This window comes from Rattus norvegicus, chromosome 19, assembly GCF_036323735.1.
Source record: "Rattus norvegicus strain BN/NHsdMcwi chromosome 19, GRCr8, whole genome shotgun sequence".
NCBI classification, from domain to species: domain Eukaryota; kingdom Metazoa; phylum Chordata; class Mammalia; order Rodentia; family Muridae; genus Rattus; species Rattus norvegicus.
In genome coordinates, this window is record NC_086037.1 from 64,960,424 (window position 1) to 65,031,502 (window position 71,079).

The window sequence follows — 71,079 nt, forward strand, 5'->3', positions numbered from 1 at the left end:
ACAGAGGGGAGGGAAAAAGGAAACTGAGGAAGAGCAGGAGAGAGAGAGCTGGTGGTTCTGGAGCTGGGGAGAGACTTGGCATGGCGATATGACCTGACTATGACAGGCATGTAGAATGTTTTGGTTGGGGAAGGGTGTCTAAGAGCCACACCATGCCAGCAAAGAGCTTTGCAAGGTGAAAAGCCATCAGTAGGGCAATGTGGTGGGGCCACCCAGAGCCTGGGACTTATTACCGTCAAGCCACTCCTGCTCAAATGTTGGGTCCCAGAAGAACCCTGTTCCTCATCCATTCCCGTTCCTGGGTGGATATGGAACTAAGACCCAGTTTATCCTGTTCTGCATTCAAGACTTAAATGTTCCCGGGCATTGGCAGCAGAGTGGGCACATGCACTTTGGAGACCTGTGACTCAGAGATGCGTGCAGGAATCCCTGTTGGTCAGTCCCTTCGCTGATGGGGATGTTGGCAGGAGAAGCAGCGTTAGAAGGTGGTCAGGCCAGATTGTCAGCACCGGAGAACAGCATATGGAGTCCAGAGCCGCCCTCACTGGCCTTGTCCTGGGTCACACGAGGGCTGCTCTGAGCCCTGTTTTTCACCACTGACTCCTCTGGTACTTGGAAGACAGCTCAGCATGTAGCAGCCGGTGCTTGTTGAGTATTAGACGAGTGAGTGCAAGTCCGTTGATGATGCTTCCAAAACTGAGAGCAGAATGGGAGTTAAAACTGAAGACATTTACATATATTTAAATCTTTAAGATGGGTGGTCTCCTCCAGCCCTGCTTTATGTGACTGAGTGTTCTGGGGGTGTCTCTTCTGGCCCATTCCCTCACCCACCTTTCAGTGTTTGGGCGTCAACCTTACCTAAAGTAATTTCCTGGATTCTAACCTCCGGATATTTGCTCCAGGTAGGCACCAAATGCCCTGGGGCATATGGTACTAAGCTTACTGGAACCTCGCCCTGGGGTTCTTGAGGAGGCGGGATAACCTCTCCACAGAAGTGGGACATTGCCTCCTCCCTGGATTGCTGGGAACCCCCAGATCCTCCTAGTCTGGGAACCGGTCATGGTGGAGAAATACGCACACCCGGGATCAGCACGCGCTGCCCGGTGGTCTGTTGTCCCGTCCTTCACTTGAGTAGTAGAACCGGGTGGGGTCTGCGTGCCACGGCCTGTCCGAGAGTGCCCAGATCGTTGCGCGCAGAAAGCACTCAATGAAAACTACTTTTATGGTCACGGCTAGGGGCCGCGCGCTCCTTGCGCATCGTGGTCCTCAGAGCCTCCTCCCGCCCGAAAACAGCAGGGCGGGGAGGGGCGGTGCCGGCGCCTCGCAGCCCAATCAGCGCTGACTGTGGACTTGGGGGCGTGGCTCAGGATGCTCCAAGAGGCTACTAGGGGCCGCGCGCAAGTCCGGGACCCACTCGCAGCGGCCAGCATCCGCAGGGTCCCAGAGCCGAAGTTTGCTTGCCCAGCGCTGCCCAGGTTGAGGCCAGAGTTCCGCGCAGGTGAGAGGGACTTGGTCCCGCTGCTCTTTTGTCTGTAGGAGAACAGGCCTCATCGCGTAGCCTCGGTTGTTCTCGAACTCTTAGCCACTCCACTGCTTCAGCAGCGCTGTCTCCTCTTTCTGTCCTTTTTCGACGCTCTTGCCCCGAGTAAGGCAGACGCGGTGCTTCAGGGCTATGTGCCGCCGTTCTGCCTAGCCCCTACTTGCAAAGTTCTTTTCAGATGAAGAAACTGAGGTTCAGCTACGAACGAAGCCTTTTGTCCCGGACGGACTCACAGTTAGGAAGCCGAGTCTGAGGTGGGATCCCCAGCCTGGCTGCACGCAGTGAAGCGCGCTTCACCGAGTCGCGCGCGCTTTTGCCCACCCAGTGCAATTTGCCACCATTTGGGGCGGTAGTGTGTTGTTAGTGGGCGTGGATAACTGGCTTGCTGATGGCATGGTTGCGTTAGAGGGGTGTTTCACCCCATGCGGGTAGGGTCTAGGCGATCACAGTGGGTAGGTAGGTGCCTTTGGTCCCAAATGACAGAGCCACGCCCCTTTTAAGTTTTGTAGGCAACAGGCTTCTGGTGAGGAGGTCTCCTTCCGGTTTTTCAGAGAGGAGTGCATAGGGTCAGAGAGGTAAAGTGAGCTGTAGCAGCAGAGACAGGTCTGGAGCTCACCTCTGCCTCACACGGAGGTGCCCAGATATAGCACAGTCTAACCTCTAACTCCCAGGAATCCTTCTGTCTCAATTTCCCGAGGGTCAGGATTACAGGCAACTATCTAGAGACTGGTTTAGGGAACATATTACGGGTCCTTCGCTAGAGTGGGCATCTTGAATAAGTCCTCCTGTCGGGAGTATTGGCCCCAGACAAGGAAAACCAAGGCCAGTTCCTTTGGGATACAGACTCAGCGCCAGATGCCTGTTGGTGCAGTGCAATTTGAACTGGCCATCTTTCCAGGGAAAGGTGAGTTGCTAGGGTGACTAAGCCTGTGTGAGAGGCTGTCTGGATGCCTGGCTCTCCTGGAGCCAAGTGAGGGTTGGAAATGTCCACTCTTAGCCCTGGGCTCCTTGCCCTGGTGAAGTAGGGTAGGCCTGCCTTCTCCAGATGATCCCACACGCCACACATCAGGTCTGGAGTCAGACAGCCCTGCAAACAAGGCTGGACCAGGCCGCCTGCCCCAAACTGACGGAGGGATGTATAATGTGCATCGGGCATCCTGCATCTGCCACAGTCCCCAGGAGGAATAGCATGTGTGGGCTATATTGCCTGCCCTAGGAGCTGTGCCTGAGGACCTGGGTCAGTACTAGCTCAGAGCCCTGAATCTGGGCTGGAAGTGGAGAATGGCTTGTGATGTTACCAGGTGGGCCTGGTTCTGGACTCTCACTCCCACAACCTGTAGGTCCTGCCTTTTTAAAGATAGCTATCTGTCCACTGCTGCCTCTGCCTTCAACCTGACCTTCACAGGAAGGGTTTTATCTAAGGGGTCCAGGTCAAATATCTGGCCAAGGCTCCCAGAGAGGAGGAATGAGGAGGGAGGCATTGATTCACACAGAACGGCAGTGACAGTGACAGTAAGGTTGGTACCTGACACTTCTCTGGAACATCTTATAGCCAGCTCTGTCCAGGGCTGCCCCTAGCAATCTCTCGACTGCCCTGTGAGCCAGCATGCTCCACGCACTGATGCTCAAAGTGCACATATGTGCAGGACACGAAACAGCTGGGCCCCTGGCTGGGCCCCACTGTAGGTTCAGAGGAAGGTGCCGCACCAGATGACCAATGTGACCGTCACAGCAGAGTGTGTCACAAGGCTTGTCGTGACGTAAGGATGCTCTTAGCACCTCCAGGTGCCTGGCTCTGGGTGGGGTGGGGGTGGGGGTGGTGTAGGGCAAGAAGGGGCTGTACTGACAGGGTTCTTCACCAGGACTCGGTTCATTGGTATACTGAAAGCCTTTGCCAGGTGACCTGGGTCAGCGAGGCTACCAGAGCCTGGCAGCTGTGTGTGCCGCAGAGGGGCGGGGTTGATCTGCAGAGGGAGGACCCGGGATGGAGGAAGAGGATCATGAGGCCCCTTCCAAACCCCCACATGGCATCCTTCTTGCATGAACTACACTGGAGTGTCTGCAGGCAGGACCCTGGTGCTGACCTTGGCCTTGAGGGAGCTGGCTTGAGGCTCTTCTCCGTCACCAGTATAATTTGTGAGTAGGGGAGGTGCCTCTGTGTCTGCTACTCTGGGAGCTAGAATCTTTAAAAAAAATTTTTTTTTCTTAACTCACTGCCTTTGATGAGTTCCAGATGTGCAGAGCCAACGTCAGTCAAAGGGGGTTGATAGTTTGATGGCTCTTCAGGATGGGAGCAGACGCTGTCATTTCATTTCATAGAGATGTCCTTCTAGCTAGGGGACAAGGGGCACCTCATGGTATCCCCAACAGAATACCCTACAAGTAACAGAACAGACAAGGGCAGCCACTTGAGGGGGGTCCTAAGTCCAGGGCATTTAGTCATATTGTTCTGTTTTGTCTTTCCTTGAAAAAGTAGAAAACACAGTACACATAAAATGTATTTTTAAATTTAAAAGTCACTATTTATCGAGTGCGTGCATGAGTGCATGCGTGCGCAGGCATGAATGCACGCGTTTATGTGTGTGGGTATTCGAGTGCACGTGTGTGGGCATGCACATGTCAGGGTGTGTGTGTAGAAGTCAGAGGACACCTCACGGAGTCTGTCTTTCCTTCTACCGTTGTGGCTCTAAGGAAGTGACTGGATTCAGGTTCTCAGGTTTGGCGGCAAGCGCCTCTACCCACGGAGTCATCCCACTGCCCCAAAATGTACTACTTTAAAAAAATATTTAGTTAGTTATTTTATGGGTCTGTGTTCGTCTGTCTGTGGGTCTGTACATGGAATTCTGCTGCCCAAGGAGGAAGGACAGGTGTCAGATCCTGCCTGGGAACTGGAGTTACAGGTGGTTGTGAATCACTCCATGGAGGCCCTGGGAACCGAACTTAGGTCCTCTGCAAGAACAGCAAATGCTCTTCCATAACTGCTTGCCGAGACATCTCCTCAACCCTCCTAACATCAGCACTGTAAAGTGCGCCGTTGAGGGCCATTGCGTCTATCGGCAGTGTTGTATGGCCAACGCAACCATCTAGTTCCAGAACGCTCGAGGTCATCCTGTGTGAGCAGCTATGACCCTTCGAGCCCAGCACTTGCCGCTGCTCCCCTCAGATCTCAGGTGACTCTGAACATTTCTCACAGATGGAGTCCTGCAGCATGGGGTCTTTGTACCTGGGCTTTCGCAAGGTCCATGCATTTGGTATCCCATATCGGAATATTTTTACTGTTTTTTTTTTTTGTTTGTTTGCTTTTTGTTTTGAGACAAGGTCTCCCTGTGTAGCCTTGGCTGGCCTGGAACTTGCTCTGTAGACTAGCCTGGTCTCGAACTCAGATCGCCTGCCTCTGCTTCCCAGAGTTCTGAGATTAAAGCCATGCACCAACACACATGCTTTTAGTGTTTGTTTGTTTGCGTATGCAAAGGGGCGGGTTTTTTTCTTTTTTCTTTTTTTCAGAGCTGGGGACCAAACCCAGGGCCTTGTGCTTGCTAGGCAAGCGCTCTACCACTGAGCTAAATCCCCAGCCCCTGCAAAGGGGTAGTTTTATTATGGGCTTTTCTTTCTTGTCTTGAGACAGGGTCTCACTGTGTTGCCCTGGCTGGCCTGGAACTCACGCTGTAGCCCACGCTGGCCTCCGCGTCTTATAATTTCTTGGATTATAGTTGTACTACCACCACCATGTCTGCCTCATTTTTTGTGCTGGGGATGAAACAAGGCATTGTGTGTGCAAGGCCAGTGCACTGCCACTACCGAGCCACGCCCCAGCTCGTCACTGGGGGTTCTAGGCAGGCGCTGTACCTCTGAGGTGCGTACCCCCACTCTCTGTAGAACACATTTTTCCTTTGCATACTCCTACAGACATCTTGCCCTACATCCCGCCAACCCCAACCTGGGACCGGGCACCTGGAGATGCTAAGAGCACCCTTACGTCATGAGACAAGCCTTGTGACACACTCTGCTGTGACAGTCACATTTGCCATTTGGGACAATGAACCAGCCAGGGATTAATTGTACTACCCAGTGCGTTACAGTACGGAACACCCCCCAACCCCCAATCCTAGTGCTAAAGACGGAGGCAGGAGGATCAGGAATTCAAGGTCATCCTTAACTGTGAGATGAGGTCCAGGCTTGGGCTATGTGAGATCCTGCCCCAATTGTGTGTGTGTGTGGCTCTGTACGTTTGAGTACAGGGGGGATAGCAGGTCACACAGTCATTGGATGTAGAACGGCAAGGAGGCTGTGAGGTCGAATCAGCCAGGCTGCTCTTACCCAGCTGGCAGGGAGCTCTTTCGTGGTGGGGACAGACAGACACTATTGCCTGGAGTTTTGTGGCACGGCTGACGTCTTGTCCTGAGTCAGAGAAACCCACTGAGAATCATGTCTGAGACATTGCCTTGGGGGAGCCCTGCTCTGTCTCCGACCCCCAGCTTGCATATGTGGTACTTTCGGGCAGCCCTCCCCCACTTTTGCCAGGCCATGAGGACATGATGATCCAGCCAGAAGGAGGTTTGCCTGGCCTCCAGTGCTGTGTCAGCTTAGGAAAAAGCCACAAAATCGGGGTGTGTGGGGGGAGGGGTTGACTAATGAGTGATTTTGCAACTTTTGGCCCGTCATGAAAAAAAAATTCTCACAAACTATGAAAGCCCACATTTTCAATCCAGGTTCTGGAACATGTCATGTTTGAGGCTGCATGACAACATCCCAGAACAAAAGGCAACCGTGCCTCCATTTTGTTTGTAGATCAGAGATCCCAGAGCTAGCCCCGTCCCCAGATCCTTTCGGCAGAAAGGATCTCACTTGCTCTCAAGGACTGGGAGCTAGCACCAAGTTGGTGACTTCTGACCCTTCATGGACTGGGCCCAGGACACCAGACCAAAGAGACCGTGTTTCAGCTTAAAAAAGAAAAAAGAAGGAAAAGTGACTGAGGGAGCTGAGGACTGCACCAGGCAGAGCTCCACATGGCTCCACAGGCCTGGAGTGGGAATGGCCAGGGTGAAGGGTCAGCCCAGGGTGGCGAGGTCTATCTCGCTGTCATGGTTTGCACCACTAAGCAACTGCTATCCAGGAGCAGGCCCTGAAGGAGATGGAGGCGTTTGCTTCTTGTGTTGTCAGAGTGAGGGGACCCTGGGGGACCCTGGGGATCTGAATACTACTTATGGGGTTTTCTAGAGCCTTGCACTTTCAGGGTAGTAAACCCTGTTTAGTCACTGGAGCCTCACACCAGGCAGGTCCTGACTTCCTTTGCCAACACAGAGCAAGCCCTCTGTGACTGACCTCTGACCTCTGACCACTTACGTTTGCTCTGATTTTACTTCCAATGGCTCTTCATAGCACGCTATCAGAGTCTTCATGAGGGGCAGGAATAAAATGACTTGAAAATATAAATGTCTTGAAATAGTCAAAGCAATCCCTTCTGTATGAAATATGACGTCCGTGCTGGTAGAGGCAGGAGGTAAGGACTAAGCTCTGGATGTGTTGAGGTCTGGGAGAAACTGAGTTAAAGCAGGGGAAGGTGGCTCAGCTGAAAGGGCATTTGTCTCCTGTGCATGGGGCCCTGGGTTCCATTCCCAGCTCCTCATAAACAGGGCATGGTGGCACACGCTCCTAATCCCAGTGCTAGAGACCGAGGCAGGAGCATTGGGAATTCAAGGCCATCTTCAATCACACGATGAGGTCAAGGCTCACTTGGGCTAAGCGAGATCCTGCCCCAAGCAAATAAAAACTACAACCAAACCTAAGGTGTGGAGTGAGGAGATGGCAGGCAGGCCCTTTAGAGCAGGGATACTCTAGGTGTGGTCCCCAGACTAGCAGCAACCCCTGTGGCTTCAACAGAAACACAAGTGACCAGGCGCCATCTGAACCAGGAAGTGCAGCTGCCAACCTGTTCTCCTCTTCTAAATAGGTATTGCTCTGTAGCCAAGGCTGGCCTCGAATCCGTCAATCCTCCTGCCTCTGGAGGAGCTTGGTGGCTGAACTATCCCTGTAACCCGGAGCCAAGGAGCAGGGTGTTTGGGGCCAGGGTTCCCCTTAGCTGTACGACATGTGGGAGCACTGGTGTAGGAGCAACCCATAAGCCAAAACCAAAACCTTTCTTAGGAGGCACGCTGCACCTGGTGGCACTCTGCACAGGGCTGGTTCCAGATACTCTGGGACCCTGGTGAGTGTCACAAAGATCTAGGGATCCTTCTGGAGCACGTGTAGTGCCTCTGAGTACCAGGGACCTTACTGGTGCATCTACTCACCTGCTCTGAAGCCAGCCCTGCACCAACCATGAGCCGCTCCAGTTGTAGGGCTGTGGAGACAGCTCAGGTGACAGAGTGCTTGTTGTACAAGCCCAGTGAGCCAAGACCAATCCCTAGAGCCCACGTCAAGATGCTGGGTGTGGTGGCATGCGTCTGTGGTTCCAGCACTGTGGCTTGTTGTCCTGCAAGCCTAGCTGAATCTGCAAGTCTCAGGCCAGTGAGAAACCATTTTAAAAATGTAAATAAATAAATAAACTATATGACTCCGGAAGAGCATGGACAGAGAGAGGGAGAGAGACAGAGAGAGAGAGACAGACAGACAGACATAGATACACACACAGAGACAGATACACACAGACACAGACAGAAACACACACACACACACACACACACACACACATACCCAAAGAGACTCAGGCACACACAGAGAATCACACACACACAGAGATACAGACACACATACACAGAGACACACACAAAGACACAAAGAGAATCAGGCACACACAGAGACTTATACAAACATACACACACAAACAGACACACACACACACAAACAGACACACAAAGAGACTCAGGGATACACAGAGACACACAGAGACACGGACACATAGATACACACATAGACACACGGACACACACAGACTCAGGCACACAGAGAGACTCACACACACAAACAGAGATATACACACTGACACACACAGAGACACACAGAGGCACACACACAGAGACACACAAAGAGACCCAGGGACACACAGAGACTCATGTACGCATACACAGACACACAGACATACACACACCACATACACACTACACACATACACACACATACATATCATATATCACACACACATAGACACACATACATACACACACCACATGTACACTGACATACAATCACACACACAGACACACATACATATCATACATCACACACACACATATATACACACATCACATACACACTGATACACAGACACACACAGACACACATATATATCATACATCACACACACAGACACACACATATATGCACACTATATACTGATACATAGACACACACACATCCTACATCTCTCTCCACCTCTCTCTCACACACACACACACACACACGCACACACACACACAGCTCCCCCCAAATACTCTCTCTCTCTCTCTCTCTCATACACACACACACACATACACATACACATGCACGCACACACACACACACAAACACACATACACATGCACGCACACACACACACAAACACAAACACACACAGCTCCCCCCTACTTTCTCTCTCTCATACACACATAGCTCCCTACCGCCCCCCTCTCTCTCACACACACACAGCTACACACACACACCCTAGCTGTCCTCCTCCATGGCTGAACACACTATTTATTTCCAGGACCTTGGCAGCCTGGCTAGCACCAAGAGATATTTTCATCAGGGCCTTGGCAGTGTGGGACAAAGTGCCCTGCCAGCTTGGGGATGAACCCGGCCCTGTCTGGGTTCCACGCTCCCCGGCTGGCCCTTATCTGGATTCTTTCCTTTTTGTCGACTTTGCAGGGCTGTTGGAGCCAGTCTAAGCTTAGAGACTCTCTAGAGGCTAACCTTGAATGGGTGTGATTCCTGGGTGCTGTGAGGTTCCGGAGCAGTCATTCATGCCTCTTGTAATTCATCTTTCAAACAGTCTGAGACATTTCCAACTTAAAATAAACCTAGTTTTCACTGAAGCTCAACGTCTAAGAGAGGAGAGAGCATCACTCACCCGCTGTCAGGTAAATCTCCTCCCAGCTGAGGCTACCGAGCCCAGACAGCCTACAGAGAGGTCCCTCAGGCCCTCCTGACGCCCCACCCTCAGGGTAACCGTTTCCAGACCTCTAAAGGTGCAGGCCAGGTTTAAACCTCTCATGAAGGAACTGTGTGTGTTTAATCCTCGGAGTCTGGCTGGCTTTGGGCCACACGCAAAGGTGAGATTCTGCCGGCCTGCTGCCCATGGGCAGACTTTAAAAGTTAAACCAGACCTCGCCCAGCACTTACTTCCTGCAGAAGATCCACTCTGCGCTGGACGGAAAGCAGGGCTCCTTATAGTTGCCTTCAAACCCCCTGGCTACCTGGCCCTGGCTGCCTATAACTTGACTTCACGCAGATGGGATCCCCTCCACACTCTCGTCCTTCATCCTTCCCGACCACAGGGGTCATGGCTCTGCTTGTACAGGAGCCTTTTCGAGCCTAGCTCCCAGCACCAGTGTTGACTCCCTTCATGGGTAGGATCTCAGGACTTTCTTCTCTGTGGAGCCCTACAGAGGAGACTCCACATCCAGTTCCCAGCCCTGGCATACTGAGCCTTCCTATGGGCAGTGTACTGGGGCTGTGCAGCTAGTTCCGGTTGCCCCCGTTTCTCAGAGCGAAGGTCAACTGGGATTCCAAATTCATTCAGAAGGAAGAGGGAACGAGGTACTGGCCAGATAGGCAACGAACCCGGTGGTCCTTACACCTGTTCTGGCCCCACCCTGTCATGTCCCTGAAGGAGTTGTGGAGACGTACGTAATGACCCTGTGGGTAGCCTGTACCTTTCCTTAGAGGATGGGATTTGAACCCAGGCCTGACTCTGACATGTTCCTACACTGCTTATGACGGCAATACCAGTCACTTCCTTATCCAGAGTTTGATGTGAATTGTTGCCATGGAAACCTCCCCAAATCAGCAGAACAAAGTCAGGCCTAGGAGTTGCGCATGGGTTATTTCTAAGAAAACATTAATTTCTTATCCAGGCACTTCATTTGGCCTCTTTTTTTTTTTTTTCCTTGACTTGCATGGAACATGTTTGGTTTTAGCACGAAGTGGTTTGAATGTTTGTTGACTGAGTATTATTTCTGCCCAGCTTAGTATTTTAGGCCTTTGATCCCCGTCTCCTGGAAAGACTGGAATGGGAAGATCCCAAGTTCAAGGACAGCCCAGGCATCTTAGTGAGACCCCGGTTCAAAATAAAAAGTGAAAAGAAGATATTACTTAATGGTAAAGCACCAGGCTAACACCAAAGAGTTCTTATATTTTGTTAAGCATCTGAAATTGTTCCATGAGGTTCTAAGGACCGTGTCTCTTGCTGGAGGCAGAGAGGACACATGATCCTGTAAGGCAGAGGGCACTGCTGGCCAGCACCTAGGTGTGGGGAGCTTAAGTGGTGGGGTGGCCAGCAGGGACAGAGCCAGCCTCTCACCTCCCTTGAGTCTGACCCTGCTCCTGTCAAAAAGCAGACAGGATCCAGCTAGGAGGGGAGACGCCACCGCCTGCTGTCTGCTGCTCACCCGGGTGTCTGTAACGGGACGTTCTCTGCCCAGCCTGGATCACTGAGATCTACTTGGGGGTGGGGTGGGGGATGTCCCTCCTCCCAGCCACACTTCATTCCCAGGATTTCTGGGTGGTTTGTGGGTATGACTCTGATCTGTCCTTGGCTTCTTACTCAGCTTACTTTAGCTCTCCCTTGTTAGATTTGAGGCGGAGAGAGCTGGGAAAGCCCTTGGCTGTGTGGGGGTCAGTGGTTGTCCAGTGAGCAGGCCTCTGAGCTGTGGCATCTCATTGATATGGGGCAGTGGAACAGAGTTGCTGCCTGGCTAAAGTGGACAGATGGGAGACTGGAGCGTAAGGAGTAAATTGTCCCTGCCCCTCAGGCCTTCTCTGTGACAGTGACCAGGCTGTTTACTCTCTTCGTTTATTGTCCTCTATTTCCTCATCTGTGAAATGGGTCTAATAACACGAGTGAACTCATCTATTGTGCAGCTGATGACACATGAGATTCCAGGAATGAAGGGACCAGGACACTGCTGGGCCATCCCCACTTCTCACACCTTGGCCAAGTCATCACTGGGGAAATGGACTCATTAGCTTTGGTATGCCAGGATGATAGCTCAATTTTCTAATAGGTCCCAAACCGGGAAGCAGAATCTCTGAGGAGGCTTAATCATGTAAACTTGAAGAAAGGAAGTCACGTTTTAACAAAAGGCAGCCGAGTCCTAAGGCTGTGTAAGTGCTTTCAAACTGCTTCTCACTCTGTCTGTGCCTTGAGGTGGCTGACGGCCAGGGGGCAATTGCAGTGGTTTTTCCTACAGACACTGTCTTTGGTGGCTTCACATGGGTTGGTGGCTTGGAATTGGCCACAGTGGGACGTGCATGCCAGGGGAAAGGGTGAGCAATAGAGAACGGGCTGTACGCTTGGGTGTCGATCGTCCAGGTTCCAACATATAAGGAAGCCCATTGTGAGCCGAGAGCAGGCGAGGAGCATAATGACCAGACCCAGTGCTGGGGGCAGCTCCCAGACAGACAGGTCTGTGACACAGAGGAAAGGGAGCCCCCAAGGAAGATGATCTTCATCTCCAGGCACAGTTGTCTGGGTGGTTCCCAGTCAGAGGGCTAGCATGGACCTTCCCGCCTGACATCTTAGGGTCCTCTTTCCCCAGAAAGCCAAGAGGCCCAGGCTAAAAGGCCACTGAGTCAAGTGTCCTGGGGCTCCTTTCACTCAAGTTCCAGATGCTTAACAGGCTTTGAACTAAGAGCTGCAGGAAGGACTGTCCTATCAGTTCCTTGCCCTTGGTCCCAGCTCCTATCTTTTGCTCGTTTGTTTGAGATTGGGTCTCAGGTAGCTCAGGCTAGCCTCAAGTTCACTATGTAGCTGAGGATAGCTCTGAACTTCTGATCCTCCTGCTTCCACCTCCCAAGTGCATCTCAAAGTGCTGGGCGTAGAAGGGAGGGCTTTGTGCATGCTAGACACTCCACCAACGAGCTGAGTCCCAAGCCCCAGTTCCAGTCTGTGAAATCCTGTTGAAGTGCGTTTTCCCTTGGGACCAACTTATTACCTCCCTCCCTCAAAACTGTGGGGCTTAGAGCACCCCCTGCCCCACATGCAGAGAGGCTGAATGCATTTGTCTGAGGCTACTCAGATGTCAAGGGGCAATGTCGAGGGGTCAGACCCAGGTTCCGTTTCCCTGGAAGCCTGGGATGCAGCCATCAGAGAGGCCCCCATGGACCACAGCCCTTATATGGCTCTGCCGATACAGAATGGAGGAGGCTTGCCCCTCCTCGCTCATTCCATAAATATTTATCGAACAGAGATGTGTCAGACGGACTCTGGGACTCAGGGGTGAGTGGGCTGACAGCTCTGCAGAGTGATTAATTCCCATAAGGCTTTCCAGGAAGGGGAGTCCATGGTGAGCAGAGGTTCACTGGCAGGTTTGGCAGCGGGCACTCTGGAGTCAGGGGCTGGGCCGCAGGAACAGCGTGTGCGGAGGCCGGGCCAGCAGCTGGTGTCTTAGCCCTGACATCTTTTTGGCAGGCTTCCCCCAACACAGAGCAGCTGGGCTACATGATGCAGCAGTCTTCTCTGTTGCGTCCTTATTTCTGGACCAGAAACTTTGCTAGCTTTTCAACAAGTCTGCTTCTAGACCTCTAAATGGCATCGAGTACCATCCGGCGCTGGGAGGGTCGCTGGAAGGCTAAAGTGATGGAAACTGTTGAGCCCTCTAGTCTTCAAAAAGCTCACCCTCCGACTGACTGCCCAGACCCCCAAGCCTGTTAACGTGTACAAGACTCAGTTTTGTGTGCTGTAAAATGGGGCTACAGACTCTTCTGTCCACAATCATGTCTCAGTGCATGCCACAGCCCTAGCAATGTAGGCAACTCCAGCAGAGTTGATTGCAAAATCTGAGTCTCACCATTGACCCTGGGATTCAAGAGCATTGTCCACGCTTCCTGTAGCCCCTCTTGGCTTGTCCTTGTGGGAACTGCATGCTTTAGCTGGCTGGCGTCTCCTGGGTGCTGGTGAGCCGGTGACCTTCCGGCATCTAGAGGGTTTCCAGGTCTGGGAGGCAGCAATGGTAATATTTACCTTTCTTAAAGTCTTTGTTATTCTAAGGCTAAATGCCTCTGGTTTCTGATAATTAACTCTTACTGTATAGCACTAGGGGATTAGGTAAAGGATTTAGATTTATTACCAGCTCTCCCTTCTCTGGCGAGCCAGGAGCCCCTCGGTGGCTAAGCTCATTAACTCTTTTTGAACCAGAGAGGAAAGAAAAGGGAAAAAATGAAACTCATTCACACAGGTACATACACACACACACACACACACACACACACACACACACACATGCACACACACACACACACACACACACACACACACTCAGACACGCATTTTGGCCAGCCTTCTCACCTACACATAGACAGACATTAGACATATACATTTGGTGAGTGGATGGATGGATGGATGGATGGATGGATGGATGGATGGATAGATGGGAAGAGTCCCCAAACTAACAACTTTCTTTTCCCTGGCCTTTTTATACCATTTTAGACAAAAGTTCTTTAGAAAATTACCTCATAGATAAAATGTTACAAACAGGGAGCTCCAGACAGATGTTGATAGTTAAGTTTGAAGCAGTGTTTCATTCTCTAAGCTTGTTAGGAGTTCAAAGCAACAGTGTCAGGTGGCCTTGCCCTACCATAGTTCACACCTATGGCTTTATCCTTAGACAAGAATGTTTTTTCTTGAACACAAATTTGTCCCAAGCCCATTTCTCTTTTTAGTGTGATTATGAAAGCTCATTGTATTTCTATTATGTAGACTTTACTTACTATTCTGAGGAGTGGGCACATTCTATTCTTGATTCTAACTTTATTACATCTTTCTAGCAAAGCAACTCAAACCATTTCTTAACTTTTTTTCTTCCTAAGATTATTTGAATCAAGTCAGGAATTCTATAAAATCATTAATTCATGAAACTTCATCTTCATGTTGATCTGCAGGGGTCTGCTCAACAGGGTGGGCTGAAGCTCAGGAATCTCGAGGCTACGTAATAGTGACAGGAAAGACATATCAGCACAAGAAGCAATCCTGGGGTGAACTCTTGGGCCTTGCCTCTCAGAACCCCCTCATCTTAGGCCATGCAAAAACCAAACTGAGCCACCTCCAGGAAGGCCATCTGCTAGCCTTAGCCCTTCCTAGGTGGCTCCTGACACTTGGATTCTGTTTTGTCACTCCAGCAAAAGAGAAGGAAACCTTTCAGAGCTCCTCTCGGCTGTGTGGCCCTGCAGCCCCCATGGGGATAGTCCAAGTTGGTTGAGTGATGGAGGGTCAGGAGGTTGGTAGGGGGAGGCTTCTCTAGAAAGCATGTTGAGGGTCAGAGGGATGACTCAGGGTGTAAACAGATTCCTGCACAAGTGTCAGAGCCAGGTTTCAGATCACTAGAACCTTTGTGAAACCCGAGTGCTTGTGGTGGCCGTCTGTAATTCAGGCACACAGGAGACAGAGCCAAGATCGCTGGGGTAAGCTGGCTACCTAGGCTAGATGAAATGGCGAGAAACTCTCCCTCAGTATATAAGGTGCAGAGTGATTGAGGAAGACATCTGGCTTCCACATGCATGCGCACCGTGGGGACATGCATATTTGCACATGCATACCATACACGGAAAAGAAAAAGGGTATAGAATTTGGCAAGGCCAAGCAGAATCAGGTGGAAGAGAAGAGCCCAGGAAGTGTGGACTTCATTCCAGAGATTGGGGAAGCGGGCACCCAGGCCCCTACTGTGAGCACAGGCTGTAGCTGGAGAGGGCAGCCCACACAAGAGTGTCAAGGACACAGCACAGGGAGAAACTGCGCATGCGTTTTCCGAAGAGGGGTGTGTCCTGGTTAAGTATCCATTTGTCTTCCTGGAGACATATTAGGGGGTCCTCATCTACAGAGTCACTGCTTGACCAGCTTCCCAGCATCCTTCCTGGGAAGCAGGATAGGAGGACAGAACCTCAGAGTCAGACAATGGTTGCCTGACTGTCCCTGTCCCTGAGTCGGGTGCGTTGGAAGGCGTCAAAATGGAAGCCACAGGGTGAACACCCTCTAGCCCTAAGAACACCCTCTCGAGCCATTTCCTGTCGCTAGTTGTCCAATGTTGGGCAGCTACCTTAACTCTAGCTGTCCCATCTATAGAATGGGGAACCATGGGATCATACTTCTGGGTAATGGAGACTAGAAAAGGGTAGGGCTCCTTCTAGAAAGCCGCCCCCCCCCCCCAGACTGACTCTCTGTCAGGATCAGCTCAGCCATTGCTAAAACATAGGCAACCAGAACAGCGTGTACTGCTCCTTCACAAAAGGTCCTTGGGGCAGTGAGATGACTTAGTGAGTGGGTGAAGGGAGTTGCCACCAAGCCAGATGACCTACATTTGATCCCTGGGACCCACACTGACTCGGACAAGTTGTCCTCTGACCCCGAGTGCACTCCATGGCAAGTGCATATCACACACCATTTAAAGGAAAGGCAGACACGCAGGCACTGTACTGAGCGAGCGAGCTTGGTCCACGCATCCCAGCCCTTTGGGATGGTTATTAAAATTTTCGAAACCCGAAAATTTATGTACATGAGCGTTATTGCCTTTGTATATGTCTGTGCACCATGTGCACGCCTGGTGACCATGGAGGTCAGAAGAGGGCATCAGATCCCCTGAGCTGGAGTTACAGATAGAAATGTAAGTCACTGTATAGACTCTGGAATCTAACCCGAGTCCTCGGCAAGAGCAGCAAATGAGGCATCCTTCAGTCCCCTAATTTTTCTTTTATTTTGTCACAAGATCTTGTCAAGTTGTGTAAGCTGATCTTTCATTTACCATATTTTCCAGGCTGGCCTTGGCCTTGTGATCTTCTGGTCTCAGCCTTGGAATATAGGGAAGGGGTAGCACATCTGGCCCTGACTCTAGTTTTGATACAGCAGTTCGGATAGGGGATGGTGAATGGTCTCCATGAGCTGGGGTTCTGGACATGTCCCTGTGAGCCATGCCCCAGCTTGTGGCTTGTTCCTTTGACAGCAAGCACTGGGTGCCATAGACTCCAGTCTTTCTCCCTCCCTCTTGTGCCTCAACATGCTACAGCCCGGGAACACCTAGATTCCCACCCCCCACCCTCTCCTCACTCCTGTATTGCCTGGTGGGGAGTTGCTGTGCTGTGGTCTGGCCCCACATTTCACACGGCAGCCACAGTGCCAGAGACCAGGAGCCAGAGATGGAGCTGTGGGTGAGGCTGGCTCCTCTGGAGGTCTCCCCAGGCTTGCCGGTGGCATCATCTCCCTGTGTCTTCCCATAGTGTCCCTCTGCTTGTATCTGGGTCATGATAGCTTAAAATTTATTTATTCATAGTATGACGTGTACTGGATCTGTACATAGGTGTGTATAAAAGTATGTGTGTTTATGTGTATATGTGTGTATATGTGTATATTTGTGTCTCTGTGTGCATATATGTCTGAATGTTTGTGTATACATATATCTGTGTGTGTATATCTGTGTGCATGTTGTATGTGTGCATGTGTGTATGTGTGTATATGTGTACTTGTGTATGTGTGTGTATCTATGTGTGTGTATGACTCTGTGTGTGTTTGTATGTGTGTGTTGTCTCTGTCTATGTTTTTCCAGCTCTGGGAAAGGAAGGCGGCCGGTGGCCCACTGCTGAGCTGTGTCCCTAGCCCTACATAGTAAACATACATGCAGTATCATTAACACCGTCTCCTACCAGTTTTTATAATTTATCGCCATGACATATTTATTGTCTCCATACCTGCTGTATGATTCTCTACCCCATTTCCCGCCACCAATGGATTCATCGTTTCTCTTCCCAACTGCACTCGGATTCTGTTTTAGTTAGGCCTGGGTTTTCATCTGGTTGGTCGTAGTAAGGTCACATGACCGTTAATGCTCTGGCTCCTGCCTTTCATGCTAGCCAAGCACGGAGAAACCCAGATGGGGCATGGCCACGATCCCAGGGTGGAGAGGCAGTGACATGTGTTGGCGTGTCACTTTGACCTGACTCTGCAGCTTGGGATGTGCACAGATGGCGGTGTGACTGACCCGAGAGAGCTCAGGCACTCTGGATGGTCTGCATTCTTGGTGCGCTTTCTAGCTGGGGCCATTGCACACCTCGGGCATTCCACGGTCTCCCGGGCTCTGCCCGCTGAGGCCTCGTTCCTTGGGGCAGGGCATGGTTTGATTCTGGCAAACTAGAGAGCAGCTGGGCCCGCCTCTCTATGTCGTGCCTTTGGGCTTGGTTGGGACCCTGGAGGGTTTCCAGGGGCGTGACCTGGCTGAGCCTCCCAGAGGCTTCATTAGTGAGTCCTCATCTACAGACAGAATCACCGCTTGACCTGCCTCCGAGCATCCTGCCCAGAAGGCAGAATAGCATGCAAGAACCTCAGAGCCGGACTGGACTGTCTGGCTTTGGGGTGTCCCTGTCCTTGAATCGGGTGTGTTGGTATTCTCAAGTCAAAATGGAAGCCCTTCCAGAGAGTGCTGTGAAACAGACAGTGAACACTGCTGGAACCCTAAGAACACCCCTCTCTCCTCAGCTCCTGTTGGTCAGATACCTTAACCTGAGCTGTCCCATTTATAGAATGGGAACTATAGGATCATACTTCTGGGTCATAGAGAAATTCTGGCTCTGCTCTGTCTCCTGGGTCAGCAAGTAGCTCTCTAGAACTCTCTTCCATCCCCTCCCTACCTCTGTCCACCTTGCCCCCGGCACTCCCAAGCCCACCTGATACTCACATTCCTGGCATATCTGTGTGAGCAAAGACCAGGGGGCAACTTTGGCTACTGGGACGGAGCCCTCCCTGTTCTGATGAGGTGGCATTGGGCATGCCTGACCTGGTTCTAATTTGCTGTGTCCTACTTCCTCTTTTCCTTCCAGAACCTTCCAGTGCCCAGCCCTACTTCAGGAGTGCCCTGTCCCCTTAGTCGTGGCTGCAGGCGTGGAGCCATGAGCTGTCTTCTGAACAATATGGTCCCGGTGGGGCTGGCTCTGCTGGTCTGCGGAGTACAGGCCTTTTTCCTTCCCAACACCATGAGCCTGGAGAGGCTGCTCAGCAAGTACCAGCACACAGAGCCACACTCACGCGTGCGCAGGGCCATCCCCATGTCAGACCGTCAGGAAATCCTCATGCTGCACAACAAGCTGCGAGGTCAGGTGTATCCCCCTGCCTCCAACATGGAGTACATGGTGAGCATCTCACCAGGGTGATGGCGGGCCAAGGGCGGGTATAGTGATCTTAGGATTTTTTTGAGAGGTCCTGGCCATCCCCAAACTCACTATGTAGCTGGGATTGACTCAACTTCTCACCCATCTGCATCCAACCTCGTAAGTGTTGGGGTTACTGATGTGCCTGGCCCCCTTTCTGGCAGCTGAGGCTGGCTTCAAACTCGATATGCAGTCAACGATGGCCTCGAACTTCTGTTCTTCTGCTCCATCTCCCAAGTGCTAGGACTACAGTTGTCCGTCCTCCACTGGGCCCAGTGTATGCAGCCCAGGGTTGTGTGCATGCCAGGCAAGCATCTGCCAACTGCGATGAACACTGAAGACTCAGCTACAGCCCTCTTCCAACTAAAATGCAAGCACCTTGCCCGCAGGCGCCCACCTCACCCCTTCGCTCTCTTCTAGTCTCTCTTTTCTCTCTCCCTCAGTGAAGCCAAGGCCTGGCTTCTCTCCCTGTCCAGTCCTGTTTCTGTCTCTGTCCCCCAGGTCACAGGGCTACCTCCTCCCCCAAGCAGCCATTGACTTTTGTCTTAATCAGGGTTTCTATTCCTACACAAACCTCATGACCAGAAGCAAGTTGGGGAGGAAAGGGTTTATTCAGCTTACACTTCCACACTGCTGTTCATCACCAAACGAAGTCAGGACTGGAACTCAAGCAGGTCAGGAAGCAGGAGCTGATGCAGAGGCCATGGAGGGATGTTACTTACTGGCTTGCTTCCCCTGGCTTGCTCAGCTTGCTTTCTTTTTTCTTTTTTCTTTTTTTTTTTTTGGTTCTTTTTTTCGGAGCTGGGGACCGAACCCAGGGCCTTGCGCTTCCTAGGCAAGCGCTCTACCACTGAGCTAAACCCCCAACCCCTCAGCTTGCTTTCTTATAGAGCTCAAGACCACCAGCCCAGGGATGGCACCACCCACCGAGGGCTGCCCCACCCTTGATCACTAATTGAGAAAATGCTAGATCTCATGGAGGCATTTCCTCAAGGGAGAGGCTACTTTCTCTGTGATAACTCCAGCTTGTGCCAAGTTGATACACAAAACCAGCCAGTACAACCCTCTTCCAGACTGGACTAATGGGTCCTTCATGGTCTCAAGGGTCTAGAATGAGTGGCCAGCTATGCGGGCCCAAGTAAGGCTGCTTTGGGGGAGCACGGTATAAGCCTGTATCTTTTCCCTCTGGAAACGTGTGCACCTTTCTAAGACCTCAGCCTGTGGAGTGGGTATGTGCTTCTCTTTTAGGGGGATGGTTAGCATAACCATAATATAAAATCTCATGGCAGAGTTCTTGGGTAGGTACCTGGGTGGTCCCCTCTTTTAAGCTGCTTTGTCATGCCTGGCCTTTGCCAGAGAGGCCAGTTCTCCTGAGTTCTTGCTACAAGCTGTTTGGGGTAGTCAGGTGAAATGGCCATTGTCCCTGAGTTCCAGCATGGAAATGTCCCCCTTAGCTTTCCAGAATTGAGATGAGGGTTGGGGGAAGGATAAAACTGATACACACCACAGGGCCACTCCTTGCCCCTGGCCTAGAACCTCTACCTCAGTAGATTTTCCAGAGCTGGTTCTAGACTATCTGGGTATGAGACTCTGGGCCTCTGGCCTGGCGTCTCAAAGCCTCGGCTCTCTATTCTATAAAATGAAATAAGAGAGCACTATCCAGGAATGATGCAGGAGGGCGGGGGAGAGACTTGGGTGTATCCAAGGCTCGCCCTGGGGCTGTGGGTACTCTTGGCCTGTAAGCGCAGCCTGTGAGTGACCAGGCTCTCACGTGGCCTCTGGGTGTCTGACTGCTGTCATTTGACAATCCCTCAACCACCCAGTTGTGCCCTCACCGGGGCTCCTCACAGGTGAGAGTTACAGTCTGCGCTCTGACAGTCCTGGGGCTGGGCTTTCTGCTTCGTCCTCCTGACGGTCTGCTGCTGTCTCTCTCCCCTACAGACCTGGGATGAGGAGCTGGAGAGGTCGGCAGCCGCGTGGGCACAGAGGTGCCTGTGGGAGCATGGGCCCGCCAGCCTTCTCGTGTCCATCGGGCAGAACCTGGCTGTGCACTGGGGCAGGTAAGAGCGGCGGCACCTGACCTGGGGCTGCAGCATTCTCATGTTTAAGGGTGAGCTGGCTGTGGCCCCAGAGGGCTCGTCATTCTTGTGTGTCATCAAGGTGTTAGGTGGTAGGGTACATGCCTGATAGATGGGAGGCTCTGGGTTCTATACCCAGCACAACAGACAAACAAACAAACAGACAGACAAACCACCTAATGGGGCAATCTGCAGCCTTGACAGGCATAGCTCCTCATTTCAAGCCTACTGCTTGGCTAAGCACCAGGTTTTACAAAATTCCAGCTACAGCCTAGACTGCACCCTACCCTGGCCCCTGCTGGCTCCCCTTTTCCTTCTATTGGTCCCCTTCCTTCTAGCATAGTGGCGTGTAGCAAGCATAGCATTCCTTGTGTGAAGATGTCTTAACAGACCCACGTGCAGCCTTTCTGTCCCTGTGGCTTTGGTTTGGTGCTTGGTTCTATTCTGAAGTCCTCTGGTCACCCTCCGGGGGTGCTGGGACAGGGATCAGGTCAGAGGCTTAGACTGTCCCCACTTTGATGGGTAGGATTCTCCCCTAAGGCATGCTGGTATGTGTACAGTATCCTAGGAGTGACAGGCAGGCCCCTTTCTGCCCCAGCTCCTGATGGCACATGCCTCTGAGGGGCTGACCAGGGTGGGAGGCTATGTCCCAGGACTTGCTGACCACAGTTGTTGGTGCTGGTCCCAGCTGGTAATTGTTACAAGACCTCAAACTGCCTGGCTGGCCACAATGCTGTCACGAAGGGTCGCTTAGCCTGAAACATTCTCTACAAACCGCCCCGTTTACTCTTGCCGTGGGTGCACTGACAAGTTCTTGTTTTTCTTCCTGACTGAAACAAAATAGGACAGTGAGTGCATAGTGGCTCGAACCTGGGACCCCAGCACTCAGGATGGGGAGGCAAGGGAATTGTGAGTTCAAGGCTATCCTGGGGCAATGGCTGCAGATCAATGGTCCTACCACAGTGTCAGAGCTGTGTGTCACTCCTCATCCACTTAATGTCTGTAATATATGTCTGTCCTTCATCCCTCTGTCTTCTTGCAAAGTCCTTCTACTTGTCCTTGACCCGATTGAGTCTCTCTCCTCTCTCTTTCTCTCTTGGCACTGATTGATTCTCTCTGTGTCTCTCTGTCTCTGTGTCTCTGTCTCTCTCTGTCTCTCTCTTGCCCTCTCTCACTCTTTCTCTCCCTCTCTTGGCCCTGATTGATTCTCTGTCACCCTCACTCCTTCTCTCTCCTCTGTTGTGTGTGTGTGTGTGTATGTGGTGTGTGTGTGTATGTGGTGTGTGTGTGGTTGTGTGTGTGTGTGTATGTGTGTGTGTGTGTATGTGGTGTGTGTGTGGTTGTGTGTGTCTGTATGGGGCGCCCCCTACGTGTAAATATCACTGCCCAGCCTCACCCACCCCTCTTTTCACTTTTTGTCTTGAGTCAAGTTCTCACACAGTTGTCTAGTGAATTCACTCTGCAGCCCAGGCTGGCTTTGAACTTGACATCCCCCTGCGTTAACCTTCCGGAATGGCTGAGATGACAGGCCTGCCACCCTCCCCAATCCTGCGAGCATTCACATCTTGAATCAAGGTGGCCTTGGCTTCTTGAGTTGCTTGTATTTCTCCTGTTGTGCGTGAAAATGGATACATAATTTAGGCGACAGAAGTCAACGTCTCCTACATACACATGCACGCATGCACGCTCTCGGAGGCTTGGAGGCCACCCAAAATGGGGTGTTTCAGGCAGGTGCTGGCATGACACTGGGAGCCTGGCCTGATCTGTGACCCACTGCCACTTCTGTCCGTACAGGTACCGCTCTCCTGGGTTCCACGTGCAGTCGTGGTATGACGAGGTGAAGGATTACACCTACCCGTACCCCCACGAGTGCAACCCATGGTGCCCCGAGCGCTGCTCAGGAGCCATGTGCACCCACTACACACAGGTAATGTGGAGCTGAATTCTACTCAGCCCATGCCCCAGCCCCGGGGACTGTGTTTGAAAATGTGAGCACACGAGGCCTTTGTCTCAGAGCACACTGGTCGGGTCCCACACGGAGGAGAGACTTGGGGTAGGCTCTGGAAACGTCTGTGACAGTTTTACGCTGCTGAGGCTTTTCACAGTTGTGTGCATATAGCTCGTTTTTTAAAAAAAAGACCTACAGACTCCCAGGCGGGTTGCCCCGGGGGGCACTGAGCTACAACATGGTGCTGTCATTTCAGATGGTTTGGGCCACCACCAACAAGATTGGCTGTGCTGTGCACACCTGTCGGAGCATGAGCGTCTGGGGAGACATCTGGGAGAACGCCGTGTATCTCGTCTGCAATTATTCTCCAAAGTAAGACCATGCTGTCTCGGCCACACAAGCCAGCCTGGGACATGCTAGTTAGTCACACGGAGGGTGGGAGTGGGGGGAGGAGGAATGAGCTAAAACTGGTCTCAAGGGCGAAGTCTTAGTTACCTCACTAACAAAGAGTCTAGAAATGGCTGCTTCGAGGTGAGCAAACGGCCTAGAGAGTCAGCAACAACTTGGGTCTCCTTAAGGTCCTCATGGCCCCAAGGTGGCTGCTGAGTTCCAGCACTTTGTCTTCACATCCAGTTCCACTTAACATAGTAGAATTGTAGGAATGAGTTGTCTCCTCTGGCATTGCCCCACAAAATGTCGTTGGCCAGAACTAGATCAGTCATGGATGGAGGGGGCTGGATACCACAATTGCTCCCATTGGTTTTCTGAGTCATCTCCTAAGACCGCTTGTACAAGCAAGGATAGCAGTAGTTGTCTGGCAGAAGGGAGAAGCAGAGTGGAGAATGGGGTGAGCAGGGAGAGAGTGGGAAGAGAGGAGGGGAACAGAGGAGAGAGAGAGAGAGAGAGAGAGAGAGAGAGAGAGAGAGAGAACACATTACCAGTGCTGTTTTCTCTGAAATGGAGCCACAGGTTGAGCCCTCTAATCAGAAACAACTCTTAGGGCCAGTGAGATGGCTCAGCAGGTAAAGGGGATTGCCTCCAAATCAGATGACCTGAGTTCGATTCCCAGGACCTACATAGCAGGAAGAAAAGGCCAACTCCCACATGCATACACATTAAATAAATAAACGCAAAAGGATTTTTTTAAACAGAAATAAAAGCTTCCCCCTCCCCATTGCTATTCTCTCCCCGTTCTTGGTAAAGGCACCTCAGCATCACGGTCTTCTGTTAGACCAGCCTAGGACCTATATATAGTGACTTCAGGCTAGGGCCTAATGGCAGACACTTGCTGATGCCCTGTGTGGGAGAGTAGAAATCTAGAATGAAGGTGCAGAGGCATTGATTCTAGGGAAATGTCCCCTGACTTGCAGTCACCCATCTTCCTTCTGCGTGCGCACATGGCTATGGAAGAGGTCAGAAAGTGAGCATGTGCTTTGGGACTCTCTCATGAGGGTACTGGTCCTACTGGAGCAGGACCCCCCACCCCCGCTCTCTGGATTGCATTAACATGGCTTTCCTAAAGACCCATACTGAGGTGCGGTCACAGGGGAGGCTGCTTCCATTGTGAAGGGGGGCGGGCACTGCCTGTGAGACCCATCCACGGTCAGTGTGTTTGCTAGATATTTTTGACTGCTGTATAGTATTCCACAATTCCCATGCCCTTTCCTTTCAAGAGGCATTCCTAGGCTCTTAGCCCCTCTGGACACCATCATGGAACCAGGGAGGGGATGATGTGCAAGAGGCTGGGAATGGAGCAAGATGTGCCTGGCTCTTGTCCCTACGGCCTCATGTGTGTAGACAGTGCCATCCGTGGGCTAGTCCAAGGTTTGGGAGCCTAGCCATCTGCTGTCTAGCTAGAAAGGCCTGCCAGCTCGGGGAACGCTAATCTCTTATGGGGAAGCCTGGAGGCGTGACCCTGTCTTTAAGGAAACAGAGTCCAGTGTGCTGAGGAGAACTTGGTTTGAGGAGCAGGACAAAACACCTGTGGGCAAGAAGACCACCATGCTCTCCCATGAACAGTTGGGGGTATTTCAGTCTATGCCTGATGTCCCACTGACATTCACCTCAGTGCCCCGCACTGTGGGTCCCTAGCCCAGATATTTGAGGGGTTAGAACTGTGGGGTCCACAGCCACGTCCAGAGATTGTCCCAGCTGCCCAGGTGGGTCTATAGAGAGGAGGGTGTACTGTGACAGTGTGGAGGAGGAAGCAAGACCCCTCCCCCCAACAGGAACCCCCCTCTCTCCCTGGTTCAGGGTTGCCTCTCTCCCATTTAGCCGGTGGAGTGAGCCACGGGGTACACAGAGGTGTCTGTGCCTTATCTTGTCAGCTCTAGTGGGAGCTCCTGCCTCTCTAGAAAGCCACCACAGGCCACCCTGGTGGGCTTCTTTGTTTTATAGATACTATCGTGATCACTGACCGCGGGTTGCCCACTAAATGAATAATGAGCCAAAGCCCAGGGCTGGGGACACTGGCTGAGGTTACTTAGATGGGTCTGGGGCCGCATATGTCACCCAGGAGCCATTCCTTACACAGTGCTCAGTGACCGGCTCTCATCATAGTACCCAGAACTCCCTGGCTGACTGGTACTGGAGTGGGAGGTCAAGCTGCTGCGTTTCCCTTACCCAGACTTATAGGGGACCCTGTTTATGGTTCCCCTGGTGGAATCCTGGCCCTAAAAGATGACTTCCTTCATGGTGTTTCTGTTCTGTCTCCAGGGGAAACTGGATTGGTGAGGCTCCCTACAAACATGGCCGCCCCTGCTCTGAGTGTCCGTCCAGCTATGGAGGTGGCTGTCGGAACAACCTGTGTTACCGAGGTAGGTGGCTCGAGGGCCACAGCCCTGCTGTGGAAATGAAGTCAGATCCAAACTCAGCCCTGCAGCCACCCCTGCCCCCTCAACCCTCTGCACTCACCCCTGCCCCCTGTAGACACCACTGTCCTGAGATCCCCTCACAGGCAGCTCCTTGGCCTGGTCCCAGTGGACAGTGGATATGGCCTTGACTTGAACCCCTCTCCCCCTTTCCTTAGCACCCACAATCTGCTTAAAACAGATGGTTGTAAGTGGGCAGCCGTAGCTCACAAATGTCATCCTAGCACTTGGGTGGTCGAGGCAGGAGGATTGCCTTGAATTAGAGAGCAGCAAAGGCTGCATATCAAGCCTCTGTTTCATTCCCTGAACAAAACGTGCACAAAAAGCTGAGGTGATTAAACATGAAACTCAAAGCAATCAGTGCCCAGGCCACAGGCACTGGAACCCTTGTCCTGAACATGGCTTTCTGACTGCTCTCAGGGCTGCGTGGGTCTGGGGCAGCTGGGACACAGGGGAGCCCACAAGCATGACTCTGTCAGCTCACACTGGGCTGCTTAGAAAGCATCCGTTTTTCCTTCCCAAGGTAAACACCTCACATTCTCAACCCTAACTCGCCCTTTATTCTCCGGGCTCTCAGAAGTCGTGTCTCAGAAGAGGGCTTGAGATCACAAGCCGGCCAGAAGGCTGTGGCTGAGATTTCTATCTGTGTAGTTCTAACAGCCGGCCTGGGCTGACAGGGTAGGGAGGGAGTGGGCTCTCCTGCAGGGGAAGGTGCTCATGCAGTGGTGACCCTCTTGTCTGTACTGTCCCTGAGACGGACATGGGGTCAGTGTGTTGGACCCTGGAATGTGGAAGAACAGAGGTCGTAGTTCACAGTAGGCCCTCTGCCACTCCAGCTGATGAGAAGGGCACCGCCGGAGGTCCGGGATGGAAACAGGAACAGTTTAGACCCTGCTCACAGGCTATCCCATGCCTGCCTTGTGCCGAGTCCCTGTGACAGCTCTTCCCTGGAGACAAGTCTTATCTCCGTCTTCACACAGTCTCTGGATGTCAGACAGGGGTGCACCTGCCACCTGCATGTTCCCAGAGCCCCAGTCTCCTCAAGGACCTGGTTGTCTTGTTATGACAGCTGCTGGTGCGCTCCAGGGCACGAGGGGTGGTGGTGTGTGTGTGCAGGTGTGCCCTGCGTGCCAGTGAATAGAGATCCTCACCTCCACAGAGGCCTCTTTCAAGCAGCCAGAGCACACCGAGGCCCCAGACACTGGCTTACCCATCCCACGGTGCCCGTGGACTTATTCCTTTATTTGTGCTGGAAAACACCCAACTCTGTTTGGCAGGCGCTATGGTTTTCTCAGCTAGCCATGCAGAAAACCTCCCCTAACTTAGCTTATCTGCATAAGCCACTAAATAAGGGTGTTGCCGTGGCACCCTTAAGGCCGTGACCTATAATGGGGACACAGGGATTTGAGGATCAGGATAGAACTTTCCTTCTATCCGGCACCTCCCGTGGGGGGATATCAGGCTGGGGAGGAGCCCAGCACCGTGTGCAGCTACACCCAGCCCTGTGAGCTTAGATGGGGCCTTCACATTTCCTCTACCTCTCTGAGCTTCAGCGTCTCCATGTGTGCAGTGGCTGCCCCGTCTCTCCTAGCAGAAAGATGAGTTGTGAGAGGGCCTGAAGGCGCAGTTGTCACCACACTCAGAGCTAGGGGGACCCGGAGGGAGCGTACTGCATGTCGGATGTTGGGGAGTGAGTAGAGCCTGGTCTATGCAGGGATGGGCACCAGAAAGTGCCCAAGTCCCTTTGGGTCCCACACCCCTATGCATTCCACCACGGAAGGGATTGGGTATGTGATTCTCAGCTTTCCACTGAGTGGAAGTGACCACTAGAGACCAGGACCACTCGCCCTTCTTCTGAAGGAGCAGAGCGAGCCCCCCTCAGACCCTTCCAAACCAGATTTGGCTCAGGAAAGCTGGGCTTTTAAGTCATCAGGGCTTAAGGCCAGTGGAAGAAACCCAGCCCATGCCCAGACAGCCCGGCCGGTCAGTTAGGGGCCGGTGAATGCCTGCATTGATTAGATGGGCATCGGGGCTGCCTGGACAGCCCAGGGGCTCTGCCGAGGTTCAGTCCAGAACTGGTGCTACCATGCTTTGGGAGTCCCAGCCTTGGGAACCTTGGGCCTTGCTGCAAGGCATTCTTTTTCTCAGGGAGTGGGGGTTTGCATCACTTGGTCACTTTGGAGTTTGGTCAGCTTCTCCCAGGTATGAAACTGGAGCTCCCGGTAGCAAAGATGAAATTCCAGCCAGCCATAGGTGGGTTCCTTCATCTCTGCTTTCCCTGTCCCTTCTCCTCTCAGGCCAGGGCTAGCCTGGGATAAGTCAGTCCCCACCCACTTCCCAGTGCCCACCTAGAAAGACAGGGGTGCCTCACCTCTTATTGGCCTTTCATTTGGACACCTGCCTTGCTGGCAGGTGACATTGAGGCCCAGGCTGGTGCTCTTTGAAGACAGCCCTTGGGGATGATGAGCCTCTGTGGAATCAGACAGGCCCATGGGTGCTTCATTTTTCCTTCTTGAAATTGTCTTCGCCCAAACTCATCCACTGACAACAGTCTGACTCTCCCACTGGAGGCAGCATTTTCCTATGAAGCAGACTGCCAGCCTGGGGGGCACTCACCCCCCTCCCTCATCGGCCCGTGGGAGTGTTAATAAGCAAGGTTAAGGTGGGTGGGCTGAGCTTCAAAGGGGTGGTGTCCGGCAGGTTTACCTACTGGACATCAGGGAGTTTCTGGGCTTTCTCCTCTGAGGTGTGTGGAAGGACACTTCCTGACTCCCTTACAAACTCTTGTGGAGAACTGTGGTCCTCAGCGGGGCTGCCTGGGGGCTCACCATGGGTAAGGCGGCTCGGGAAGGCCAGCCCCACTCTCAGACTCTGCTTTGCTGGGTGTCATCCTGGTGTCCCGGCAGTCCACTTGCGGATGGGGCCACTTCCGTTGTCCTGAACAGGAGTGGGGAGATTAGTGAGCTGAGGCCCATGAACCGAAGTGCTTTAAAATGGGGGTCAGAGGTGGGTCATGGTAATGGAGAGGGGAGAGCACAGGATGCCCTTGAGCAGAAAACGATTGAGGGATTTCGGCCAACCAATCTGCAATCTTTGAAGCCACATTGGATAGTTCAGTGTACCAGATCTAATACCTTTTGAGACTGAATCCTGCTATGTAGTCCAGGTCGTACTTGAACTCACAATTCTCCTGCCTCGGCCTCTGGAGTATGAAAATTACAGGTCTGTGAGACATGCCCTGCCTTATAAGTTGAGAGAGAGAGACAGAGACAGAGACAGAGACAGAGACAGAGACAGAGACAAAGAGAGAGAGAATGAATATGTGTGTGTGTGTGTGTGTGTGTGTATTGGTTAGGGATTTTTTTTGTGGTGTTTTTCGTTCTGTCATCTTGACACAATCTAGTGTCTCCTGAGAAAAAGGAGCCTCGGCTGAGAAAAAACGTCTCTATTAGCCTGGCCATCTCCGGGGGCATTTTTTGACTAGGGGATGGCCCAGCCAATGTGGGTAGTAGTAGCAGCCCTGGACAGGAGGTCTTGGGTTGTACACGCAGGATGAGAAGTATGGAGAGCAAGGCAGTCAGCGCCGCTCCTTCATGGCCTCTGCTTCAGTTCCTGCCTCTTGGCTTCTGCTTTGGCTTCCTCACTGAACTGTATCCTGTGAGCTGAGTAAACCCTTCCCTCCCACCCTTGGTCCTGGTGGTTATCACATCAGATAAAAAAAGCCACCTAGGGTGTAGGGTCCCTTATGTAGCCTAGACAGTCAAGTTACTCACGATGTAGCCAGGCTGGCCTTGAACTTGAAGCAATCCTCCTGCTTCAGCTTCCCTTCACACCGAGATTAGAGGCATGAGTCACTGTGCCCAGCCAGGTCCAGTGTTAAGACAGCAAATTTCTGTGGCTGAGCCATGACTTAGGCCAGGTGAGTGGTCCCTGTCACTAGGGGTAGAAATAAGATGTGAGTCTTTGTGACATTGCCCCAACAAATCTAGGAAGCAGGGGACCTCAGAGAGAGCTTCAATTCTGGGGCTTTGGATAGGGATGGGGTGGGGGGAGATGGTTGTGTGGAAGAAGTGGGAAGAGTGAACATTCAGGTGTGGCTGCTGCACCCCACCCCACACAGGGCCGCTTCTCCAAGGTTCAGAGTAAACATGGACCCGAGCTGACTATTCTCAGGGCTGGTAGAATTCCACCGGGGTAGCCTGTCCCCAGCATAACCTCCTCTCTGCAGATGAAGCGACTCTTTGTGAAACCAAACCACACACACATTCGGTCTGTAAGGTGCTCTTTCCAAAGAGGATTTTAGGGATGGATCTAGTGGCTAAGGATCTCCCTTGATGGTAGGAGGCAGAGGCGAGTGGATCTCTGAGTTTGAGGCTAGCCTGGTCTACAGAGTAAGATCCTGTCTTAAAAACAAAACCAAACTGAAGGGAATTCTCATGAATCCAGCATGTTCTCTTTCTCCCTTACCACCGCCAGAAGAGCACTACCATCAGAAACCAGAGGTGGATGAGATGAACGAGGTGGAATCGCCCCCTGCTCCCGAGGAAACCCATGTCTGGGTTCAACCCAGGGTGGTCAAACCCTCAAAGACCAAGAAGACCCCAGTCGTCAACTTCATGAGTGAGTTGGTGTCTCAGTCTCTGGGGTGCCTGCCCCCAAGCCATCTTTCACAGGACTGGTGAAGAAGGGAAGCCGGGTACCCAGCAATGGGGAGAGAACGGGGCAGAGCTGGCTGGGTGCAACCCCAAGTCTTATTTGAAAACGATGCTTTTAAGTCACAGAAGTAAGCCTTAGGGGGGATGCTGGGCTGGCTCTTTTCTCCAGGCAGGGCATTTGTTTGTTTGTTTGTTTGTTTGATTGATTGATTAAGTGCAGAGTCTCAGGGCACCCAGACTCTTGAACTTGGTATGACCTTGAACTCTTCCTCCTTCTGCTTCCACATTCGCAGAACCTAGTTTAACGTGGTACTTACGACAGAACCCAGAGCTTCCTGCATGCTAGCCAGGCAAGCTACCCACTGAGCTACACTCCCCCGCCCCCAAGGCAGATATTTTAATGTTAGATTTCCCTGAGACTTTCAAAGGGACTCTGGGAGAAAGCTGGGGTTCTCTGGGATATACTAGCCACTCAGAAATCAGACCACAACACATCCAGGCTGGCTCTAGGATGGTCCACGTATCCTTTCCCAGGTTCTGTCTCTCTCGGATCCGCCCCTTCCTCCGCTCTGTAAGGCTTCATTTGCTCATCCATACAAGAAGGGTGACCATAGGGCTGTGACAGACTGACTGCAAAGATGGCTCATACAATGTGAGCGAACCACAGACAGAGGATGGCTCCCTGCTCTTTGAGACCAGTCCTTTGGTGGACATTGGGTATTTCCAGAGACTTCTGGAATTCTCGAAATGTAGACAGTTCCAAACTTACCTCCTATCCTCTCTACCCCTGGACATCTCACTTCCTAGGGCTTACTGCTTCCCTGCCCAGTGAAAGCTCGGCTGCCGTCTGGTTGGTATGTGGGCACTGGGTCGACAGCCACCTTGGCTGAGGGACTGGCTGGTGAGGTGCTTCTCACAGCAGGACCGCTGGTCGTGCTGAATGCCTGGGGTTCCCTGTCCCTCAACATGAGAGGGTACAACAGTGGTCTTTCCAGAGAGAGCTGTGTCCACTCTTCACAGACACCCCATGGTTCTTCCCCCAAACCCCCACATGAGGCTCTTTTGGCCTCCAAACATGTTGCCCAACCTACAGTGACTGCATAGCTGGTAGGAAGTATGCTGGTGCCCTCTTTGTCTCAACAGGGCCATTTTTTAAATAAAGATTTATTTATTTATTCCATGTATGTGAGTACACTGTCACTGTCAGACCAGAAGAGGGCATCGGATCCCATTACAGATGGTTGTGAGCCACCATGTGGTTGCTGGGAATTGAACTCAGGACCTCTGCAAGAGCAGTCTGTGCTCCTAACCACTAGATCACCTATACAACCCCCTCGGTGGTTTTTTTCTGAAGCGACACTGCTCCCAAGTCCCCAAGAAGTTCTTATAAAATAGAAGGCTGTGGGAATGGTTGGCCAAACCCATGTTGGTTGTAAGAGACACAATGAGGGTAAGGATAGCCAGGAGCCCTGTGTCCAGGCTGGAATGAAAGCTCTTGCAAACCCCTCTGCCTATACACTTAGCCTCTTACACCTAACCCTTGTAAATCCCAACCCTGTGTGTGTTAGCCTACCACAAGCCACGCCCCTTGCACAACCCACCCCTTTGTAAGCCTTACCTTCCCTGACCCAGGTGGGGCTGTGGGTACTGAATGTGTGTCAGGTGACATTCATGGTCATGTGATTTTTTTTTTTTAATTTAATGCTCACAAGAACCTTTTGAGATGGGCACTGCCCTCTGTCTGCCTCGCTTGAGGGTGGTAGTTAGATCAGAAAGCAACCCGTGCAATGCCTCTGTCTAAAGAGGCGAGTCTGGAGCTGGGCACGGTGATGGGAGTCTGACATCCCAGCATTCTGGAAGCTGAGGCAGGAGGATTTCAAGTGAATCCAGCCTGGCTAATAGTGAAAGCCAGTCTTAAAAATTACTAGAAGGTGCATGGTAGCTTGTGACTTTTATCCCAGCACTGGGGGAGGCGGAGGCAGGTGGATCTCTGATTTCCAGCACAGCCTGGTCTACAGAGTGAGTTAGAGGACAGGCGGAGCTACAAGGAGAAACTTTGTATCAAAAAGCAAACAAGCAAACAAAAAGGAAAAAGGAAGTGGAAATAAAGCAAGGGTCTGTTGTTCCAGCCGATGCTGTTCCAGGAGCTGCTGCTCTTGCTCTGGTGGTATGGATTCCGGAACGTTCCAGAATGTTCCTGGGGATGGGGGGAGGGGTCTTCTAACCCTCCTGGCCTCATAGTCCCATTCCCGTGTCTCTCCTAGCCCAAGTGGTCCACTGTGACACAAAGATGAAGGACTCATGCAAGGGATCCACATGTAACAGGTGAGGCCCGTGGGGCAGGGCTGGGCTAGCTGCCCTTGGGACTCTCCTGAGGCACATGCCAGTCACACGATCTGCTAGAGCCTTGCTTCCTACTCTGAGCCTCCTGGAAACATGGGGGCACACCAGACTGAGCTAGAAGCTTCCATGTGTACCATGTACTGATTAAATTGACTCCTCTGTCCCCCTAACTGTTACATCCTGCTATCCCTCAACTGTGACATCCACTGTCACCCCTGACCACTGCCTAAGACTGAGCACTTGAACGAATGATCTGCCTCTGTCACAAGTCACCTGAGTTTCTCAACTCTCACTCCTGGAGTACATGAGACATTGAGGTGGGACGCCCCCTATATTATGGGATGTTGAGCAACCTCCCAGACCTTGATCTCTACCAAATGCCAGTGGGGACAACCAAAACTGTCCCCAGGTGCTGGCCAGGGTACCCTAAAATAACTCTGCCGGGTACATGTCACTGCCAAGTGCTTTATCTCTGGTCCAGAGAGTGCTGCAGCCTGCATGGCCTCTGTGGAAGTCTGTCATGGGAGTGACACACCCGAAATCTCTTCTTAGAACCAGCGCATCTCAACCTGATGGGTGCTGACAGACCAGGCCTCACTTCAGTCTGTGGCGGGACCCATTGGGTGTGAAGCCTGCTCTGGTGGCTGGTTTTAAGCTCCCTGAGGCTTAAGCCCACAGCTTGAGGTCTCTGAGGATTTAACGGGGTTCCCTATCTAGGCAGAAGAGCATGGGCCCTGATCCCTGAGGGGTGGTACCCTCATCTGGGGCAGTGTTTAGAAGGTGCCACTCGAGGCCTCTGCCCAGGGAGACTGGCGCAGTCTGAGCCTGTCAAGAATTGAGCGAGTTATTTGAAACATCCAATGGAAGGAGAAGGTGGCTCTCCACATCACCCAGTGGCCCTGCATCCCAGCTTGTGGGAGAGCCCTTCACTCACACAGAAGTGACAGGAAACAGTAGCCAGGAAGTGGCTGTCCCAGGAGCACACCCACCAGGTGCCCTGCACAGCTATGGGAACCTCTGCAGAACTGTCCTGTGAGCGGAAACCACTGAGTGTCGGTGACATAAGCCAGATGTGGTGGAATGACCACACCTAAACCCAGGGCGACATTCGCTGTCTGCACTAGGTGAACTGGGTTTCGAGCAGGTGCTCCCGGATCACATCTTTGGAGAGCTCTAGGGCTGTCAAAAAGAGCTCTCGGCTCCCAAGATGTCACACACTTTCAGATGCCTCTTTCCAGGCAGCCAGAGGCCAAGGGTCTGTTTATAGAGGTTTCAGAGTCCTCCAGTCAGCCAGGGCGACTCAAACCCAACCACAACCAATGGTAGCCCAGACTCACTATAGAAGTAACAGCCAGTGGGTTTCCTCACGACCCTCAACATTGAAAGGGATTTCTTTTTTTTTTCTTTTCTTTTCTTTTTTTTTTTTTTTTTTTTTTGGTTCTTTTTTTTGGAGCTGGGGACCGAACCCAGGGCCTTGCGCTTCCTAGGTAAGCGCTCTACCACTGAGCTAAATCCCCAGCCCCTGAAAGGGATTTCTATTCAGTATTTAATTTAGAAAACAACAATCCATAAAGAAAAAAAAAACATCAAGCACCCCGGAGCCTCATCGGCTTGACATGTGATCCCCCTTCTTTATCTGTGGGACTGAGGCTAGGCCTGTTCCTGGGCTCATGATGATTCTCCAGACACCATCAGTGCTCCTCAGGCCCTTTCTTTACAGTAGCTACAAAACAAGCTGACGTAAGGTGACACAACACTACACTTGGCTGTTCCTTTGTCACCTGCTGCCCTTTGCCTAGTCCTTCCAAGTCTCAGTACACTTGAGGTGCAGTTGGGGGGTAACTTGCTGACTTTTTCCTAGGCCCGTACATATTTAGAAGGGAAGTTGGAGGGTCTGTGGCACGGACTTGAAGACTTTCTTATTGGCTAGTTTTCCATCCGTGGTGAACAGGGGGATGATCGTTACTATGTTGACCTCAAAAAATAACAACAGTAACAAACGCTGGTCCAGGGAGATGGCTCAGTGCAGGTGAAGGCTTGTTGTGCAAGTCTGAGAAGTAGAGTTTGGGTCCCTAGCATCCTAGTAAAAGCTGGTGAGGGTCTGTATCCCAGCACTGGAGGGGGGAAGCAGAAACAGGTGGGTCCCAAGGATTTACTGGTCAGTCTGCCTACCTAATCAGTGAACCCCAGGTTCAAAGAGAGACTTGTCTGAAAAAGGTAGGATATAAGGTGATCAAGGAAGATCTAACATCTAACACTACACACACACACACACACACACACACACACACACTACCACACTACACACATACATTACACACACTACGCACACACTACACACTACACACACACACTACACACACAGTACCACACTACACACACACACTACATACACACTACACACACACTATACACACATACTACACACACACTACAAACATACACTACAAACACACACTACAAACACACACTACACACTACACACACATACTACAAACACACACTACAAACACACACTACACACAACACACTACACACACACACACACACACACACACACACACACACACACTGGATAGTGTATACCTGGCATTCTAACACCGAGGAGACAGAAGCAGGAAGATTGTCACAAATTTGAAACCAGTTTCAACTACATAATTAGTTCCAGGTCACACTGGGCCACACAGTAAGGCTCAGTCTCTAAACAAACAAATGGGCTAGAGAGACGAATGGCTGCTGCTCTGTGTGAAGACCAGGGCTTAAATCCAGCACTCACATGAGTGGTTCCCAAACGCCTGTCTCTGCTTCTCCAAGGGATCTAATTAGCTCTTCTGCAGGCACCTCTACCCCTATGTGCACACAGAGAACACAGCGAGTGGAGTGTCACAGCAGTGAGGTCCATCGTCACTAGTGAGGAAGCACGGTGACGTCACTGGGCGACCTCACCAGCAAGCTTTTCTGTATTCATCCTCAGGTACCAGTGCCCAGCAGGCTGTCTGAACAACAAGGCGAAGGTCTTTGGCTCTCTGTTTTATGAAAGTGTAAGTGTGGCCGGTGTTTCTTTCCATCTCAAACAGAAAAGCCCACCAGGTAGCCTAAAGCCAGTGGGACTCAGAGAGAATGCCTGAACGGACCGATCTGAATGGACTCATGGCTCCAAAGCCACTGAAACCACTTCTGGGCACCGGGACTGAGAGTCTCTGCAGTCCTGGGGTCAGCGTGTGCAGCTGAAAGGACTTAAGCAGCTCGGACAAGCTCTTAAGCCATCCAGGAAAAGGATGTAGCTAAGGGCAGTGGGGAATAGTCTGTGGGGTGTGTTTCGGTCCAAGTTTTTGAGTTTTGGTTGGCCAGGGACAAGGGCCTCAGAGGGCTCTGGAAGAGGAACTCTACATTTGTGGTTTCTTTTCCATTCTGTAGTCTTCCAGTATATGTCGAGCTGCTATCCACTATGGTGTCATCGATGATCGAGGTGGCCTGGTGGATGTCACCAGGAATGGGATGGTACCCTTCTTTGTCAAATCTCAGAAAAATGGCTTGGAGTCCCTGAGGTACCTGTCCTGTGTGTATATAGTGTGTGTGTATAGTGTGGTAGTGTGTGTGCATGTGTGTTTTGGGAGGGTGATCTTCACTGTTTTCTTATTGTAGAAGTATGTTTGAGGGCTGGGAAGTTGGCTTGGTTGGTGAAGTGCTTGCCGTGCAAACACAGGGACCTGTGTCAAAAAGCCACGCTGGGACGTGTATTTGTAGTCCTGTCACTGGGGAGGCAGAGACAGGAGGATGCCCAGGACTCAGTGGCAGCCTAGCCTATTTGCTGAGTGCCAGGCAAGTAGGAGACCCTGTTCTCAACATCCTCCCCACAGCAATGTGGATGGTACCTGAGGCCGATCTCTGACCTTCACACATAGATGCAGGCTCATACCTGTACCCACAGCCGTGCCTTTCCCACCCCTGCGTACTACTGAGACTCCGGGAAGCATCTAAGAAATCAGGAAAACCAAAGACAGCTGGTGTCCCACAGTTGACACTCTCCCGTGAGCCACAGCTGATCCAGTCCAGGGTCGCCTAGGGTCGGTCCAGCCACCAGCCCTACTTCACCTTAGGCATTTAAAAACCTTTATTCTGGCTGAAGCAGGATCGCCATGAATTTGAGGCTTCCTGCACTTCAGTGAGTTTTAGCCCTACTAGAACGTCTACCAGGAGCCCCCTCACCCCATGTATTATTCTAAGAAGGGGTCTGAAGGCTTCCCTGAGCTGCTGATAACGAAAAGTCATGCTGCCCCACTCTAGCATATTCTAAGCTTCTTGGGTTCCCGTGTCTCAAGCAGGGCAGTGTAAGGCGTGTAGGCTGTCCGGAGCGTAGTGTGTACTGATCCATGTTTTCTTTTCTAGTAAATACAAGCCGTCTAGCTCCTTCACTGTGTCCAAAGTGAAAGGTAAGCAGGCCGGGCCCCGAGGGAGCCGAAAGATGTGTGGACCTGGGATTGCGAGGAGATAAATTCCCCTTCCTTGGTCCCTTGCTTTACAGTAACCATTTCAGCCTGAGGCACTGTTCCCAGAACGGCTCTGTCAGGGGCTCCTAAAGGCCACTTCTCGCCTTTAGTTTCTGCCATTGGTTTCTCAGCATACCGGGATTTGAATGTGTCTGTAAACGGCTGAGTCAGAGACACAGGATCATGGCGGCCACCTGAATACCACAGACATGGTCAGCGTCAGATCTTCTGTTTAAAGGCCTTGATGGGCGTAGTCACTGTCCTGCCAGGGAGACCCGAAACAGAAGCAGGAACCACTAGGGTCCCTCAGCTTCTCCGTGTGTAGACAAAAAATTGCACCCGGGATGGTCAAAGATGGCCGAGCAAGAGGCAGGTTTCAAAGGCAAGCATCAGCGTTCAAAGGGCAAGTGTGAGAGTCATGGAGAGACCAAGTGTGCAGACACCCTGGGCCGTGAAGCTGTCTGCACTCTGCTGGCTGTGAGTGTAGGCACACAGCCTGAACAGTCTGTCCACAGCCCTGTGAACTATGACCTGACATTTTCTCTTTCTCTCCTGTCCTCAGAGACGGCTGTGGACTGCCACACCACAGTTGCACAGCTATGCCCCTTCGAGAAGCCAGCCACCCACTGCCCGAGGTAAGGATTGAGACTTTTCTCCTGTGGTGTTGTCTTCTTGTGGGCCAGCCTGGGGTCTGGCTCTGTCTATGCCAGGCATGAGCAGAAGGCTCTGTGCTGAGCTGGACCCCAGCTAATCTGGAGACATCTAACTCCCACCTAAGTCTCCCTACCCGGATGAGCATATCATTACCCAGAATCCTCCACAGACACCAGAGCCTCAGTGGAGAGCTCGCGTGGCAGCTTCCCTACCCCAGCTTTGGGGAACGTAACAGGAAGCAAGCTTATCCTGTTGAGTTTGTCTTGTCAGAAAAGGGTTTCCTTGTCCTAGGGACCCGTTTCTAAAGTTCCCAAAGAGCCCCTGGGAAGGGGACACAGAAATGTCCCCCCTTCCTGGACTCAGGAGGAACTGGACACATCTACTTATTCCCCTGTCAGAGAAAGCAACCTCCAGCCAGAGCAAAACTCAGCCACACTGTAGCTGTGGTGTGGTGCTTGCTCCCGGCACCCTGAGCCAGGCAGCCTTGGGGTAAGAGCAGCCACCTCTGGTGCTGGGCGAGCTGCTGTCTCAGGAGCCCTGGGGCCAGGAGACTGGATTCTGGAAAGGGCCATAGGTGAAGCCTGGGCCTCTGACCCTCACTCTCACCCCTCCCCACATCCCTGTCTGCACAGAGGGGAGCCTATAAACCAGTGAGGGAGATAGACAGGCTGCAGCATTCAGGGAGACGCCACCACAGCAATTTAGTGGATTTCCTGAGTGTGACAGAGAAAGAGAAGGAAAGTGTCAAGAATCAGAAATGAGGAAAACCTCGTCAGGGTCCACATGTTCATGCAACCTTCTGACTGACACCCTCTGGGAGCAGGCTTGAGAGTTCTCAGACTCTTGAATTGCTTTTCAAACCCAATACCACACACAGATACACACCACACACACACACACCACACATACACAGATACACAACACACACACAACACACACATATACACACACCTAATATAACACACACTTACATATCATATATATATATATGTATATATATATACACACCACACACACACACACCACACACAAACACACACCACACACACATTGGCATACGCACACACATATGTACCACATACACATACACACACATACACACCACACATAAACACACTATATTCATACACAACACACAAACATACACAACACACACATACACACAGCTGACATAACATACACTTACATACCACACACATAGATAGACACCATACATACACATATACCACAGACACACAACACACATACACACACAGATACACACCACATACATACACATATACACACATATACACACAACCAACATAACACACACATCACACATACACATATACACACACTTACACATCACACACACACACACACACACACACACACACACACACACACACACACACACACACACCTCTTTCCCTGCCTGCTCCTTCCATTCCTCCTCAAGAGCTGCCTCAGCCTGGCTGATTGGCTTCCTTCCTGCCAAGCATCCTGCCTGTATCAGGGCCAGGTGGCTTTCGGCCGCCATCTTGGCTTTGTGGTCCCTGGGCTCAGTCTGTGGTAAACTGTTCCAGACAGACACAAAGGGCCTTTTCTTAGTCAAAGCTCATGCTTTTCTGCCTGGCATGGGGCTTGCCAGCCACCTGAGGCCCTCCTATTTTTCAGTCTGAGGAGCCCTCTTCAACCCTGGAGCCATCAGTTGGACTGAGGCTGTGAGTTTTGTGGTAATCTAACCCTTTCTGCCTCAAGTTATCTGTGCCCTTCTTGGAACATTCTGAGTCACTGAGGTGAGGGCTCCCCGCCCTTCCTCTCCACATAGGGAAGTAGCCTTAAAAATTCTATTGATAACGATCTACATTTTGCACCCAGAGCACACCCTGTCAACACCCAGGTAGGGAAGATACAATCCCACAATCCCACAGTCCAACACGCCTGTCCTGGGGCCCTGTTCCTTTGCTTGTTCCTTTGGGAGTTTTTAGTTCTACATGCATGGTTATTAAAGACAAGGGTGTGTTTACCACAGCCACTGTGGGGGACAGTCGCCTCCTTTGCTTCTGTGCTGGCCTTGATCCTGGGCCCTGTGTGTTTGAGGACGTGCTCCACCCATGAGCTATGATTCCTAGGTCTCTGCCCTGTCTGCATACTAGCAGGATGGCTCAGTGGGTGAAGCCACTTCTTGCAATGCCTGAGTTTGATCCCCAGGACCCATGTGGTGAGAGAACCAACTCCTGCAGGTTGTCCTCTTGCCTCTACACATAAACCATTGCATGTATAGTTCACACACACACACACACACACGTACATACACACACATACACACACACACATACACACACATATGTGCACTATGATTGCTTCTTTCTCATTTCTAGAGTCCGGTGTCCTTCACGATGTGGAGAGGAGCCATCCTATTGGGCCCCTGTGTATGGAACCAACATCTACGCTGACGTGAGTAGGCTAACTTCCTCAGTGGCCACCTTAGGAACCCAGTCCTAAGGTGTGGAAACCACAACCTGAGATCTCATGCCACAGCCTGTGGCTATACTCAGCCGACCAGTTCCTGCCACGGCCCCGACATCCCATTCATAGACGGGCCTGATTCCCACCTTGTCTCTGTCTGTCTGTCTGTCTGTCTGTCTGTCTGTCTGTCTGTCTGTCTGTCTGAATGGAAGCTCTAGCATGTCTCCTCTTACCTAGATGGTTTTTCCTGGTTTGAAGGTCCTTGCATTTCACAGGTTTCATTGTCTCGGATATTTACTTGCCTGCCATCATAACTAGGATCTCTGTCGTTGTGATAAGCACTGAGGCCAAAAGCAACTGAGGAGGAAAGGCTTTACTCCAGCGTTATAGCTCTCAGAACATAGACCATCACTGAGGGAAGTCAGAGCAGGGACTCAAGGCAGGAACCTGGAGGCAGGAACCTGGAGGCAGGAACCTGGGGCAGGAACCTGGAGGCAGGAACCTGGAGGCAGGAACTGACTGCCCACTGCTTACTGGCTGCTCCCTTTGTTTGCTTTCTTATAGAACTCAGCACCACCTGCCCAGGAGCAGCATTGTGTGAACTAGATCCTCCCTAGGGTCAGCTGGGTCCTCCCACATTGATCGCTAAGTCTAGAAAGTGCCATACAGGCTTGCCTTACAGGGGAGGCTCTCAGTTGAGAGCCCATCTTCCCAGATAATTGGAGCTTGAGCCAAGTTGACTGAGAACTGGCCAGCTTGGTCACCCTTGCATTCCTCTGTATTCCTTTGATAGGTGCAGTTAATCCGCTACTGTTTCTTCTTGCCTTGTGTGAGCTCAGCTATAAGAATATAGTCTGCTACTGTTTCTTTTTGCCTGGTATGCCCTCAGCTATAAGCACATAGAAAACAAAACCATGTCCCCATCCTCCCTCCTAACTCAGATGTGAAGGCCCGGTTTTGATTTGTTGATTTTTCAGAGCTCAGCCTGTTCCCTCCAGTGTCCAGGGCTTAGGGACGCAGTGACCCAGAAGGGGCAAGCACCCCCCCCCCCACTTCGCAGCTGTCCGAGCCCTGCCCCACCCCCACCCCAGCCCACGCAATCCCTCTGAGTCCTTTTTGTCTTTGTGAGTAGAAATCCCAGAGCCAGCCAGACTTGTCCAGCTCATGGTATCTTCTAGCTCTAAACCCTGCCAGCTGGTGGTATCATGTCTCCAGCTAAAGCATCCCTCACAGTTTCCGGGTCCTCAGCAAACAGCTCTCTTCCCTGACCACCACCATCTTTGTTTCCATTTGCCTTCAATTGTCCCAGATTCCTACAGGCGTGAAGTCACTCAGTTCCTTAAGGCCAAAATGGCCTTCATGACTAAGGCTTTTTCCTTGTCTTTTTTTTTTTCTTTTTGAGGAAAAAAAAAAGAGCCTTCTGGAAAGCTGTTTAGCTGAAATTAAATTCTGACAGTTTTTATGAAGAAGGAAAATATCACGTACTCATTGTTATAGTTCACCTAATAGGTTCACCCGAGTTCCTTCCTCAGAACTTAAAAAAAAAAAAAGGAAAAGAAACAGAGAAAACAAAACAAGGCAAGCCCCAGATTGTGATTTTAAAATGTTTTCGGAATAAAAGAATGGACAAAAACTCAACCAGATATAAACCATTAAAAAAGTTGCCAGTTACATCACAAGACACAACTCAAGTTTGAAACAATTCTTCCAGCAAGGGCACAAGAGATACACAGAAAAATGCAGATTTTTTTTCATAAGAAGATAAACCAAATCTGTATGCACCAAATAACACAGCAACTCAACACATAAAGCAAAAAAAAAAAAAAAAAGGCTGCTACTCCTTCCTCCTGCACACGTGGGATATAGCAGTGTTGCACAGCTTTTCACTCAGTATCTGCTGTGTCCCAAGCTTTAGAAAAATACCTTGTTTAGGCGTCCTTATCATTTTGCAAAGGGGAAAAACAAGGCTCAGAACAGTCTGATCCAAATATCACAGTGAGCACGTGGCGAGACAAGATGGATTTACTCCCTCCCTTTCCTCTTATTCTGCCTTCTTCATGGTTCTCTGTACCTGCTTGACAGGAGCAGGCCTGTAGGTGAATGAAGGCTTTAAAGAGTGTATTTTCTTGAGCTTTGAGCCTTGGAAGGGGTGGGGTTTCTGTCTGGGCCTGGCATACAGTAATGGCCTGGTATTTGTAGCACAAAAGGATACTGAAGTTGTTGGTGTTAAGAACCCTTCAAAAAGAAGGCAGGAAGGAAGGAGAGAGGGAGGAGGAGGGAAGAAGAGAGAAAAGGAGAGAGGGGGAGGGAAGGGGAGAGGGGAGGGGAGAGGGGAGGAGGAGGGGAAGGGAAACAAAGAGAGAGACAGAGACAGAGAGAGACAGAGACAGAGAGAGAGGCCATGGACAGGAGGACAAAGCAAACGTGTGTCTCCATCCCTAGGCTCTGCTGGCCTGTGTTTCTAGGTCACTTTGTATTCTGGGAAATGAGGTTGCCTCTTGGAAAATGTCTGTTTAGCTAAGAGATTTATTTTGGGAGTGTAGTCTCCAGACCTTTGAAGGGCCTCCGAATGCCACGGATACAGCCATTTGCAGAGTGCCTGTCCTGGCTGCAGCTCTCTTTGCGGTGAGCTGCAGGCAGGATTGTCCGGGCGTGGCTCAGACACCAGAGCTGAGGTCAAGAGGCCCGAGCTGGCCCCAGGCAGGGGAATTACCCATGTGGATTTCTTTCCCCACTGAGCCTCAGTTTCCTTGCTTATCCTCCGGGTCTCATCGGCTGCTCCAACAAACTCCCCTTGTGTGGGTATTGGGAGCCCAGAGAGGAGCAATGTTTAGCTGAGCCTCCCAGCCCCTCTGCAGCTGTCCCGACCCAGTGGACACAAGTAGAGCTGCAGAACCTGGATTCGAACCCGTTCCTGGGAGCATGGCCGTTGGTGGCTGTAGGCTGCTGCTGAAGGGCCTTGGAACTCAAGGACAGTCCTTGAGAGTTTGGGGTCCTGGAGATGGTGACAGTGGGCTTGGCAGTTCGTAGCCTTTGTCTATAACAGTTGCTGTGCAACAAGTCATGTGCAGACCTGAACCTTGCTTGGAGAAACACCACAGCCATCATTCTTCCCTGTCCCAGGCTGTGGTGCCATAGTTTTGCTGTCCCCGAGTGACTCTGGGTAGGTTGTTTAGCTCCTGACCCTCAACCTCCCAACTGCTTTGAGGGATTGATAATGACCAATGACCCCAGTGACCTTGTGGGCTCATGATGTCAGAGTGAGTGACAGGCCAGGGACACCTCCAGCACCACCTTTGCTGGTGGCACGGCCCACTGAGCAGTGGGTACAGGCTGCCCTGGGTCCCACAGCTACCAAATGCCAGGACTGGCCAGTGTGCCTCTGGGATCACAGGGGTTGTTACGAAATGGCCCTGAGTTAATGTTGAACCAGCAGGAGCAGAGAGTGAACACCCTTTACATGTGATAGGAGAGGCAGGGGAAGGATGCCTGTCTGTTTCTGCCAATTGTCAGAGATGTGAGCATCACCAGGCATGAGATGGGAGAGCGGCCTGCCACGCATCCAGGAAATGTGGGTGTCATGGTATCTGGAATTCATCAAGGGAGGGGATAAAGGGCACAATCACAGCCTCTTGGCCTCTGGAGAAGAGTCACCTCTCATGGGATGAGCGTGCAACCCCAGGGGACTTGGAGAATACGAGGGAACTTTCCCTGGCACTTGCCCCAGCGGAAACTGATGCCTTGCTTCTGGATATGGCAGTCCCTAGACAGGAACAACTTATCTGAGGGACGGACACAGTGACTGGCCAGTTGCCAGTCAGTGCAATAAGACGTTTGTGTCCATTCATGTAACACACCTCTGAGAAGTGGTTTCTGGAGATTCTGAAACTGAGTGATGGTTTGGTGTCCCCAGCGTCCCCAGAGTCCCCAGCATCCCCACTGGTCTTAGGGACAAATGCAGGTCTGTTGCTTCTTAACCTTTTGCAGCACAGAGCTCTTTGGGAGTTGGAACTTGTGCATGCTTCTCCATGAAGGCAGCTCTGCTGCCTTGCTCAGGATTGGAACCAGACCCCGCCAGTCACCAGCCTGATAGGCCTCTGCCTGGGACCACTTCCGGGATAAGGGTCCTGTTCGCACCATTTGTTGACGGAAGAAGACATGATATGTCAACTCGACATCAAAGACTTGTTCTTTGGTTTTTGAGCCATGAGTGTGGGAGCGCTAGATTGGCTGCTTGACTTTCCAGCCTGTAAAAAACGATTCTAATTGCCTGAGGGGCAGGGCAAATTTTCCTCAGACCATGCAATGCTGATTGGACCCTAGATGGAGAGAGCCGTCATAGACCAAAGGAAAAATTCCATCCAGGTACAGCCTGGTGGTGAACCAGTGAGTTTACTGGTGTTATGTATAGTACTGTGGGTGACTCCGAGGCCACCAAGAAGTCCCACCATTTGTTTGTTCGTGTTTAGTCAGCTATACCAGTGAAGAGTCCCCCCCAGGGTGGCTCAGGATTGTACAGGAAGAGACTCCACCCACTCAATTAACTCTTTATCCTCTGGATAACCTCAAGAAGCAGGGGGTCTCTAAGGATGCTGGGAGCCCCATCCCTGATGCTGGAATGTCCACAGGCTGGATTACGTGAGTGTCTCATGCAATCAGAAGCTGCTCTGATTGAAGATGGCTATGGTAGTCAAGCCTGAGGAAATGGCCACATGCCTTTGAGTGTCATGGTTTTAGAGGATGGATGTCAACTGGCCTGAAGGAGGCTCTCCCAAGAGTGCAGCAAGATGTCAAGCCACAGAGCCAGTGCCCTGGATGCTACCAGTCTCCCCAGGTCGCCCGCATGCCTTGGCTCCTAGCCTATTCGATATCAGCAATGGCCAGGGGAGTCTTATGTGTCCCAGCTTTGAGTCCCTCCCCATTACAGGACACTTCGATGTCAGTGGGCCACCAGGATAAATCCGGTAATCTGCTGCCCCAACATCCTTAACTTAATCCCATCTGCAAAACCCCTTCTGCCATTTCATAGGTCTAGGGATTAGGCTGTGGTCATCTCTGGGGACCATTGTTATGCTGACCCCGCCCTCACCCCTGGCTTCAGTTGGCGCCCACAAATCTCAAGTAGCTTTGGCAAAGTGACTGACCCTGTGTGCCCAGCTGGATGGCCTGAGAAATGGGAATAAGGGATGACTCCCGCAACGTTGGATCCAATGGGATAATAGGCCACAGCTGAGATCTGGTCGGCTCCAGGGTGTGCGCTTCCTAGGCAGGAGATGGGTCCTCCCTACGGCAATCAGCTCAGCTCCAGGGTGCACATCTGAGACCTTCGGGAAGGAGGCGAAGACATACACATGTGCTTCATCTTCAGGAAAAGACTGCAGCTGGTCCCACGGTGCAGCGCAGATGGAGATCACGAACTGGGGGTGCGGTTCTGAGGCAGGACACTTGGTTAGCATGTGTGAGGCTTCCGGTTCCATCTCCAGCACACAGGGGAAAAGGGTGGAATCCACAGTCTAAACCACAAGGCTGACGCTGCCCGAGGAAAGCACCATGGACATGGCCAGGGAGGTGGCTCTGGAGCTCTTGGCCTTAGATGGACATCAGCACGCTGGTCCTGGGCTGGGAACACTCTGGATGGTCCTGCTTCTAGGCAAAAAGTAACTGAGGTGTCCTGCCTAGCTTCTGTCCTGTGAGCCTTGGACGGGACTCTGAAACGGTTCGCCTGGCACCAGACTGGTATGCACTAGACAGCTGAGAGCATCCACCTGTGTCGCGGTGCCCCCAGTCACTGCATACCAACTATCTTAGCCTGCTGTCTTCTCCTAGGACGTGATGTGCCTACCTTGGAGCCTTTGCACAGTCTCCTCCCACTGCCTAGATAAAATACTCCACTTACAGATAACCACATGGGTGCAACTGGAGCATCTCTGTCCCTAGTCTGCCCTCGGCTGCTCTGAAGCAGCCCCTAACAGCCAGCTGCCATCTCATGACCTGGTTTTATTTCCCTCACAGATCTCGCCTGTGTGCTTGTGTGTGTGCGTTTGTTTGTTAGCCCCCCCAACTCCATGGAAGCAGGGTCTTCATTGGTCCCCGCTAAGTCCCCGAGGGTCAGACACGCAGTGTGGCCACTCTGAAAGGTATGTGTGGTGGAGAGTGGGATTTGGAAGAGTGACAGAGAGCATGTGCTCTGAGGCACGTTCAGGAGCTGAGGTTGTGTGAGCTGTTTCCTGGGGCCATCGTGATCAGCAGCACTGGGACCTGGGTCCTGGCTCTGACATACAACCTCCTGTCCTTGCAGACTTCCAGCATCTGTAAGGCGGCTGTGCATGCAGGCGTCATTGTCGACGAGGTTGGTGGCTATGCAGATGTGATGCCCGTGGACAAAAAGAAGAGCTACGTGGGCTCCCTCAGGAACGGGGTTCAGTCAGAGAGGTAGGGCCGGCCCTCGGGCCTGGCAGCTCCTTATTTTTCAAAGCTCGTTTGTTCATTTTACCACCATGTCCTGGTCTAACCTGCAGTCTTCACCATGTCCAGGTCTAACCTGCAATCCTCTCTCAGTTCATGTTTTTGCTTTCCAAGTTTTCCTTTTCTATTTCTGACGCTTGCTTTGTGGAAAGTGTAGAAATATTAGCTATTCCCGGATCCGAGCATCTGTCCTCTGTCCATCACCTGGGAAAACGTCTGTGTATTTTTTTTTGACATGTAGGCTCCTCCCTCTTATTCCTTATGTGTACGCATGTGTGTGCATGTTTGTATATGTCTATGCCTGTACATGCATATGTGTATGATATATGCACACATGTGCATGCATGTGTGTATACTCGCGCATATACGTGTGCATACATGTATCCGTGTGTGTGTTTGTGTGTGTGCGTGTGTGTGCATTTATTTCATAAGACATAGAGAACCAAGCTCTAATTCCCCAAAAGTTTTAAAAGCCGCACACATCCTGTGGAAATGATCTCTGACCATGTAGTCTTAAAAAATGTACAGGGAATGCAGAACCCTGGGGACTTTCTCCACCTGCCTGTGCTTTGGGCGCCAGTCGCCTCAGCCTGGTGGCTAGTCTCACTGAGTTGTTTTTAATCTCTGTAAAGTGAGCACAACAGGACTAAGGGACTGACACCCACTCCTCCCTGAAGCTGCAGCTGCGTTTGGTATTTCTGCCAGCTCCCCTGGCCTCATGGGATGGATGACAAGAGTTATTGAGACAGGACCTAGTGGTGACAGGCAGGAAGTAAGGGCCGTGCTGACAGCTCTGGGTTGCTCTTATGCAAGTACAGGGCTTCCTGCCCCTAGTGTACCTGCTGGCTGTAGTTTGGGGTAATACTGGGTGCATATGGCTCCGGGCACTTCACCACTATGAGGTCTGAATCACAGTGATGAACACCCTTCTTGTGGGACATTGGCACTTACCCCAGGTGTACTCTGATTCACCAGCTGACCTCTTAGTCCTTAGCATGACTTTCTAGACTGTTCCTCAGGACAGCCTCTGGTCGGAGCCCCTAGGCTATTTTTTATTCATGTGACCCTAGTCTGTGCAAGTGAATTGCAAAGACCCATTTCCCCTGTGGTTTCCTCCTGAGGGCACACACCTCAGAGAAGGCCCGGCTCCCTCAACCCTCTAGCCTTAGCTTCTAAGGTGTGAGGAATTGTCAGGAGACCTTCCTAATGCAGATAGAGTTGAGGGCCTGGCTCACACTGGTACACCTTGGCTGCCATGGCCTTTCTTTCTCATGATTCTGGAGGCTTTGGAGGCATGAGCTTGTGAGGCTTTGGACACTGCTTTCTTATGTTCTCTGATATCTGAGGTCTGTCTCTCTCCCAGGCTGTGGGATGGGCCTAGTGAATCCTGTAAGTCTCAGGAGCTTCCTAAACCTTGTAAGGCTCATTCCTCCCCTCAGGAGGGAAAGTTGCAATTGGGAATCAATAGCTACAGCAGAGCGGTCCCTACTAAGTGGATGATGGGGTCCAGCAACCTTGGCTGCTCTCTCCAGCTGTTCCAAACCCTGAAAATTGGGTCATTTTTACAGGACTAGGTGGCTTCACTTCTAGAGCCACATGAATTGGCTTTCAGAGGGGCATGAAGCCTTCACACACATGCCCTTCTCCTAACACAGCTAGCTCTTTAGTCCATACCCCCATGGCCTCCTCCACATTGGAGGCCCTCACATTCCCAGGCACTGGATCCATCAAGGAGCATGAAGCTGGACCTCTGTCCTGTGATGTGAGCCTAGCCACCTGGTAGGGACAGACAGAAGTGAGACCCAGGCCAGAGCAGGTCACTGCTGCCAAAGTATAGGAAGCTTGGGCCCTCCTTGGCCACAAGAACCCAGCAGAAATGTTTTGAGCATGGTCGACATGTTTGTATCTTCCTTGGGCATCCTTGATCTTGAAATGACCTGACTGGGACATCTTGGTAGCCTGTCCCAGTCAGGTCTGGTTTCAAAGCCAGAGGGCAGGTTGTTCCAGTAGCTGCTGAGACCCTAGAGGGGTTAGAGATGGTCCCAGTAGTCATTAAGATATAAGACTCTGTGGCCAGTGTTTTCCAAATAGCACTTTATTTCCAATTAAAATAATTTGTATTTATTTTTACACGGTGTGTATGTGTGTGTGGGGGGGGGTACTCATGTCCCACAGCAGCATGTAAAAGTCAGAGGGCAACTTGCAAGAGTCAGTTCTCTCCTCCACCATGTGATAGGGGTAGAAATCACACCGGCTGGCTTGGCTGCAAGCCCCTTTACCTACTGAGCCATCCCCCTGTACCCCCCCCCCCCGTTATTGTCATTTTGTTCATTTGAGATAGGGTCACATGTAAACTAGGATGGCCTCCAACTCACTGTGTAGCTGAGAATGACCATGGACGTCTAATCTCCCTGTCCCTACTTCCCAAGTTCTAGGATTATTAGGCCCACGGTACCACTCCTCGATTGGCACACGGCATTTTAAATCCTGAGTGGCATGGGGCACTGCCCACACTGGCTGATGTGTCGGCTTGGATTTCACAACGGTCTTCTTGGGGAAGGAGGTTTCCTGGAAGTTGTGAAAGGCAGATGTGAGAAGTGAGTCTCCAGGACAGTCTGTTCTCTCCCAGACTTGTGGCTAACCCTGGCTAAGCAACATCCTCACAGAGAGCAGGTGCCCAGATAGATGTCTGTCAGCCTCAGGCTCTTCTTAAACCAGGGCAACAGGGCATTCCCGGTCACCTGCCCAGAACAGAAAACCGTGGGCAGGAGGTGTGTCCAGACAGGCTTTTACCTGGCTGTGGAATCGTTCAGTATGAGCAACTCTCCTGGGCTGAGAAAGGCATGGGTAATAGAGAGAATCTCTGTCCTAAGGGTCAACAGACACACACCGTGAGCGCCACAGGCCCCAGCAGCTCTAGTAGCCGCTGTAAACAGTGGAGACATGTTTGCTCGAATTTGATTTTAAGCCCAGTGCTTCAGATGTCTCTCAGGCAGAACATTTCGGGCAAACCCGGATTTTCAAAGTACAAAACGAGGCTCAGAGAAAGATATACAAATGGGGTCTGATTGGGGTTGTTTTGTTTTTGTTTTCCTAAAGACGGGACTTCACTATTCATTTTAAAAAGCCCAAGCTGGCCCAGAGCTTGTGATCTTCCTGCCTCGGGCTCTCAAGTGTAGACTCTGACAGTCCCTATCAGTACTGGGGTGAGACTCGGTCAAGCGGGGCAGCACACACATATCTGCCCAGGGGAAGAGCTGCATGTGTGTGCAGAGACAGCAATGGTTTCCCTCATCCCTTTCCCTCCCTTCCTCCCCTCTTCCTACACTGGACTGAACCCAGAGTCTCACCATGCCAGTGCTCCCATTCCTGATCCACATCCCCAACCCCTCTTTTTGCATTTTATTCTTGGGGTAGTTTTTCTCTTAATTTCACAGACTGAACTTGAATACACTTTGTAGCTCAGTCAGGGCTTGAACCAAGGATCCTCCAGCCTCAGCCTCCTAAGTAGCTGGGAAGACAGGGTTGCACACTTAGCAATGAGAAGGCAACCACTCCTTTCCAAGGCCAGAATCATGGACCCCTTTGTGTCCCGGGATCCCATGACTCCCCGAGGTCAGCTGCCAACCCATGGAGGCACAGGTTGTGCTGCTCCAGAACCAGCTGTCCTCTCTCTCACTCCAGGCTGTTCTGGAAGGTTCCAAACGGCAAGAGCTCTTGCTATCAGATAGAAGTTCTGCTGGGCTGCCCCGCATGCCCCGTGGAGGTCTGATTCCAAGTGCCTCTGCAGAGACCCAGGCCGGCTATGCCCTGGCATTCAAGCAGGCCTCCCCCTACCCCTTCTCTTTCGTCTCTCAGAGGATTCCAGAGGCTTTTAAGAGGTAGTAAAAATAGATTGTGTGTTTGTGTGTGTGTGTCTGTGTGAGTGTGTATGTGTGTGTGTGTGTGTGTGTGTGTGTGTATGCCACAGAATGTGCATGTATACTACTATAGCATATGTGTGTACCAAAGTGTGTGTGTATGTCCATGCAGTGTGTATACAATAGAGTGTATGTCCATGGATGAGTGTCTGTGTCCATGGATGAGAGTGTGTGTGTGTGTGTGTGTGTGTGTGTGTGTGTGTGTGTGTGGTCTTAGGACAGAGGTAGGGAGTCAGTTCTCTCCTTCCACCTTGGTGAGGCAGGGTCTCACTTCTTTGCTGAGCAGAATGCTCCAGACTAGCTGGCCACAAGCTAACCTGCCTCTGACTTCCATCTAGCTGTAAGGATCTGGGGACTACAGACGAGGGAGTCCAGCACATTGGCCTCTTACTTGGGTTCAGGAATCAACCTTACAACCTCAGCTTATCATTCTGTGCAGCTCTCTCACCTGCTGAGCCCTCTCCTGGGCCTGGTAGTAAAATCATTTTGTTTATTTTTTATACAGGGTCTCACTAGAATAGCTTTGGCTGGCCCAGAACTTGCTGCACAGACTAAGCTGGTCTCATGATCAGAAATCTGCCCGCCTCTGCCTCCCAGGTGCTAGGTTTAAAAGGGTATGCCACCACAGCCAGTCAGAGTTTGTTTTTGAGAGGGACTGCACTGGCGTCAGGGCGGAGCACCCTGGGGATGTTTCGCCATACTGCCTGGATGGCTCATGGCATTCTCGCACCGGGCACACACTGCTGGCTTACCATGATAGGGTCATATCCAGCTGCTTCCTTCCCCATCCATTTTTCTGAACTAAACAGATGAGGAACGTCTTTGTGCAACTCTACACACTCCCAGCGGGTCCCCCTCGGTTAATTTCCTTTCAGTGAATGGCCAAAGCCACCTGTCTCCCACAGAGCCCTTCCCACCAATGGCTTCCTGCTGTGCTAGGAACAAAAGCCACCTTCCAGTGCCCAGACACACCTCTCCACCACGTAGTGTCCTTCCCTGGAACCACGCTTCCACCTCATGGTCTTTCCCTGTTTTGGAACATGTGGAGGCCATTTCTACCCCAGGGCCTTTGCACTTGCTGACTTCTGACCCTGAGCCTTGTCCACGCATGCCTGTGACTGATCCTCTCTGTCATTCAGATCTGAAGGCAAGTGATGCCCCTTGGCAGGCATCCTTCTCCCTCCTAATACTGCCCCCCCTAGACCTGGCCTGCCTGTTTCTTTCCCACATCATTTCTCTGTGTAACTTCCTTCACATGTCTGTCTGGTGCAAGCTCCTCGAGGGCCAGGATCCATCCGTTTTGTTACCACTTCCCCACAACACACTGAACATAGAGCCCGACTTGGACTAGGTCTGCAGGAAACAGTAGGTGAATGATAGACCAACTGTTGCTGATACCTTCTATTTTTCAATCAAAAATTTTAATATCCTTTATGAAAACTGATTGTCCCAAGGGCTCAGCGAATGGCTAGGCAGGGAAAGGCTGCACAGCAAACATGGGGACCTGAGTTCAAATACCCAGCACCCACATAAAGCTGGGCATGGGGGTGCATTATAAAGAAAATGGAGAGAGGCCTATATCCTGGAGGCTTGCTTGCTGCCCGGCCTAGCCAGGGCTAACTGAGAAACCCTGTCTCAAAAGTAAAGAGGAGAATCATTGAGAGAGATGCCTGATGTCAACTTGTGGTTCATGCTTACCCCTGACACCCCCCCCCCCCAAATTTCATACAAACAACCTCGAAGTGCTTCAGCTGTGCTTTCTGCTTTCTCCAGACCATAAAGAGCGTCTGAGGGCCAGGGTTGTGAGAGGCAGGGATAGGGAGAGATTACTTTACGATTTCTCACACCCTACACACCTTACACACACATACACACACACACACACACACACACACACACAGAGCCTGTGCCTGACCTTCACATTAAGCTTAGTGGCTTCAGGAAGGGGACGGAGGGACCGGCATTGACATGGACCCCTCTGCTGGGTTCCCTGCTGCAAGGTGTGCAGAATACCCTGAAGTGCTCCGTAGTACCAGGCAAGATTATTGGGTGCCCCAGCCAGGATCCTCCAGCCTGGTTGGCAGCCTCAGGCCTCCCTTGCCAGGGTTGCTTGTGCCAGCACCCAGCGTCCCGCCAGAACTCTTTCCAGTTCCATTCCCCCACGTGGCTTGCTCACGTGTGAGGCAGGCGGGGAACACATGACCCTGGGTGGTTCTCCTGGCTACTCAGTGGACACAGCCCTGGGAGCTCTTCAGCCTGAAACCCAAGAGGCAGAAGGCACTTTCTAGAAACCAGCCCAGCTGCTAGGGGAACCTGGCCCTGGGCAGCCCCCTTTCTCCCTCTGCTTGGCCTTGTCAGCCCCTGAGATTATCCCACCATGTCCTGGTCTCACACCTCTTTCCTGCACCATGTCGCTAAACATATCTATGGCATCCGGTTTTTCCAGGTTCAACCCTGGGGTAGCCAAGAGCATGAGGCTGCCACGAGAAAGGCAGAAAAACAAGCAGGAATTCCAAACAGCTGTTTCCACAGGACTGTAGCTCTTGGGGCCGCCCAGGGCCCAGCCAGCTGTCAGGCTCAGAGTTTGGTCCAATCTGGGTTCTCCTGTTCCCCGAGGAGACCCTGCAGGAAACAGTGTTGATAAATTGTGGCCAGGCCGTTCAGGCATCTTCATAAGACGCAGTGTGCATGCTGTAACTGTGGACACGCTTCCCCATCGAGACTAGGACCTTGCAGGTTAATGGGCCACCCTGCACGCCTCCTGCAGGAGGTATCAATTAGTGCGATGTTTACAAGAAACATGTTGGCCTCTGTGAAGCTCTCAGATGCACTCATGCCTTTAATTTATTGATGTTATTATGATTATTTTTGTGTGGTGCTGAGGATGGAACCCAGAACCTTGTGCTAAGTAAGCACCCCGCCAGTAAGTGTATTGTCATGCCCCCCTGGACTAATGGCTTCTTTACCCCTTGAAGGCAGAGTCTTGCTGTGTAGCCCATGCTAGCCTAGAATGCACAATCCTTATGCCCCAGCCGCCCAAATGAGCCTCCACATTCGGCTCACTCCCGGACTCTGATCCGACGATTCCAATCTCAGGGGCTTCGGGTCTCGCAAGCCGGTGCATGAAGCTTCTACATAGCGATGGCCTTGTCTGCCAACAGAATGACTAGAAAGAACTCTGTCTCCATCTCTAGAGTCCCAGATAAATAATAAATATAACGTAAGCCTATCAGGGTCCTCTGCAGCTGAGAAAACAGAGTCAGAACATTCTAACAAGGCATGGTGACCCCTGCGTGTAATCTTAGTACACAAGAGGCTGAGGTAGGAGGATTGCCACAGGTCTGAGGCCAACCTAGGCTGCACAGCCAGACTCTATCTCCAAAAACAAACAAAAATGAAATTCTAAGTTTTGTTATAAAGTGAAGAGTGGGAGAGTCAAATCAGTGTGTGTGTGTGTGTGTGTGTGTGTGTGAGTGAGTGTGTGTGTTAGGGTGTGTGAGTGTATGTGTGTGTGTTTATGAGTATATATATGTGTGTGTGTGTGTGCTTGTGTGTTATGTGTGTGTGTTTGTAGGTGTTTGTGAGTATATATGTGTGTTTATGTGTTTGTGTGTGAGTGTATATGTGTGTTTGTGTGTGAGTGTATATGTGTGTTTGTGAGTATATATGTGTGTTTGTATATGAGTGTATATGTATATGAGTGTGTTTGTGTGTTATGTGTGTGTTTGTGTATGAGTGTATATGTGTTTATGTATGTGTATGTATGTGTGTGTGAGTGTATATGTCTATGTTTGTGCATGAGTGTGTGTGTGTGTGTGTGTGTGTGTGTGTGTGTGTGTGCGCACCCACGTGTATCCATGCATGTGCTCACACATGAAGTTCAGAGGGTCCCAGGGATCAGGCTCAGGCCATCAGCCTTGGCATGAAGATCTTTTGCTCACTGAGTCACGTCCCTGGCCTTCATTTTCATTTCCATTCCAGATGACAGTTGGCACGTGGGACTGTGATGCTGGGTGAGGGCTCCTACCATGTATGACACAGACTCTAGTGGATGGTGGGCCTAAAACCTGGAAGCTCTTAGGAGAAAGTGAGCTTGTGCTTATGTGAGGGTCAACTAGCTATTGCTTCCTTAAACACCAAAAGCGTAGTTGTGAAAAAAAATGACAAACTGGGTCATTTTAAATCTTTATATTATAAAAGACTCCATTGAGAAAATGAAGAGAAGTGGGTGGAGGGACGGCTCAGTGGTTAAGGGCCCTCAGCACTCTTGCAGAAGACCCAGTTTGGTTCCTAGTACCCGAATTGAGTGTTTCACAACCACCTGTAACTCTAGCTCCAGGGGTTCCGAATCCCTCTTCTGTCTTCCCTGGGCATGCATGCACACGGTGCACATACAAACACTCAGGAACACACATGAAATAAAAATAAATGTCTTAAGAGAAAAAAGAAGGGGTTGGGGATTTAGCTCAGTGGTAGAGCGCTTGCCTAGCTAGCGCAAGGCCCTGGGTTCGGTCCCCAGCTCCGAAAAATAGAAAAGAAAAAAAAAGAGAGAGAGAAAAAAGAAAAGTAGACACCAAGTCTCAGAGAGCAGGTGTGTGGCAGCCAGCAAGAGGCCACACTGGGCATTGTCACACAAGCGTCCACACTGGGCATTGTCACGTGCCATTGATCTCAGTACTCTGTGGGCAGAGGCAGGTGGATCTCTGAGTTGTAGGCTATCCTGGTCTACAAAGTGAATTCCAGGACAGCAGGGCTATACAGAGAAACCCTGTCTTAGAAAACACCAACAAAGTCCTGGCTGTTTGCAGCCAAAGAGTGTGAGTTCTCAGGAGAGTTCTGTGACTGGGCCCTAGACTTATGAGAGGAAAGAGAGGTAGGGTTAGTGCTTGGATGGGAGGGAGAGAGGCAGGAAGTCTAGCTACAGAATGAGAGAACAATTTTCCAGATTGCGTGTGGACTGAAGGATTTCACACCACAAGTATGCGTGTTTGTGTGTGTGACCATGTGTGTGCCTGCACGTGGGCACGTGGCCTGTGTATGAACTCTTACAACTCAACACTAAGATAACCCAGTTGGGGACTTTGAAGATGGGACTGGGCTGTGGCTTCATGGCTGAATGCTTGCCTGATATGCACAGGGCCTTAGGTTGCATCCCCACCACCACATTAAAAAGAACCAGGACGGGGCTGGGGATTTAGCTCAGTGGTTAGAGCGCTTACCTAGGAAGCTCAAGGCCCTGGGTTCGGTCCCCAGCTCCGGAAAAAAAAAAAAGAAAAAAAAGAAAAAAGAACCAGGACATCAGTCTGCCTTGCCTTGCTCCAGGGACAGCTTCTGGGCCAGGGAGAGTCACTCTGCACAGAAGCAATGGAGATAAAGATTCAGGCCAGAGTACCCAGGACGCCTGTGCAGTGCCCACAAGACAAGGACAGATGTGGGACTGCGGAGCCTCCAAAATGCGAAGTGCATTGTGGGTAGGCATGGATACAATATGGCCGCTTGAGAAGTTGTGAAGTTTTTAAAAGGCTGATGTGGTTTGACAGCAAGCTACCTCCCATGTGTACACCTCTGTGAGTGGAAAGCACATGTCTTCCCGAACGGACAAATTCACAGAGGCAGAGTTGCCGGCACAGAAGGAGGGGAAGCCGGAAGGACCCCTGTAAACACTTTCTCATCTCGTGGGTATATAGACCTAGGCGCTGGTATAGAGGTCAGACATTATAGTCATGGCTGAATTTCACAGGACATTATAGTTCTGTGAAGGCGTTTTTTAAGTCTGATTGGGAGCAGGGAATGTAGTTCAATGGCAGAACCTTTGCCTAGCTTGCTGATCGATCGTGCACGAAGCCTGGGATTCAATCTGCATAAATTGGGTGTGGTGGCACTTGGGAGGGGGAGGCGGCAGGATTAGGAGTTCAGAGTCATCCTCATCCTTATCCAACTTGCTGGAGATCAGCCTAGGCTGCATAGGGCCCTATCTCAAAAGACCAACAAAAGGCCTGAAGGACTTGACCTCCATCAGAAGAGCGAGGTTTTGTTTAACCGTGTGCCTCTGGGTTGCTCTCTGTTCTTCGCTGTCTGTGTTTCTCCCCTGCGCGCACCGACAGTGCCTTGGCAAAGGATAGCGGACCCACAACAGCAAATTTTTGGGTAGCATTCGGGTATGTGTTCCCTTTATGCCATCCCTTAAATCATCGGTCAACCAGATGTCTGACACAGGTGTCAGCAAAACCCAGAAAGTCGCTCCGCAACCTCAGCCTGGACTCACACCGCAGCTTCCTGTTGGCGCAAGTGGGCTCGTCCTGCTGGGTGTGACTTCTGTGGGCTCTGCCCTTACCACACATTGGCCCTATCGGCCATTCTTCTGCCCACAACTCTTGTAACTTCCTTCTCCCTCTTCTCTTACAGCCCGAGCACTCCTCAGAACGGAAACGCCTTCCGGATCTTCCCCGTCAGGCAGTGAATATGGAGACCTGGGGAGAAGGGGGTGTCGTCTACTGGGATTCGGGGGTCCTGCTTTTTATCTGTACTTTGTCCTTTGGGGGTGGGAGGGTTACAGAGAGTCAAGAATCTTCCTTTCGGTGTCGTTGACTGTCCTGGGCCTCCGTGGCTTTTGGTGACGGTGACAGAGCACCTTCCCCTCATGAGCAGCATGCCGTGGAGTCTCTTGCTGGACAACCAGTGCCCAGACTGGCCAGGTGGCGGTCCCCATCTGGTGGCTCATCTCCTCTCAGGAGATGCTCACCGAGACACTCTTTGCCACATTTTCTTTGGTGTTGGAGGGGGGAAGGCTTTCGAACTCTTGAGGATACAGGGTTGAGATTCGTTGTGAAGGGGGCTCTTGTCTGGATGACAAGAGTGGACAGCCCTAAGGTTACAGTCCGTCCTACCAACAGAGAAATAGGGTCTGTGTTTGCTGGTCAGACAGATGGGCTGCAGGGAGAAGCCCTGGGCAAAACCTGGGCTCTGCCCTGGTGGTATCCGTGCTCATGTCCCCAACCTTCTTGGCAGTCACGTGTTCGTATGACCAGCAGAGCTGGTCTATTTAAAGTTGGTAGCACTCCAGAGATTTATCTTTTCTTTGTCCTTGTCCTTGTCCTTGTGGCCCGTTTTCACATGACCTTTGGTCTCATGGAAGACCAGTGCATCAGGAGCCTTCCCCACCATTCCGTGTCCCTGTGTCGAGCATCTGCCCCACCCCAAGGAGGTCTAGATTGTCCTCCTTTGGGGCTTGGCTTTGCAAGAGGCTCCAGGTCTTAGATGTCTGCTTACTCCTTAGAACAAGGGCTCTCTCACGGTTGCTGTTAGAGTGGCAGCTCGACATCGCTTCCCCATGGTTTGGGTGACCTAGTTTTTAGCTGTGGGAGGACCGGATTCCTGGCGCATTCCTCCTGGGGGTTAATGGAGTGACCTGTGGTTGTAAAACCACCCATGACACACCAGCCACCAGAGAGAGAGGGGCAGGGACACACAGGAAGAACCCCTCAGCGCTTGCCAGAGTCCCGGGCTCCAAGAGTGTGGTGAGTCCTGGCTTCCATCACTTAGGAGCCTGGTCCAAACCCGCTGTAAAATGAAACCTGCTTTTGTAAACAGCTTTCTCTAGAGAAGGTGGAATCCCACCCCAGTCCTGGGGATGGGGCACAGTTGCCTGTGAATGTTGGCCTCAAACAGGGTTTCATGATCCAGCCAAACATTTCTTAGACAAAAGAAAGGGGGTGGGAGTAGAAAATAAAACAGAATGCTGTCCCCCAGTTGAAAGGCTGGGGAGGTGACTTGGTGATTAACAGCTCTACCAGAGGACCTGAGCTCAGTTCCCACGACTCACAGACTATAACTATAACCCACCTATGACTAACTCTAGGAGATCCATGATCTCCACAGACGCCACACGCATCCACATGAGCAAAAGTACAAATGGTTCCTAAAAAAAAAAAATAAAAAAACATCTAAGGGAGTCTGAACAAAACCTTCCCTGTAGAGAACCGTGTGGACCTAGTTGAGTTGAATGTTTCCTTATTTGTTTGAGACAGTTTCACTATGTAGTCCAGGCTGGCCTTGACTCGTTATGTAGCCCAGGCTGGCCTCCTGAGTACTGAGATAGCTCCCCCCCAAATCCATCCCTTCTGGGGAGTTTATAAGATGCACACGACCTTGAACCAGCTCTAGCTAGCCTTTCACCAGGCTGTTTCTGCCTCATGTGTGTGGGTGTGGTGTCTTTGGAGCATCAACACTTCCACTCCAGATGTTGGAGCAAACATCTGCTCAGCCTGTGGAAGGAGACTTCTGGTTGCTACCAAACATCCGGGAAACTTCCCGATGCAAGGAGTCCTGTGGGACCCTTCACCCAGCCTGCAGGGCAAGGTTGAGATGGTAAGGGAAAACCATACCCCTCCTGGGTTTCTAGAATGAGCAACCAATCCCATCTCCAGGGAACTCGCGGTGTGAGTCTGTACCGGGGTCCTCAGTGCTCCCTGGCTGCCCTTCCACTAGGCACAGAGGCCTCGCGCAGAGCCTGGCTGAGCAGCCTTGATCTTCTTCATTGATAGTTTGAAACCGGAAGCCCTTTACTGTGGAAGAAACAGAAACAAAACCACCAATGACAAGACCCTAAATCAGAGCCCTCTGATCCTGTGTGCCCGTCAGCTCTCCCAAGCTTCAAGTGACCACGCCCATCCCAGCTGCATCCCCATTCCGTCCTACATCCGGTGATAGTTTCCATTTGCCTCCGAGCTGTGCCCGGTCTGTTCAGAGGGGTGTGCCGACTCTCCATGATCTGTAGGCTCTCTCGGCCCGCAGTTTACTGTGTGCTTTTTTCTATGAAAAATGATATATTTTACAACTTCCTATGTACAAAAGTTTATTGTAAGTTTTTGTGCTTCGCATGAACAGGGCCACACTGGTTGTTGCTATGGTTTCAATAAAATGGATTTGATTTCTAACACAGCCCGGTGGTGTGTCTTTTCTTCTTTCTTTTCTAGACGCGTCGTTTGTGAACTCGGTAGCCTTGTCCCAACAACCTCCAAGTAGTTAGGAGGCCCAGGTGGCCTTGTGAGGGAGCTGAGAGACATTCGGGAAGCATGGTCAAGAGACTAGTAAGTTGGGGTTGGGGATTTGGCTCAGTGGTAGAGCGCTTACCTGGGTTCGGTCCCCAGCCCCCGGGGGGGGGGGGGACTAGTAAGTTAATGAAGTGTATGTCAGCGTGCAAAGCGAGGATGAGATGCTGTGCGTGTGACTCGAGATGCTGTGCTTCTCACAAACCCAAAGACTGCCTCCAGCAGGGAGGACCACTGGGTCTTTTGTCAAGGACCTGCTGGTGAGAGCTGTGACGGCAAGACTGAAGACTGGGTGCTGGCTTTGATAACAGAAGGGGGTGTGGGTGTCCAAAATCAGGGTGCAGGTAGGGCTGACTTCCTGGTTCATGGTTTGTGTCCTAAGGCTAAGCCACCCATGAAAGGGCCTCTGAATGTCCCTTGGCATCATTTCTGTAAGAACAAGTTGTGCCATAACCCCACATCCCAGTGTGCCCACTTCAGGCGTTAGAAGTCCAACATACAAGAATCCAGGACAGAATTGATGGAGTCCAAAACTGACTTGTTCTTCAAAGCACGACCCCAGGGACAGCCCTGCCACCTTACTACTTGGAGGGGGTGGGCTTCTCATTCAGGGACCCTGCCACCTAGCGCTTTTCCTTCTTAGACACCCATGCTGAGAACTGTTGCACATGGACTGTACTTACCACTGTGTGTGTGAACACACACACACACACATACACACACACACACACACACACACACACACACACACACACACACACACACACCAGCTACTGGGCCAGAATGCCTGCTAGCCTCTGCTCTCTACCAGAGGACACTGGCCAGATCACCTGAGGCAGAGGCAAGAGGAAAGTTGTGGAAGGACCACCCCACCCCCATATATAACATCTTTGCCAGGAAAGAAAAGGCTCCTGGTTTCCTCTTGAACCTGCTTTTGGGGTTTGCTGATGTTTAAGATTTATGCATAATTCGATTAGCTGTTTGGTAACTGTTGATTGATGCTTGGCTATTCGGTTGTTTGGTGGGTTTAGCTGATTGGTTAGTTCATCATTTGGTTGATTGGTTGATTGGTCAGTAGGTTTGGTTGACTGCTCAGGTGTTGGTTAGTTGATTGGTTGGTTGGTAACTTGGTTGATTGGTTGGTTGAGTGGTGGGTTTGGTTGGTTGGTTGGTTGGTTAGTTGACTGGTGTTTGTTTGGTAACTTGGTTGACTGGTTCATTGTGTGGTGAGTATGTTACACTGGTTAGTCAGTTGAGGGGTTGGTTGTTTAGCCGATTGACCCGTTGGATAGCTGGCAGGTCTATAGTGGTGGAGATTGAGTCTAGGACTCTCTGTATGCCACGCAAGCTCTCTCCCTCAGAGCGGCATCCAGCCCTCCACTTTTATGTCTCCTTATAAATGGGTCACAGGCCTGTTTCTAAAGCCATAGCAAAGGATCAGAGGTCAGAGAAGGAGGGCTGAGGGCATTGAAGGCCACCTCTGCATACTTGGAGAGACTTGCCTGAGGTAATGGTTAGGGGCTGAAACTCATACGCCTCCCTTTGCAGGCCTGACATTCCTCTTTGCCCACTGTGGGACACTGGGCAAGTCCGGAGCATACATCACCTTGCCAGTCAGAGGTGGCGACAATAGTGTCTTGTGGCCAACAGTCTGGTGTGGTTACGGGTGAAATGAGGTTGAGATGAGCATCACTGAGTACACGGTAGAGTGTGACACATCAGCTGTCACACTCAGGGAGAGGCATCGCTCCCCTTTGAGTGGCTATTTCTGGTGGGTGTGTATCCCAAGGAGACTTCACCAGGCACAAGAAAGAAGGTTCTAATGAGCAGAACCACTGGACACAAGTTCCCATCCCCATCAGAGGACAGGCTGCAGCTACAAGAGCCTGAGCCTGGGTTGGAGTCCACTCTGTGGCTCCTTTTCTCCCTCGCAGCTTTCTACAGCACATTTGTCACAGTTGTGGCCTGAATGGCAGGTCTCTGCAGGGAGCCCTGTGTGCCTCACGTGTCTTGGGCATCTTTGAATCTGGAAGAAAGTGCCTGTCTTCTCTGTTCATGCTTTTGACATGTATGGAATACTGGCAGATGGCCTGTAGAATGTGCCTCTGGCGAGACAGCCAGTGTGCATTGACAGTAAGACACAGGGTGTGGATGCTGGACAGGAGCATCATGGAAGGGACACTCTGTCCTTCCCATGTATCACAGCAGAGGCCCAGTGTGTATCTACTCTGCTCGCTAGTTAAGAAATCCCAGATGGGAGAGTCTGTTTCTTGTTTTGTTGTTGTTGTTATTTTGACAGTAACTCACTTTGTAGATCAGGCTAGCCTTCAACTTGCTGTGTAGCTTAGGCTGGCCTGGAACTTCTGCCAGCTTGGGTCACACAGTGAGTTTGAGGCCAGCCCGTGGAATAGGAGATCCTACCTCAAAAGAGCAAAATGAAATAAAACCAAACAAACAAATAGATAGACACTTTAAACAGAGAAAGCTTGAGGCTGGGCATCCTGGTCTCTAGAAGACCCTCGCTCACTGGCTTTAGCTTCTATTGTCTCTTCCCCGAGACTGACATCTTGCCATGACTACAGAACAGTGGCCTTTTTATAAAAGCAGATCATTTTATTTCACACTTCTTGTTGTAGTAGTGTAAGAAGCTTCTGTGGTGGGGCTGGGGATTTAGCTCAGTGGTAGAGCGCTTACCTAGGAAGCGCAAGGCCCTGGGTTCGGTCCCCAGCTCCGGAAAAAAAAGAACCAAAAAAAAAAAAAAAAAAAAAAAAAAAAGAAGCTTCTGTGGAAAAAAAAAGCCCTCTGTGGCCAGACATGGTGGCACATACCTTGAATCCCAGAACTTAGGAAGTGGAGGTAGGAGGATTGCTGTGAACTTGAAGCCAGCCTGGTCTACACTGTAAGAGCCTGTAATAGATAAATTAATTAATTAATATTTTATTTTATTTTTTTTTTTTTGGTTCTTTTTTTCGGAGCTGGGGACCGAACCCAGGGCCTTGCGCTTCCTAGGTAAGCGCTCTACCACTGAGCTAAATCCCCAGCCCCTTAATATTTTATTTTTAAAACTTGCTCTGTGATAGCTGCAGCTGGAGCCTGGGTCCTCTGCATGGAGACTCTGGGGTGGGTTTCCACAAGATGGCTTGTGAGTTCCTGATAGCGAGAGGTGGTGGATATGGTCCTTTTCCAGAGGACAGAGTCCAGATAGCTGCTGGTCTCAATGTGATGGTTTGACTGAGAATGTCCCTCATAGGCTCATATATTCAAATGTTTAGTCACTAGGCCTTGGAACTCTTTGAAAGGATTAGGACTAGGTGTGGCCTTATTGAAGGGACTGTACCCTTGGAGGTAGGCTCTGAGGTTTCAAAAGCCCGTGCCAAGCCCAGTATTTCTCTGTCTCTGCCTAGGGATCAGGGTGTAGTTTTCAGCCAATTCTGTAGCACCATGTCTGCTTGCCGTGCTCCCACCATGTTCCCTGCCTTGATGGTGAGGAACTAACTCTCTGAAACGGTAAGCCATCCCTCAGGCAAATGCTTCCTTTTCAAAGAGTTGCCTTGGTCTTGGTGTCTCTTCCCAGCAACCAAACAGTGACTAAGACAGTATCCAAGGTAGTCTTGGTAAAGTTGCCCAGGGTTGCTGATATGTAACAGTTATCAATTCAGGCCAGCAGCAGCGGCAACTTCGGGGACACAAGAGAAGAGATGAATGCCAGCATAGGACCATGTGACCCTTGCCAGCCTTGCTCCCCGAGCAGCCTCTCTGCCTGGGGACAGTGGAAACCTTAGCAAGTGATGGCCTTTCAGATGGCAGAGGCCACCTCCTTGGAGCGCTTATCACCCACATCAACATGACCCTTGTCCCAAAAGCCTTAAACCTGGTCAGTCCACAGATGCACCACACACTCATCGATGACACAAGGTTCCTGCTTCTGTGCTCCTGACCTTTGAGATCCAGCAAAGACATGTGAGGCTGGACCAGCCCTAACCCTGACCAGGGAGCAGGGTTCTCAGTCTGCCCTTGGCCCCTAAACTGACCATCTTCCAAACTCCAAACTCCCGCTTCAAACAGTTATATAAGTGTTCCTTGAGGCCTGGAAACTTCCAGATGGCTTTGAGATCCACCCCACCAGCTGCTCTGGGGATGCGAGCGTTGGCTATTTCCTGAGGACATGGACCAGCTGTCAAAGATGCTGAAGGCGGACCTAACCCAACCCCACAACAGTCTTTGTATCTTTGTGGCCCCATGTGAAAGGCATAGAGCCTGTGGACAGAGCCAGGATGACCCCAACATCCGGGCAACAGCCTCCACCACCTGCCCATCAGCCTCAGGGGAAGGTGCGTGGGTGACCCCTGTCCAGCCCAAACAATGGGACTCTTGTCCCTTCCTCTGACTGAGTACAAGTTCTGGGACTTAAGCCGCCATCACCACTGTGACCACGAGTCACGTGGCTCCCAGGCCCCAGTTAGGCGGTCACTTGGAAAGCTTGTGGAAGTTTCTATCTAGGACATCATTTATACTGAAGACATGGCTGGCCAGGGTTGAGTACCTGCTGAGCATGTACAAGGCCTCGAATTTGATCCCTAGCGCCAAAAACAAGACAAACAAAAAAGGAGGATGTTCCACTGAGAAATCCCTAAAGGTAGGCCAAGAACCTGAAATCTTGACCGCGGTCCAGGCAATTTGACTATTGCTCTTCGATGCTTTTGGGAAGACCCTCCCCTTCTCTACAAGGTAAGTGGAGATTAAAGGTGAGGTCAGAACTCTCTTGTCCTCTAGGTATTGGGATTAAAAAGGCAGTCTCCCCCAGAGGAGGAGAATCAAAAGAATTTGAGCTCAGTTTTACTAAAGTGCAAAGGGCTGACAGCATACCAGTTCCCCAGAGAGAAGAAAGATTTGATCTCACCGAGGCTGTGAGATCCAGTGCCTGGGATCCTCAGCTTTGAGGGTCTCACATCTTCAAATAAACTTCCATGTCTAGATGCCCATGGCTAGGAGGCCCCGAGTCCCCAGAATAGTACATAAGAACCGACAGAGAGGGCAGAAGGTGCCTCCTTCAGGGCCAGCTCCCTCTTCCTCCTTGCAACTCAAGGCAAGTTCCATTCAGGCATTGGAGTAGAACACCAGGGGAGACTCCAAGGGACTCCCAAGAAGCCGCACCCTCAGTTTGTGAAGACAGGGTGTGCTGGCTAATTTCATGTTAACTTGACCCAAGGTAAAGTCATCAGAGAGGAGGGAGCCTCAGTTGAGAAGACGCCTCTATAAGGCTGGGTTGTAGACAAGCCTGTGGGACATTTTCTTAATTAGTTATTGATGGGGGGGCCAGCCCACTGTGGGTGGGGTCACCCCTGAGCTGGTGGTCTTGCTTTGTATAAGAGAGAGCAAGCCATGGGGAGCCATCCAGTAAGCAGCACCCCTCCATGGCCTCTGCAGCATCTCCTGCCTCCAGGTTCCTGCCCTGTTTAAGTTCCTGCCCTGATTTCTTCAGGGATGGACTGTGGATGTGGAAGTATAAGCTGAATAAACCTTTTCTCCCCAATTTGCTTTTGATCATGACGTCTCTTCATAGTGACAGTGACCCAAACTAAGCAAGCAGGAGAGTAGGGTACTGCTGTGATAGAACCAATCATGTTTTGGGGAGGATTGTGGATGGACTTTGAAAGTTTGGGCTAGAAAAGCCATTGAGTGTTGAGAGCTCAATGAGCTGCTCTGTAGGAGCTTAGAGGATAAGAATGTTGAGAACTGGGCTGGGGAGATGGCTCAGTGATTAAGAGCACCGACTGGTCTTCCAAAGGTTCTGAGTTCAATTCCCAGCAACCACATGGTGGCTCACAACCATCTGTAATGGGATCTGATGCCCTCTTCTGGTGTGTCTAAAGACAGCAAGTATACTCACGTATTGAAAATAAATAAATCTTTAAAAAAGTGGTGAGACCTTGCAGATGATGGAGGCCTGGCTTGTGAAGTTGCAGAGAGAAGCAAAGCCTCTGGGGGGCCATTTGTGTGAAGAAACCTGCGGTTCCAGTTCCCTGAGGCTGAAGGATCGCCTGTGATTAACAAGAGACCAGCATCACTGAGGTGAGATCTTCTGGGAAGTGTTTCCTCAGGGTCAGAACACAGAAGATGTGGTCCAGAGGCAGCCAAAGTTGTACTTCTGTTGGCAGCTGGGCTCGGCGATGTGTAAGAGTCACCCAGGTGGTACTGCTTTGAAGCCAAGAAGAGAGAGATCATGGAGAACCACTGAGGTTTGGCACTGAGAGAGGCCATTCGGTGAAGGCGCAGCTGGAGCCCCAGGACTGAAGGGGTCATGGAGAAGAGTTGAGGTTTTGCACTATGAAGAGAATCTATGAGAGGCTATTGGAGGAAGTGCAGACCCACTACAGCGGAAGACCCCAGGATTTTGGAGAGGCCTAGAGGACAGGCTGCGTGTGCTGCAGAGGGCGGAGCTGAGGAAATGACCCAAGCTCTCGGAGGAGTCCAGAGAATCGTGAGTGAATCCCAGATACTGGGTATCGAGTCGTTTACACTGTCCAAGTTTGGTTTCGCTTTCTTCTGACTGTGACTGAGCCTAGTTCTTCCCTCGTGAAATAAGGAAGCATTGACTTACTTTGGATTTTACAAGAGTTTCTCAGTTGAGAAACTTTATGTTTTTAAAAGGCCCTTTGGATTTTTACGGAGACTGAACTTCTGAAGTGTTCAAACTGGTAACGACTATGGGACTTTTAAGTTTGTAATACGTTTTAAATTTCTGATAGTTATTAATCTGAGATCTTGGGGATGAACCAAAAGGGGGGTATGGCTTAAAAATTATCATATGTCAAGCTGACCAGGTATCAACTGTGTTAATTTTACCCAGGCTCAAGTCACCTGAGAGGAGGGAACCCTAAATGAGAAAATGCCTCCATAAGACTGGGCTGAAGCCAAGCCTAGAAAGCATTTTCTTTCTTCTTTTTTTTAAAGATTTATTTATTTTATGTATGTGAGTACACTGTTGTCATCAGAACAGAAGAGGGCATCGGATCCCATTACAGATGGTTGTGAGTCACCATGTGGTTGCTGGGACTTGAACTCAGGACCTCTGGAAGAGCAGTCAGTGCTCTTAACCTCTGAGCCATCTCTCCAGCCCCCGAAAGCATTTTCTTAATTAGGGATTGATGAGGAGGGCCTAGGCCATTACAGATGGTGGTCCTGGTGGACCCTATAACAAAGCAGCTGAGCAAACCATGGGGAGCAAGTCAGCAAGCAGCATCCTCCAGGGCCTCTGCATCAGCTCCTGCCTCCAGGTTCCTGCCCGGCTTGAGTTCCTGTCCTGACTTCCTTCAGTGATGAACCATGCTGTGGAAGTGTGAGCCGAATGAACCACTTCCTTCCTAAGTAGCTTCCAGCCATGGTGTTTCATCATGGCAACAGGGACCCAAACTTAGGTGTATAGGCATGGAAAATGGGTACAAATGGGACCCAAGCTGACAGTAAATCATAGCAACATTTATGCAGATCGTTCTTTGAGCTGAGCCATTGAAGACTAGCTCTATAATTCCAGCATTCCTATGCAAAGGTGGAAACAGAGACAGGAGTCCTTGAAGCTCACAGGCGGGCTAGCCGGACTGGCATACACAATCGCAAGAGGAGACTCTGTCTCCAGCCTGGTAGGAAGTGAGGGCTAACACCCAAGGTTGTCCCCTGTCTTCTGTCTACACACTGTACCACGTATGTGCCTGTGTATTCACATGCATGCACGTGCACACACAAATACATACACATACATACATACATACATACATACATACACACACAGAGACATAGAGAGAGAGACATAGAGAGGCAGACAGACAAACAGGCACACAGACACACACACACACACACACACAGAGAGAGAGAGAGAGAGAGAGAGAGAGAGAGAGAGAGAGAGAGAACCAAACAAACTTGGTTGTAGGCTGGTGAGATGGCTCAGTGGTTAAGACCACTTGCTGTTCTTGCAAAGGATACAAGCTTGGTTCTCAGCGCCCACCTTGGGTGGCTCATAACCACCCCTCCAAAGGATCCTGCTCCAGGGGATCTGATGCCCTGCCTGGTGGAGAGGGCTTAGACCTACCCCACGGTCACCATTCAATATGTCAGGACGTTTGCTTAAGGAGCAGGTCACAGGAGTTGTGAAAATCTGTGGTTTTTGTTCAACCTGGCTAGAGTTGCACATTTGGCCAACTTCTTAGTATTCACCCATGAGGAATGGAAACTTGTGTTCACACAAAAGCTTGCATGAGGACACTCACAGCAGCCCTAGACACAAAGGCCAAGTGGATGCCGTCTAGATGCCTGTCATCCATGTCAGCTATAATCATAGTGTGGAATATTATGCTGCTTATAAAAAGGAAGGTCAGGGCTGGGGATTTAGCTCAGTGGTAGAGCGCTTGCCTAGGAAGCGCAAGGCCCTGGGTTCGGTCCCCAACTCCGAAAAAAAAAAAAAAAAAAGAAAAAAAAAAAGGAAGGTCGTCTGACACAAGCTACCACACTGATGACTCTCAAAGACCCCGTGCGCTAAGAAGCCAGACATGACCCAGGTGATATATATGAACTATCCAGGGCAGGCAGAATTGGGCCCAGCAGGGCAGAACTGAGCCATCAATCACATTGGGGGAGTTACCTCAGGCCCTAGGGTGGTTAATATAGACTGTCAACAGAATTACCTAGGAGGCAAACCTTATGCTTGTCTTAATTAAGCCAACTGATCAGGGGGTAAGGAATAGTTCCTGGCTGGAGGAAGAGAAGGGCACAAGGGTCCATCAGAATGTGGGGTGTTGGAGAATGTGGGCCTTCTCTAGCTCCATCAGGGTGACACTCCCCTGAGCATGGCACCTTTGATGATAACTACTGACCATCACCTCGATAGGATCTAGGTTCACCTTGGAGATGAGCCTCTGGGAGCATCTGTGGTGTTTCTAGACCTGGTTAACTGAGGTGGGAAGACCCGCCCTGAATGTGAGCGGCACCACCCCATCACCCAGGTCCTCAGCAGCATCAGAGGAAGGCAAGCTAAGCACCAGCATCTGCCTCTCTCTGCTTCCTGCTGCAGGAGCCACGGGACGAGCTGCCTCCTGCTCCCAGCTTCAGGCCCTTTCCACCGTGATGGACTGGACTCTATGCACAAACCATGAACCAAGACAAACCCTTTCTTTCCTTGGTGAGTTGCTTGTGTCAGAGACGCTGTCACAGTGACAAGGAAGGTGACAGATAACAGCCATTCCACCATCTTTATCTCCCACCCCGTCATCTCTCACTATAGTCATTTCAACTCCAACTTTCTGCGACTACACATAAAGATTCTTTTGAAAATCCTTGCTCCACCCACCCACAGCTCAAGCTCCTCCCCCCCCCGAACCCAGGCTTCTCCCTGATCTCCAGGTCCTCCCTTGAGCCATTGCTCTGTACACCAAGTTTCTGTGGTCACACATGCGAGTCTGGGCAGGCTCGATCAGAATTCACACAACCATGGCTTTGAGGTGGGAATCTACAAACATCTCTTCCTGTGACTGTCACCAGCGTCCGTTCCTGGCTTCCCTCTGCCCTGGTGGACTACTTCAGTAATGGACTACACTTCTCAGCCTCCTTTGCAACTAGGCTTAAGCATATGATAGTGAGTGCTGGTTGGGTATGAGCAGAAGCCCCTTTCTTCCCTCTTGCTGTCTGGGATGCCCATGTGATGGCAGGAGCTACAGCAACTACTTTGGATCCAGAAGTGAAAGTTACGAGCTGAAGCCAGATAAGCAGCCCTGCCTGGCACCTGTCTTGCTCAAAGCAGTTTGTTAGGGGGTCTCTCTGTCGCCTGAACCAATATTGTACCATAATTCAGACACATGGATCCGGGGTTGGGGATTTGGCTCAGTGGTAGAGTGCTTGCCTAGGAGGCGCAAGGTCCTGGGTTCAGTCCCCAGCCCCGGGGGGAAAAAAAAAAGAATGAAAGCAAGCAGACACATGGATCCAGGGTTCTCTGCCTTGAATCCTGCCTGGTCTTGTGGAAACTACTGGAGCCATTGTTTGGGCTTTGTGTTCGGCAGGCCCCTGGGAGCTTATGGGCAATAACAAAGTTTCATGACAGCTCAAACCTTCTGTGCCAGAATCTGTGCTCTAGCAAGACCCCAGCCACCAGGACACCTCACACTCAGGCTCCTTTCCCATTTGCCCCACTTGCTCCACACTGCCAGGGTGGCCTGTTTCCTGGCAAAACTTGTCTGTCCCCTGAACTGTATACACCAGGATCCTTGCTTCTTTTGGGAACTCAGACCGACACCCGATTGAACTGCCTGGCTCCTAAGGAAAGTAGCTGGGATGCTGGAGGGTCCCTGGCCTGAAGTCTATCCAAGCCTGCGCTCACTCCTGACCTTGAGTTAGAGCAATCCAGCGCCAGCCCAGACACTTCCCCAACACTTAGCTCAGTCTGCTGTTCCGCCCTGGCCCTGGTCCCCTCCAGCCAAGGTCATGGCCAGGGTGAACGGCTGTGTCCTCAGGTGTACTGCTGGGAAGCCCTGGCTGGTGCCCATTCCCTGCCCAACACCAGGCCCTTTCAAAGCCTGGTCAGCATCTTGGTGCTGGCTCAGCCTGCCTGCCTAGCCCGGCTTGGTCTGGCGTTGCTTGGTTTGGAACCCACGCACTGATTCTGGGCACCAATCCTCGCCTGCACTTGCCCCAGTGGCTCTGCTGGCCTCTGTCAACACCAACCTCAAATCACTTTTTTGGCCTCCAGCGCCGATCTCTTTCCTCTTATTGCCACAGTGCCCTGACAACCTAATGGACTTACCAGGACAGCCTAGCACCCGGCCCTGAGTTCAGATCTGGCAGAAACCAGAGCTCAACCAGCCAGGCTCAGGTCAAGGTGGACTTCCCTGGCCAGCTGGCTTGTCCCTTGGTAGCTTCACGCCAAGCCCAGGGTACCTCTGGCATTTGAGACCAATGGCCCTTGAGGGGTGAAAGGCAGATGACCCCATCTTACTGCCACATGTAAGACCCACAGACCACCCTGGCCACTGGGAGACATTTGGCTGGCTGGCTGCCTCAGGCTGACCTGCTCTCTCAGCATTGGCTCCAACAGGCTTGCCTTCCAGAAACCCCATTTCCTGTGCCTAAATTTCACCCTGCTGCGGTCCTGACTCATAGAAGGTTCCTTGGTCTATAACTCCCTAGAACTAACAGAAGACATCTGGGACACAGGGAAATACATGATGGTCCGTGAGAACAAAAACGTACCCCTCCCCTCTGTGTGTGTGTGTGTGTGTGTGTGTGTGTGTGTGTGTGTGTGTGTGTAAGC

At 51.3% G+C, this 71,079-nt stretch overlaps 1 protein-coding gene across 2 annotated transcripts; it reads left to right on the forward strand.

Moving 5' to 3' along the window:
• Positions 1 to 1,340: 1,340 nt before the first annotated feature.
• On the forward strand, positions 1,341 to 59,676 carry Crispld2 (cysteine-rich secretory protein LCCL domain containing 2). 2 transcript variants are annotated; one of them, XM_006255708.5, is made up of 15 exons: positions 1,341 to 1,498; positions 18,533 to 18,841; positions 20,801 to 20,919; positions 22,732 to 22,864; positions 23,142 to 23,257; positions 25,601 to 25,701; positions 30,232 to 30,375; positions 32,675 to 32,735; positions 35,728 to 35,794; positions 36,171 to 36,301; positions 37,143 to 37,186; positions 37,806 to 37,878; positions 40,264 to 40,339; positions 46,650 to 46,783; positions 57,142 to 59,676. In XM_006255708.5, the coding sequence occupies exons 2-15, from the start codon at positions 18,602 to 18,604 to the stop codon at positions 57,194 to 57,196; spliced, it is 1,494 nt and encodes a 497-aa protein (XP_006255770.1). In that variant the 5' UTR covers positions 1,341 to 1,498; positions 18,533 to 18,601; the 3' UTR covers positions 57,197 to 59,676. The 2 variants fall into 2 exon arrangements, with proteins under 2 accessions (XP_006255770.1, NP_612527.2); NM_138518.2 differs by lacking the exon at positions 1,341 to 1,498.
• Positions 59,677 to 71,079: the final 11,403 nt, after the last annotated feature.

Coding starts and splice junctions, on each gene's coding strand:
- Crispld2 (XM_006255708.5), top strand. CDS start 18,602: ATGAGCTGTCTTCTGAACAATATGGTCCCGGTGGGGCTGGCTCTGCTG. Junction 20,920..22,731: donor CTGGCTGTGCACTGGGGCAG/GTAAGAGCGGCG, acceptor CTGTCCGTACAG/GTACCGCTCTCCTGGGTTCC. Junction 25,702..30,231: donor GAACAACCTGTGTTACCGAG/GTAGGTGGCTCG, acceptor TACCACCGCCAG/AAGAGCACTACCATCAGAAA.